Source organism: Alnus glutinosa, chromosome 3, assembly GCF_958979055.1.
Source record: "Alnus glutinosa chromosome 3, dhAlnGlut1.1, whole genome shotgun sequence".
NCBI lineage: Eukaryota > Viridiplantae > Streptophyta > Magnoliopsida > Fagales > Betulaceae > Alnus > Alnus glutinosa.
The window spans coordinates 11,394,060-11,466,148 of record NC_084888.1 but is presented as its reverse complement, the minus strand read 5'-3'; the positions used below and the strand labels follow the sequence as shown (position 1 = coordinate 11,466,148).

Genomic DNA, 72,089 nt, shown 5'->3' with positions numbered 1-72,089 from the left:
GTCAAGGGATACCCCACTTAACTGCAAGGTGCTAATAATTTATCTATCTCATAGCTTCAAGGTGTTGGGCGCATATCCTCACCTAACCGCTGGGCCTTGGCATCAATTCATACAAAATTTTCATATAATATTATCATTTTCGCGAATCACATTTTCCTTCAAAACTCAATCATATCATTTTGAAAACACATTTTCATTTAACACATATGTAAAACATTTCAAAACATATTCATACGTGTAATTAAAATAACAGGGTTCAAAAAAACATACATAACATTCTTTTGTAAAATAAATTAAATATTGCAGGGTTAGTAAGTTTAACTTACAATTTAGGCTTATACCCTTATGATAACTCTCTGCGCCTTCATAAATTTTCTGCATTAACATTGTATCTTCATATTAGCCTATATTCTTAATTTCTCATTCCTAAGCCTTTCTTTAAATCCTAAAAAAATTTGGTCAGCATAACGTCATGTTTACAATGTCATAAATGCAACTTGGGCATCATAACGACATATCTAAATATTTTAATATTATTTAGACATCATAACGACATATCTAAAATATCTTAAAATTATTTGAGCAACACAACGTCACTATTATAAAATATCTAAAAATATTTATGCAGCACAAAGACGTATTTATAATTTTAAAAGAATGATTGAATATAATCCTTCACTGAAATATTTAATTCATATTTTTCCTAACAAATTAGGCATTATATCAACATAATATAAATTCTAACAACTAGAATAGACGTAAACTAAGGATAAAAGAATCTATACCTAGCAATTCCACTACTCCAAAATTTTATCACTATTCTAAATATTTCTCTCTTTTTCTTTGTTTATTTATTTATTTATTTTCTATTACTCTGAGTAACCGAGAAGGAGAGTAAATTTTTTTGTGAGAAAACTGTTGCAGGTTCGTGGGTATTTATAGGTAAAATTTTAAGGACACATCTGGAATTTCTTAAAAAGATCAAATATTGGCGCTTTAAGCCTTCACGTGAAAAGGCTTCCTTTCCCATTTCCATTCTCCTTTGTTTGACTTGCCAACATTCTCATTTTCTCTCTTTTGAAAATAATGAGTGATTAGTGCACAATAACAGTTGTGTACATATGGCGGAACCTATCACTTAAGATCCACTCTATGTCTCTAATACAGTTGCACAATTATTATGGAAGAATCATTTTTCTTTGAAAACTCCTCCAAACTTGGTTTAGATTTTGTCTTATTCTTTGGCTTTTCTTCATCCTTTTTCTTTTGAAACAAAACTCCTCACTTCGTCGGATTCTTTCCTCTCTTTTTTCTTCTTCTTCTTCTTCTTCTTCTACTTCTCCGTTTTTTTTTTTTTTTTTTTTTAATATATTATTATTATTATTATTTTTATTGTTTTCTATTTCTTTTCTTCTTCCATGTACAGACGTTGACCCTCTTACTTTTTCTCTTCTTCTTTTAAAGCTACCTACTTGAAACCCATCTTAAAATCACAAAAGTAATCTTAATTTAATGACCCATTAATTAATCTTTGTATAATTTTCATACATATTTTTCTTAATTAATTTATTTTAAGTCGAAGTATTCAAATATTAAATTTTAAACCATCCATAATATGTATCAAATCCTAATTTAAACTGCCTACTTTTAGTTCAAACTGATGACATGAAATTAGACATCAAATATATTTTTCAAATATATTTAATCTGACTTAAAAATATTTATAATAAAGTATTATTAGTTCATGCACCTAATAAACTCTTTGGGTGTTACAAAGGATATGACTAAGTTATGGTTAATTTCATTTTGTTTTGAGCACTTGATGTACGATGGGAAGGCAACAAGGGCATTTTTGGCAACCAATACTAGACTAAGAAAGATTTGATTAAAAAAATTCTTCAAAAACCATGGAGATTAGAATTTATGTATTATCGATATGTAATAGAATACTAACTTAATTGTAATTATATACATGATTGAACTTGAATGAAAGTACTTTGTGCAAATTAAAACTTGATAGCTATATTTGTGATTGAATTTAAATGGTAATATTTAGGATTGAACTTTTGTCGGAAGTTTAAATATATTGTTGAATGTTATTTATGGCTATCCTGACTTGAAAATATATGATCATTGTTAGTCAATATGTGTATATTTTTTTTAATTAAACATAAGTTTTAGGTTGATTTTTTTAGTTGTTTTATATTAATATTTTTTATATTGTGAATGAAAGTTGATATTTATAGGTTAATATGATTGAATGAAAATATAAAAATTATTTCTAGATTTTCGTGACGAGCCAAATATTGGAAAAATGTTTTCAGTTGAAATTGTTTTTCTGAAAAATGATTTCAACTTAAAACATTTTTGAACAGAAAATGTTTTATGCCGAAACAAACATGGCTTAAATGTCAAATAAAAATGATCAAAGGTCAGAAGCATGTAAAAGGGATAAAAACAAAAACAAAGCAACCACCCAGTCTGCATGCTATAATGACACAAAAGTGGTTGAGATCAACTAGTTGAAGATTATGTAAATGTCGAACAAAAAATTAATGTGTCCATTAATTCTATTTTTATTTTTTATTTTTTCAAACTGTGATTGTTAATTAACCTCCTTTTTGTTACAATTGTCCATGCTATAGTGGCTCTGGCCAAAGTGGTTGAGATCAACTAGTTGAAGATTATGTAAATGTCGGATGAAAAATTAATGTCCATTAATTTTTTTTTCTCAAATCGTGATTGTTTTAACTTCTTTTTCGTTACAACTCATTTTATTTAATACTCTAACAAGAGAAAATTCTCGTACAAATTAACACGACTTTAAACGTGATGTACGCTCTAGAAGTTTAAACACTCATCAAACGAAACTCTTTGAAATTGATACAAGAAGGTGTGGCTCTGATACCAACTAATGCGGGAAAATATGGCTCTTGCAAAACCCTGAAAAGTTAATTAATGCCCTAATCCAAAGAAAATGGTAACAACATCTGCGCCAAAGTTACAAATGAAGCTCCTTGAAATCACTTATAAAGTTTATTGTCACCTATTAATTAAGGAATTTTTATAGGACATAGCACCCATTCAATATTTTTGTAATCCACCTATCTAATGTGGGACTAATCTATGGGTATCACAATCTCCCCCACTGAAATCTTTGACATCATTTTCAAGATTCACGTCATGATATAATTCCCCACATGATGTTACTAGGTTGCTTTGATACAATTTGTCATGACCCAAAAAAGATGCTTATATACCACATCTACAAAATTACTCTAAAAGGACTATTTAAACTCATGAGTATTTCTTACTGAAAAGTGAAGAAAATATATCATAAATTGCGACCTAAGCCGTCCTAAGTGATTTCATATAGAAAAACAAGTCCAAACCTTACTAGGAAAGCGAAATAAGATGAAATTCATGGACCGAGACCCTTGAGAAGTCACCAAGGTCGATGGACGATATCTCAAAGTTCTAGAATGGCAACCCCAATGAAAATTATCCAGATAAATCATCACGATAGTGATGTCTCAAATTCAAGCATGCCTTTCAACATTGTATAAAGTAGGGCCCTAAATTTCTGAAGTTGGTTGGCCTAAATTTGCGTTCCAAATGTGGAGATGAACCACAGATTTCACAAATTTGGTTAAAATTCATTTTAAAATGCATAACAAAATGCCACAGATTTCCAAAACCTACGACAGTTGCCTAAAAAAATCTTCAAAAAGTAATGCTAGAAACCACATTGTATGATCAATCATTCAAGGATACGTCGAATTTCTAGATTCTTGAAACTATCTCTCCTTTGTAACACCTGGTCTAAACTTATGGTAATTATTTTATTAATAATATAAAAAGAAATTACAAAACCTAGATCTTTTAGATATTCTAAAAAATATATTATGTACGAAAAGCCTTATTAAAATATTTTTAATATGGATGCATGAACAAGTTTTCCATAAAGTGTATTTGAAAGTACATTAAAATAAAAATTTTAAATTAATTTCGAGATTCGAACGATCAATCTCATGACAAATGATCGATGTGCAGTTGCCTCAAACGATCAATTCCACATCGAATGATCGTTGCACAACTGTCCACAAACCATCGACCCTCAATGTTTGAACGATCAAGCATAGCCGCCATGCAATTAAATTTTGACACCCTAGCCTTTTTGAACATGCATGGGAGACCATTAATTAATTATATGCTTTTCTATGTTTTCGTCAGGCTTTACCTGGATAACATAGCTCTTGAAGTTAACATTCTCTTGCTCATTTTGTTAGAATAACCCACTCTAACTAACACAGTAACCCACTAATTGTTATACAAAACACACTATATTATACACAAAACACATTCTGCTAAACGCAACACAAAACAAATAAAACGAATATCTTCTAGACTTTTCTAATGCCATGCATCTAGTTATATTGAAATTAATCCCAATTTTACATTACATTTGCCACGCATCCTTAGGAAACCGAGCTTTGTTAGGCGTGTGATTCCTCGAGTCCACACCGCTTAGCTTCTTCCAATGCATTGCTTTACCAAACCCATTTCATTTACTTTGAATAAAACCTCTGCAAGTTTGTAAAACTCATTCTATTGTTACTCTTTTTTAAACATGTCCTTTGCTACCCAAAAAATATAGAAGAAAAAATATTTTACAGTGAAGAACTATCGTTCCAGGTGAGATCAAACCGACCAGTTGAAAAAAAAAAAAAAAAAAAAAAAAAAAAAAAAAAAAAAAAATCTTGCTAGGGGCCAATAGCAAAAAAATCTTTTCTTTCTTTTTTTTTTTTTTTTTTTTTAACTTAATTTTATTTTTCTTCCCCCCACTCCCTCTGTCCCTGAGTTCAATATTTCCAATCAAATCAATACTTCTTTTCTATCAATAGCATCTACATATCTTTGCCTGAATTTCTGCCGAATACGTAAATGGAAAAACAAGGCAAAAACAGATTTTAAAAGCGACAGTATCTTTAAAAAAAATAAAAAAATAATTCCTAGCATAATTTCATTCGATATAGTTATACCCATTACTGGCCGGTAGGTTTAGGTCGACTTCCATGGATTGGCGTTGGTCGGGAGTGACGACAACAATGGGCCTTCAAGGGACCCAAATCTTGGGTCTCCCTTCCATGACCTCCTGTTATGGAAAATGAAATTCAAGCGGTACGTTCCAGAAATATAAATATAATTATATTATTGAATATTTGACAGAACGCGACCTAAGCCCGGTTGACTCACGAGTCAGCGGACTAATCGTGTAAATCCGCCAAAAACAGTGTGTTCGTTGGTTGTGTGGACTTTTCTGCCTGTTCATTTTCTACGTAGAAAATGAACAGGCAGAAAAGTCCACACAACCAGATTAATAGACTAGTTTCAGAAAGGCCTAATAGAAGTATCCCAAACGACGTTCCTACAATAACAAGTACTTAACAACACAATTCTACTTTCAATTTCTTCACCATACTGATCTCTCCCCTACATTCATAATCACAAATTAACCAACAACATGAAGGTATACAAATTCTGGCTTTGTTTTTACCTTAATATAATTAGTAAATCAAAAAGAAAGAAATCTTTTTCTAATTGAAATTCTTTCTGCAGCAAATTGTGGTGCTCAAGGTGTCCATGGATGGGCAGAAGTCTTTTTTCTGTATTATGGCTGGACAGGAGCCCCGCACCAAAGCCATGAAGATTGCAGTTAGCGTTCCAGGTAACAATATATATATATATATATATCAACATGTTGTGTGTGTATATATACATATATTCTTAAAGTGTTTTCAAAATTTTTAGTTTACATTCACTTGGCCTCTTTATAAGTTATGGTGTTCCCTCCTCTCTTAACGCGTCTTTTGAAAGTGAATTGGACCCATAAACTCTAATATAGTATCATAGTCAGTTCCTTTCAATTGTTGGACTTTCTCCTTTTCTTCTTTTGGGCTTTCTTCCGTTCTGTCTACATGTTTGTCTAATAGTGTCACACGTGAGAGGACATCTTAAAGTGTTCTACAATGGTTAGTTTACATTCACCTGGCCTCTTCATAAGCCATGGTGTCACCTCCTCTCTCAAAGAATCTTATGAGAGTGAATTTGGCCCATAAATTTTAACATATATAGTTTTTATTAAAGAGATCGAAATGATAAAAATTATATATATATATATATTATTCCGATCCATTTGCAGGGGTGGAAGCAGCAAGTTTGAAAGGGGACAACAAGGACCAGATAGAGGTGAAAGGGGAAGGGATTGACACCGTCAAACTTACGAAGTTGATCCGGAAGAAAGTGGGGCATGCAGATATAGTAAGCGTGGCGGAAGAGAAGAAAGAAGAGAAGAAAGAAGATAAGAAAGAAGAGAAAAAGGTTGGGGAAGTGCAACTGATGTGGCCGTACGCGAGTGGTGTGCCTAATTACTACCCAATCTATCACGAGATGAACCAGGAGTATCCCTGCAATCCTTCTTGCTCCATCATGTAACTATTTATTTATTTATCAATATATAATAGGGAGAGTACATAATTTCCATGACCGAAGAGAAGATGATATCTAAAATCAGGTAGGAAGTAAAAACTAAGATCTTAGCTAAGTTCACTCCAAGATTCTCTTTGTAATGTCTATTATAATTCAGTTGAGAACTAATGAGTTTTTTCTGTTTTGGTTGTAGTTGATTCTGCAGCTTGATTGTATCTAGTTGGAACACTTGTATGTAGTTTGACTGCATGTTGAGTTTGATTTATAAAGATTTTAATTCATTCAAAAAAAAAAAAAAAAAAAAGTTTAATTGTATGTCACAAACCAGTGCATTCGTACGTGGAACACGCACATACACACAAGAATAATAATTTAATTTTAAATGATTATTAAATAATTTAAATTCTCAAAATAATAAATTATTAAATCGGGAAGGACTATGTTTGAGATTTATGGAGGGAGGTAACACATGAGAAAAATCAAATATCATAAAAGAATATTATTGTTTCCCATTTTGCGTCAAAAGATCGAGTGGGACTCAGAAATTAGAGGTCAATTCAAATGAATTTTTCGATGAAAAAATTGCCATAGGATATTTCATGTCCATGTTGAAAGGACTTGGTAAAAATTCGGAGATAATAGGAGTGCATGCGGTTAAGGTCCAATTAAATAAAATATGGAAATTGAAATGGAATTATCGGAGACCTCAAATTAAAGTTTAATTTAGGTCAAATGGAGTCAGACCGCTTCATGCCGTGCGTCATAAAATTTTCTGACGATCGAAGGCTGAGAATGAATCAATAGAATTAGAGTGTTAATAATAATAAAATATAACCATAAGTTAAAAAAACAAAAGGCCAGAGCCACTTGATGGGTGTGACACCCGGCAAGTGTTGCAACGGGGCACCCACTAAAAAGAAAAAATTAAAAAATTTTAAATTTTAAAATTTTAAATTTTTTTTTTTTAAAAAAAAAGTAGTAATTTAGTGACGTGGCTACAATAACCCATTTTATGAAAAGTCACTAAATAATTTAGTGGCATGTTGAATATGCCACCTCACAAATTAGAGACATGCCACTAAATTAGTGGCAGGTCACCCTAACACACCACTAATTTTTATTTGGAAAATGTTAAAATTACAACACCAACACAACAACCATATAACAACCCCTCACATGAGGGTGGACCCCACACACTGGGGCCCACCCTCATGTGAGGGGTTGTTGTGATGGTGTTGTGTATGAATCAAATCCCTTTTTATTTTTTTCCCCCTCCCCCCTTTTTTCCCCTACTCCAGCTCACGTGCTATTTATCTTCCTCCCCACCCCCACCCCCACCCCCACCCCTTTCTCCTTCTATCTTCTCTCTTCTCCCTACACAAGTACTCTTTTCCTCCTTTCTTTTTTCTTGTCTTCTTTTCTTTCTTTTTTCTGTCTTCGTTTTTTTTTTATTATATATATTATATGTGTTTGGATTCTCCTTTTCTCAAGTGCTTTTGTCAAATGGGTAATTTTCTGTGTTTCAATAGAATGGGTTTGATTTTTGTTTTATGGAAAAAATGTTTTGGTGAAGAAGGAAGAAAAAGGAAGCAGGATAGGAAGGTGGAGAGGCGCTCCGGCCATTGATTAACTGATTAATTAGGAGGATATGGCTGTTGTGTTGTAGTTGTAGTACAAATATAGAGCAGTTTTTGTTGGGGAGGATTGGAAAAAGTCAAGGAAGAAATGTTATGGGGAGGATTGGAAAAAGATAATAGAAGATAATAAGTCGCAATTAATGGTTGATGATCATGACAGTCTCATACTTTTATTATTCCAACAACGTTACAATCAAGTTCGTTCGCGTGTTTGTTTGACGTTTGGGGTGGGGGGCAAAGCTGTGACGAAATATTTGCAGCTTTTCGCCTTCTAGATTTCACACCTTCAAGGAATTTATAATTCGAATAGATCTTTCTTTTCTTTTTTTCTTTTCTTTTTTTTTTTTTTTTTTTTTTTTTTTAAAAGTAATTTGATTTAGGAAATTTTTGTACAATTTTCAATTTTTTTTTAAACTTCATTTATAACCCTTAATCTTTCATCACTTTTAAAAAATGGTACTCAAACTTTAAAAAGTGTCAAAGCGTTAGAAGATGTATAGTGAAATATGAGATGAATAGTCATAGATATTCATAATTGTAGTAAAATTTAAATGGTTGTGTAGTTGTTATAAATATCAGTATAATGATCCCATAATATTAATACAAATTATACAATAGAGAGAAATATGTAGTTCTCAAATCTTACATGGGTTATAAGTAAAATTCTTTCCCTTTTTTTTAAAAAAATACTGATAAATACTGATTTAAAAAATATTTTTTACTACTGCATCATCTAATTGTACGGTAATCGAAAAAAAAATATTGAATATCAATTAATACTAATTTCAGGAATATGTAACTTGAAAAAGGAAAAAAGCAAAAAGAAAAAAGAAAATCTTCCACTAAGTTCAAATCATTTGACTTGGATATATGCAAATATATATGAATGGGATAACTACGTGGACAAAATTAAGCTGTGAGTTTCATGATCTCATCTTCCAATTAAACAGGATATTTGAAGTTTTTGTCAATAACTTTTGTATGAACGTCAAACCTCTTGGCCGCAGGACTCCTTTTCCTCCAAATTTATGAGACCAATATGAACGGTTACCAATCTCCTCTCCCAACAATTTCGACCGCACCATAATCTGTCCACAATCTCCTAATATACACCAAAATTTGACCCTATCATCAAAGGGAGTGTGTACGTGTTAATTTAGAATTAACTTCGTGAAAAGCATCAAAAAAAAAAAAAAAAAAAAAAAAAAAACCCACCTTCAATTCCTTTTTGAATTGAAGAAAAATCTCCCACATATACGGCCTGCCTAGTTAGTCTATTTTGGGACTACTAGATATTCCACACCCACCTCAACAACTCCCACTTCCATCGCGTTTCTCACGTCGATCTCCAACAATACGGTTAACAACCATGGTTTTATTTTATAACTATTAACTGCATAACGTTGATATGTCAGTTTTAATCAAGAACAAATTATTGTTAAAAAAGTTAAAATTTAATTAAAAGAGTCATATCAGTATTGTAAGATAGAAATGATAGTTATATATGAAGGTATTCTATCCAACAGGAAAAGAACTAGTAACACATCACTTGTCATGTTTCGATGATTGACACTTTAATTTAGAATCACGTCTGGAAACACTGAAGGTGTTTGGAAAAGCTTTTTTTTTTTTTTTTTTCCATTTATGTTTTCCCGCCTGAAGTAGTAATAAAATTTAATAAATGTGATATAAGTGTGAAAGTAGTTTTGAAATTTTTTTGAAAGAAAAGTGAAGAAAGTTGTTTGTTAATGTGAAGAAATGAGTTTGACTTTTTTTTTTTTAGAGAAAGGAAAAAAGATGGGAAAACTTGTTGTAATTCAATTTTTTAGCTATTCTATTCAAATAATTTTTAAATAACTATTCTTTGAAAACATGAGCCCCTTTCCAGGCGACGCCTTCAAGTACCTCAGTATCCGGATTACAACCTCCATGTGATCTTCACTAGGATTATGCATGAATTGACTAACTACGCTTACCGCATATGCAATGTCTGGACGAGTGTGTGAGAGATATATTAGTTTGCCAACTAACCTTTGGTATCTCCCTGTCCGTTTGTGTCTGGTCTAGGTATTCTTCGAGTCTATGATTTTGAACAATTGGAGTATCAACTGGTTTGCATTCCAACATTCCTACCTCTGTTAAAACATCCAACACGTACTTCCTTTGGGAGAGAAATATTCCTTGGTTGGACCTGGCAGCTTCCATTCCTAGAAAGTACTTGAGTCCTCCCAAGTTCTTCATTTCAAATTCAGTGGCCAATTCCTTCTGTAATCTTGATATTTCTTCTTCATCATCTCCCGTAATAATCATATCATCCACATATACTATTAGCACAGTTACCTTGCTCAATCTATGCTTTATAAATAGTGTATAATCTGAGTTACTTTGCTTGAACCCGTATTTCCGCATTGCCATACTAAATCGCCCAAACTACGCTCCAGGTGACTGTTTCAGACCGTACAGTGCTCGTTGCAGTTTGCACACGACTTTGGTTTCTGTGGAAGCCGTGTATCCCGAGGGAAGATCCATGTACACTTCTTCTTCAAGATCACCTTGTAAAAAAGGATTTTTTACATCGAATTGATGTAGTGGCCAGTCAAGGTTGGCTGCAAGAGATAACAAAATCCTTACAGTGCTTAGTTTTGCAACTGGTGAGAACGTTTCTTGGTAGTCTACCCCATATGTCTGCGTATAGCCTTTTGCCACAAGTCTTGCTTCGTATCTTTCTATAGATCCATCTGCCTTGTGTTTGATGGAGAATACCCATTTGCATCCTACTGCTTTCTCCCCTTCAGGTAGTGGGACTAAGGCCCATGTGTCGTTCTTTAGTAGAACCTCCATCTCTTCCTTTATTGCCTGAGTCCATTTTGGATTAGACAAAGCTTCCTGAACTCCAGCTAGAACTTAAGTCAAGGAAAGTACGTGCACAAATGCTCTAAGGGGTTCAGATAATCTTCTGGTAGACACATAATTGACGATTGGGTATTTTGATCTTCGCTCTTCATCCTCAGGAGAGTATCTTTTCGGTGGCTTGCCACGATTTTCCCTGAAAGGTAGTGTATATCCAATAGGAGTATTTAAGTTACTGATATCAGACTGTGTGTTAAGATTGCTTACCTCAGCGATATTCTCAGGAGATGGGACGACAGGTACTGTAGAGTAGGGGGGGGGGGGGGGCTTGTCTCAACTTCTGGAGGTGTGTCATGTTCTGATGATGCATGCTGCTCTATAGGTTGCTCGATGTGTTCATCTAACCCTGTGGGCTCACCTATCTCTGATTGTGGTGCTTCACTTGTTCCTGTGTCAGGTATTGTAGACCAATCAAAGTGTACTCAATTCTGCTCGTCATCTCTTGTCTCCCCCTGAAGGGCAGAGTTGGGAGCTGGGAAAAATGGTTCAGACTCTACGAAGGTGACATCCATAGTGACATACATGCGGTGAGTAGAGGGGTCATAGCATCGATAACCTTTCTGGTGCACGGCGTAGCCCAAGAAGAGACAGCGGAGGGCACAGGGGTCCAGTTTGGAGCGTTGGTTCTTGTGAAGATGCACATAGGCCACACATCCAAATACTCGGGGAGGTAACATGAGGAGCGTGGGTAAGGAGACATGAGACGCCAGGACCTGGAGAGGAGTCTAAAACTGTAAGACTTTGGATGGAAGTCTATTAAGAAGGTGGACAGCAATGGAGGCCGCATCGGGCCAGTTTAGGGTAGGCACATGGTTGCCATGCAGTAGAGCTCGGGCAGTTTCAAGGATAAGACGGTTCTTTTGCTCAACCACACCATTTTGCTGAGGGTTTTAAGGGCAAGATATCTCATGAAAAAGTCCATGGTGGTTGAAGTAGGTGCAGAAACGTTGATTGACATATTCGCAGCCATTGTCTGAGCGGATAACTCGAAGTTTAGTAGAAAACTGAGTTTGGATCATCATATGGAATGATTGGAAGATTGAGAATACCTCATCTTTATGTTTTATCAAGTACAACCATGTCATACGCGTACAATCATCAACAAAAACGACAAACCAACGAACTCCCGAACCAGTAGAGACAGGAGAGGGACCCCATATGTCAGAGTGAACTAAAGTAAATGGAACAATACTTTAGTTTGATAAATACGAACTACGATGACTTTTGGCTACAATGTAGGTAGTACATTTAAGATCAGAGAGCACCATATTAGAAAAAAGATCAGGTAATACATGTTTCAGATAACCAAAATTCGGATGCCCCAACCGTTGATGCCATAACTGAATTTGTCGTTCCCTTCCACCACTTCGTATGTGAAGAACATGCCCCATGTTGATGTCATCCACGTAATATAGCGCCCCCCCCCCCCCCCTGTTTAGTACCACGCCCAATTATCTCCTTGGTGAGAATATCCTGAAGAAGACAAAATGTAGAATAAATGAGTACAACACAATTTAATTCTTGAGTAACTTGGCTAACATACATTAATTTATGTGAGTGTAAGGGGACAAGTAATGTATGTGATAATTGTATAGATGGAGACAAAGACACGGTGCTGGCACCGATAACCGGAGAGACGACCCCATTAGCATTTGCAACACTAGTGCGTCGCAGGGGGGATCTAGTAATAAAATTGGTCTCATCAAAAGTCATATGGTCTGAGGCTCCGGAGTCAAGGAGTCAAGCATCACGATCACCCTTACCTGAAGAGGTAGCTAAACCCGAACCAACATTACCTATATCTAAGTTGGGTCCCGCATTCTGGGAATGGGCCTGTGGAATTAGAGAAAGGTGGGGTTCAGCTAACGCTACAGCCACCTTGCCCGTGCTTGCATCTGTACCCGTTCCATCATTTTTTTTCTTTGCCTACAATTCATACCACCAGTCAGGATAGCCATTTTTTTTAAAACAATTATCACTTGTGTGATTCTGTTTTCCACAATGAGAACACTTCAAGCCACCAGGGGTAGTTCTGGAATTTTGTGACCTAGGGGTCGCATTTGGTCTTCTCGGGTGTGGGCTGGAGGCCGCACCAGCATAAGAAGGGACTGGATTCAACTTCAGCCCCTTGGTGGCAAGGACGGCACCGAAGATGCTATCGGGATCGCCGGCGCTCATGACCGCCTGCCGGAGGGCCTCTCGGCGGACATGGGCGTAGGCCTGCTCGATGGAGGGGAAGGGTCGCATCTGGAGCACATCGCTCCAGATGTTGTCTAGCCGGTCATCAATCCCGTCGAGGAAGGTGTAGACCCGGTCCTCCGGGAGCAAGGCGTTGTAGTGGTGGATGTCGGCGGGGCACTCCATTGGATTTGGCCGCCGGAAGTCGATCTCGCGCCAGGGACCTTGCAGATCGATGTAGAACTTCTCAAGGGAGCCGCCGGCTTGTTTCAGTCGAGCAACGCGTCTCCGAAGTTCGTAGACCTGAGAGGTATCACTCCCATCGAAATATGTTGTAGCAATAGCATCCCAAACTGCTTTAGCAGGGGGAAATCGGATGAAATTTCCGATGAGGGTCGGGTCCATAGAGTTGATCAACCATCCTTTGACGATGGCGTTATCGGTTTGCCATTTTCGAAAGGATGGGTCTGTTGTCGGTGGTGGCGGATAGTCGTCGTTGATAAATCCCAGTTTGTCTTTGTCGGAGATATACATCTCGACAACCTGGGACCATAAGCCGTAGTTGGAACTGTCCAATCGGATACCAATAGGAGTGGTTGGACCTTCAATGGACTGGGTTGGGGTTTGAACTTTAGATAGGGCTGCTGTCATTTGGTTGGTGAGAATGGTAAGAATGGAGGTGGTCTGAGGTGGGGTATCACCGGAATTGGTGACAGTGCCGGCCATGGCTGAACTGTATGGGTTAGACAAGAACGGCTAGATTTTTTTTCGGAGCAGGGATCGAATTCCTTGCTCTGATACCATGTCAACAATATTAGAATTGGTAGAATTTTCTCTCTATTCTCTCATTGATTTAGTACAATTAAATAGACAAAACTTCTACACCTTATTTTGGCCTATACAAGTGTCAAGCCTAGTATCGTGCCATAATCACAGAACAATCAGTTTCCTTCCATAACAGGGAAATATATTCTAGCAACAGGGCCATATACTTTCCTGTTTTACATTATATTACAGCTCACGCCAACAACAATAAGAACGGAGGCTATTGAACCCATTTCTTTTTTGGAGGTCCTGGGTATTCGGTAATATGTAAAGCAAAAAAAAAATGATAGTATTTGGAGTAATAAATCACATACATATTGGAGAAATCAAAATGTCTTGAGAAGTGAAGACAATATCACTACAACCTGTTACCCTCCAATTGTATTTTCAATAATATCTTTAATAAGTTGAAATTCGGTCATTAATTGGATAAGTTTTTGTGCTTATATTAAAGCTCGATCTGTTTGTTACTGTTATTTTGAAAAGAAAAGAAAAAAAATCTTATTTTTGAGTGTTTGGTGCCGCATAAAATATTGGTCAACCTGAAAATGTTTTTAGTTAACTAAGAAAAATAACATTTACGAGGCACAAAATGATTTACGCTTTTCATTTGTGTAATCATTTTCTGTCACACTCTCACACGCCTAGGCAACCAATTGTGAGACGGCTCCATATGGGGCCTACCTACCTGAGCAGGCACTACAAGAATCTGCTTCATTAGCGTCTAACTTTTTAGCGGCGATACCAAAGTGGCTGCTAATAGTGGACAGCAATTTAAAAAAAAAAAAAAAAAAAAAAAAAAAAAAAAAAGACATTAATATTAGCGTTGACTTTTAGGCTCAGGTCGTCGCTAATAATTTGGCGGGAATTTTTTACCTTGCACGGGCTATTGTGGGAAAATATTAGCAGCAACATTGGTTGCTAATAATGTCTCATTAGCGGCGACCTTTAGCGGTCCCCGCTAATAATATCTCATTAGCGGTGACCGCTAAAGGTTGCTGCTAATAATATCTCATTAGTGGCGACTTCTAAAAGTTGCCGCTAATAACATACTCGAGCTTCCCAAACACCTGCCTGGCAGCAAAATGGTCAAGCAATTGCACTAGATTATCTCAATCCTACCTCCAAATGCCTTCTATTCTCACATACTCTTTTCCTCCCCAACCCTTCTTAGTAATGAAGATGGAAGGATATGACGAAGTTATGGTTAATTGCATTTTCATTTGACCACTTGATGTACGATGAGAAGGCCACAAGAGCATTTTTGGCAACCAATACTAGACTTAGAAAGATTTGGTTGAAAAAAATCTTCAAAAACCATGGAGATTAAAATTTATGTATTAACGATATGTAATAGAATACTAACTTAATTGTAATAACATACATGATTGAACTTGAATGGAAGTACTTTGTGCAAAACTTGATAGCTATATTTGTGGTTGAACTTGAATGGTAATATTTACGATTGAATTTTGTCGGGAGTTTAAATTAATGTACTGTTGAATGTTATTTATGGCTCTCTTAACTTGAAAATATATATTGATCATTGTTAGTCAATAAGTGTATTTTTTTTTTTTAATTAAACATAAGTTTTAGGTCATTTTTTGTTAATTGTTTTATATTAATATTTTTTATATTATGAATGAAAGTTGATATTTATAGGTTAATATGATTGAATGAAAATATAAAAAAAATATTTATTGATTTTCCTTAAGAGCCAAATGTTGGAAAAATGTTTTCAGTTGAAATTGTTTTCTTGAAAAATGATTTCAACTTAAAACATTTTCGAACAAAAAATGCTTTACGCTAAAATAAACGGGGCTTAAATGTCAAATGAAAATGATCAAAGGCCAGAAGCATGTAAAAAGGACAAAAACAAAAACAAAACAACTACCCAATCCGCATGCTATAATGACACCAAAGTGGTTGAGATCAACTAGTTGAAGATTATGTAAATGTCAGACGAAAAATTAATGTGTCCATTAATTTTAATTTTTTTTTTCTTCAAATTGTGATTGTTAATTAATGTCCTTTTCGTTACAACTGTCCATGCTATATTGACACTAGCCAAAGTGGTTGAGATCAACTAGTTGAAGATTATGTAAATGTCGGACGAAAAATTAACGTGTCCATTATTTTATTTTTTCTCAAATTGTGATTGTTAATTAACTTCCTTTTCATTACAACTAATTTTATTTCATACTCTAATAAGAGAAGATTCTTGTACAAATTAACACGACTTTAAACATGACACTCTAGAAGGTTGAACGCTCATCAAACGAGACTCTTTGAAATTGGTACAAGGAAGCGTGGCTTTGATACAAACTAATGCGGGAAAAAATGGCTTTTGCAAAACCCCAAAATGTTAATTAATGTCTCAATCCAAGGAAAATGGTAATAACATCTGCACCAAAGTTACAAATGAAGTTCTTTAAAATCACTTATAAAGTTCATTGTCACCTATTAAAGAATTATTATAGGACTTAGCACCCATTCAATATCTTTGTAATCCACCTACCTGATGGGGGACTAATCTATGCGTATCACAATCTCCCCCACTAAAATCCTTAACATCATTTTTAGGATTCATGTCGTGATACAGTCCCCCACGTGATGTTACTAGATTACTCTGATACCATTTGTCATGACCCAAGAAAAATGCTTACCACATCTACAAAATTACTCTAAAAGGACTATTCAAAGTTAGATTGAAACTTCTTGAAATCATCTATAAAGCACAATTACACCTAATAAGGAACTAGTATGGGATTAGTACTCATGCAACACCTTCATAATCTACCAATCCAATGTGTGACTAATTCTTGGGTATCATAGTTTACATATAGATGTTGAATCCCATATTAACTCTTTACTAGGTGAAACTAGACTTTATAAGTAATTTCAAAGAGTTTCAATTGTAACAGGAATTTAGTTTCTCTCCATAGAAATTCCTTGCAAAACAGTTCTTAAGGTGGCAAGATAGCAAAGGGTGGATTATGTTGCCTTAGGTACCCACGATCAGTTGGCCGCATACGTTGTAGGAATGGATATGGTGTGTTTCACTCGTGATATTCTATGAGCCCCCTCCCCTTTGGAATGTCAATGGGCTGAAAGTTTGGGCCTTATTTTGGGCCCTAATGGCTGAAAGATCCTAAGGGAGGTCTAGGGACCCAGGCTCCAAAGTCACCTTAGCTTTGGATGAGGAAAGCTGTCCTGGGTGATAAGGTCTCATGGTAATGCAGCGTAATGTAGTAGATCACATAAATAACAAACATAAAACTCAACTATTTCCAAAACAAAGAACAAAATCAATAATTTGAGGTAAAATATGAGAAAACTCAACTCGTGAGTGTTTCTTATTGAAAAATGGAGAAAATATATCATGAATTGTGACCTAAGCCGTCCTAAGTGATTTTATATAGAAAAACAAGTCCAGACCTTACTAAGAAAGCGAAATAAGACGAAATTGATGGACCGAGTCTCTCGAGAAGTCACCAATGTCAATATCTCAAATTTCTAGAATGGCAACCCCAATGAAAATTATCCAATTAAATCATCACGATAGTGATGTCTCAAATTCAAGCATGCCTTTAAACATTGTATAAAGTAGGGCCCTAGATTTTTGAAGTTGGTTGGCCTAAATTTGTGTTCCAAATGTGGAGTTGAACCACAAATTTCACAAATTTGGTTAAAATTCATTTTAAAATGCATAACAAAATGCCACAAATTTCAAAACCTACAACATACAGTTGCCTAAAAGAATCTTCAAAGAGTAGTAATGCCATAATGAAACCACATTGTATGATTAATCATTCAAGGATACGTCGAATTTCTAGATTCTCGAAACTATCTCTCCTCTATAACACCTAGACTAATCACATGACAATTATCTTATTAATAATATATAAAGAAACTACAAAACCTAGATCTTTAAATATTCTAAAAATTATATTATGTACGAAATCCTTATTAAAATATTTTTAATATGCATGCATGAACAAGTTTTCTATAAAGTGTATTTAAAAGTACGTTAAAATAAAACATTTAAAATGAATTTCGAGATTCGAACGATCAATCCCACGACAAACAATCGATGTGTAGTTGCCTCAAACGATCAATCCCACATTGAATGACTATTGCACAACTGTCCACAAACCATCGACCCTCGATGTTTGAATGATCGAGATAGCCATCATGCAATTAAATTTTGACAGCTCAGCTTTTTTGAACGTGCATGGGAGACCTTTATATTCATCTTTACGCCCCTTACAGCCATTTTGCCATCCCCTTGCCTTAAAAATAAATAAAATAAAATAAAATAAAATAAATAATAAAAAATAAATATAAAAAAAACCTTAGAGAGAGAGAGAGAGAGAGAGAGTGAGGATACTTAAGTTCTACCTTGAAAAGTGATATCCCCTTGCCTTAATCTCATATTTATTTTTTGTTATAAGATATTAGCATGATGTTTAGTTACTGCTTAGGTTGTCTTTCCTTAGTTTATTAATTTGGGTTATTGATTTGAGTTTTTAGGTTGAATATGATAGATTTAATGATAAGTTAGATATTTTTTGGAAATGGATGATGCTTACTAGGCTTTCGAGGACTGTTAGGAAGTTTGGTTGAACTTGAAATTAGGTTTTGATAGGAGTTTTAGGCAACTTTTGGTTTATGGTCAGCATCGAACGATTAACTCAACTAACAATGCAGACATAAAAGGATAATACTAAGGTTTTTAATGCATTATTAAGGTTTCACTTATAAGAATAAGATTTGTAGTAAGGAATATACGTAACATAAGTATGTGACTTGTAGTGACATAAAGTTAAGATGTCTGGGATTATCAGTTTTAACATGCAAATGTGTGATTTCTCTTTACAAATTATGATATCTTTTATGCATGTTTTTAATTAAATAATTATGTTGTGAGTCTACTGTTTTCAACAAATGATTATAACTACATATGATAAATGAGTTTTGGTAAATCAACATGTGATATATGGATCGTCATGTACATGTACGAATGGCGGGCACATGGGTATAAGGACTTTACTCTATAGTCCATAATTTACTTTTATGTTGTCTGACCATGGATCCAATAGTTTTATAGGTGACCAACGCAACCATATACAAATGGTAGTTACAAATACGGCATTGTTAGTGGTGTGGATCACCCAATGTTTAAATCTGGTAGGGCCATTAGCGATGAAGATATGCATGTTTCACCAGGATACTAGTGTTGTACTATTGGTACCTTGAGACAATGCAAACCCTATCGAGAATGGGTTAAGAGCTCGAATAGACTATATGGAGGAAAGTTATGGATTATGTATAATTAAGTACAATGAACCTATTAACATGATTTCTACATTAAAATAACATGTGATTTGTCCCTAAGATTATGCGTACTCTATTTCAAAATAAATTAATTTTCCTCATTTGCATAATAACGAATGCAACACTTACCAATTTGGGAAAAATATAATTTAGCCCTCCAAATTATCACATTTTCTCCAGATAGCCCCCCAAAACTATCACACTTTCCCCAGATGGCCTCCTAAACTACCAAGGCTTGCACTCTGTCCTCCCAAACTACCAAAATCTTTGAAAAAGACCTATTTTGGCGAAATATCCCCATAATACCCCTGCCACATGTCATTTTTTCAATTAAAAAATAAAAAAATAAATAAAGAAACTAAAATTTTATTTCTTTATTATTATTATTATTTTTTAAAAAAAAATATGGGTGTTTGGGGTGGGGTTATTTCCCTATTGCAACCCGATCTTCTCGACACCCCTCCGGTCACCATCCGTTTACCAACCGAAGGGGTGGTTGAGTAATAAAAAATAAATTTTAGTTTTTTTTTTTAGTTTTTTTTTTTTCTAATTTTTTTTTTAATTGTTTTGATTTTTTTTTAATTTTTTAATTGAAAAATGACACATGGCAGGGGTATTATTGGAATATTTTGTTAAAATGTGCATTTTTCAAATGTTTTGATAGTTTGTGGGGCTAAAGTGCAAGCCTTGGTAGTTTGGGAGGGTCATCCGGAGAAAGGGTGGTAATTTGGGAAGGTAAATTGTATTTTTCCCTAACAATTTTCTAAAGCCCATGACAATTTCAATTACCAAGGTTTAAGGAATGTATTTTGTTAGGAAAAATATAAAAAATCCCTTAAACAAACAATTGTTTTTAAAATAGCCCCATAAAGTGACAAGTGTGTTAAAGTGATACATCAAACTACTAAGGAGTGCCAAAAATGCCACGTTATATTATATTCCTATAATGCACTTATTCTCTTAAAAAAAAAAAAAACTAAACCAAACAATTTTTAAAAAAAAAAAAAAAAAAAAAAAAAAAAAAAAAAGAAAGTACAAATGAAAAATCAGTCCATGTGATTGGCTAATTAAATTACAAATCGCTCATTGCAAAATAAAAATAGGGATGCATGCAAAATTAGTCGATGTAATTGGTCTAAATTACAAATCGTTTCATGCGGTATAAAAAGCAATTTAGAGGTCCTCGGTTATTTTGGCCTACCCCGAAGACCTCTAAGTTATTTTTTATACCGCATAGAGCGATTTGTAATTTAAGCCAACCACTGTGCTGTCATGACACACTAGTGGAATATGTCAACTGTTTTGACAGAATTTTACTGCAAAGAGTAAACTGTTATTTTGTCATACTCCGAGCACCTTTGAATTATTTTGTACACTGTAGAGAGTGAATTCTAATTTAGGCCAACTATATAGACTGATTTTGTATTTATCCAAAAAAAAAAATAGTTCTTTTAATTTTTTTTTATTTTATTATTATTATTAATCCACCCCTTTGGGTTTTTTTTTTTTCCTTATTTTTTGTTGTTTAAAAAAATAGTTTAGTTAAATTTTTTATTTTATTAATTTTTTATTCTAATTTTTAAGAGAATAAGGGTATTAAAGAAATATAATAAAAAAAAAATGGCATTTTTGACACACCTTAGAATTTGATGTATCAATATTTTAGCACACTTTTCTATTTTAAAAACGCTATCACTTGATGGAGCCATTTTGTTACTTAAGACTCATTGTATAACAAGTTTCATGATTATTTACTTACCAAGTCATGCATTTACGCAGTTACATTTCTACATATGAAACATCTTGATGTTTTGCAGATAAACAGGTTAAGGGACAATTGGGTTGAGTATTTCAATGGACTAAAGATGTCAAGCCAATGGCTCATAAATATATATATAGTTAGGTTTGTCGTAGCATAGATAAATCACATTAAATATTGTAGTTAATATTTCTCTGGAAGTTATGTGTTTGCATTGATATTAGTACGTAAATGATATTATTGAAGATATTTTAGTTTCTCCTCAGATCATTAGTTTTCATCTTCCGCTATATAATACTATCATTAGTGTTTAATATAGTAAATCCAGCTAATTACAAGTTCATTAGTATGGTGGTACTATGAATTCTTTTAATCAATTAATGGAAAAATTATATTTAAGCCCCTAAACTATCAGCTGTTTTTTAAATAGCCCCCTAAACTACGTACTAACCCTCGTACTATGACCTTCCAAACTATCAAATAATGCCAAAAAGAACTCTTTTGTCGAAATATTCCTATAATACTATTGTCATATGTTATATATTCGATTAAAAAGATTAAAAAATTAAATTAAAAAATCAAAGAAAAATTAAAAATATTTTTTTCAAAAAAGAAAACTAAAAAACAAAATACGAAGGGGTGGCTCTGCACCAAATTTTGGCCAATGGGGGTGGCTGACCAGCCCCCATTTTGGCCAAGGTCAGCAACCCCTATGGCTGGTCTAATGTACTGGTTCGGCCAGCCCACAAGGCCAAAGAGAGAAGAAAAAAAAAAGTTGAGGGTTTGCCCTTAAAGGTGGCCGAATCACCCCCAAGGCCCACAGGGGTAGTTTGACCACCCCACAAGGCCAAAGAGAAATAAAAAATAAAAAACTGATGAGGGTTCGACCACCCCTAGATCGGCTATGGGGGTGACTAGAGTCACCTCTAGTCACCCCTCATTTTTTTTTGTTTTCAATTTTTTTAACCATTTTTTTAATTTTTAATTTTTATTATTTTTTAATTGAATATATGACACGTGGTAGGGGTATTATAGGAATATTTCGACAAAAAGGGTCTTTTGGCACTATTTGGTTGTTTGGGGGGCCATAGTACGAGGTTGGTAGTTTAGTAGGCTACTTAAAAAACAGTCGGTAGTTTGGGGGCTTAAATATAGTTTTCTCTTAATTAATTTTGGAGGCTCTCAAAAAAATATATGACCTAATCATCGTTGTCCAAAGATTTAGAAATTTTTCTTTTTTTAAAAAAAAAAAAAAAAAAAATCTCAGTTTTTGTACAGAAACTGAGAAATTTCAGTTGGATAAATTGTGTGATTTTCAGCATTCTCGCAAGACTTTACTTGAAAAACATGGCTCTTGAAGCTAACATTTTCTCGCTCATTTTATTTGAAGATCGAACTCACTCTAACTAACATAGTAACCCATTAATTATTATACAAAACACACTAATATTATACACAGTGGCGGAGCTAGGATTTTTGTTCAGATGGGGAAAAATTTAAAAAAATTAAAAAAAATTAAAAAATGCGACTATAAAATAATAATAATAATAATAATTTATTGTTTAAAATGTATAAATATAACTTACGATTTATTGTTCTTAATACCAAAACACTATTAACAACTGATACTGTTTTACTCCTATAGCCTTTCTTTGGGAGAGCCTTTGTTTTTCGACACCAACGGTCGAATTCATTCTTACCCTTTAAGTCTCTCAAAAAATTGTAAATGCTGAACTTAATTTGTCGAATCATTTATAATATTTCAAATTCCCTTAAAAAAAAACTACCCATAACCCATTACCTTTAGCCCACTAACCCAGTACCCATAACCCATGACCTTTAGCCCACACGCCCACCCCATCTGCCAAGTGGGATACGTGATTGTCTCCAAGCCACACACACCTACCTGATCACTTCACCCACACCCACCTTCACTTTATCACTTCAAGTCTTCATTCTTCAACAGGAACCTTCTTCTTCTTTAGACACAAAATGCTTCACACCTTCAGACAGCACGATGCGCATAACAGGCGTCGTCTTCCTCTCGAAAAAAAATTGCTCGTAACGTCGATGTCCCTGATGAAGTGGCTGAGGGTGGGCAAAGAAGACATCTGGATGACTTTCACCGGATATTAAAAAAAATATTGGGGGGGGGATGGGGAATTTGTTCTTTCTCGACCCCCTTTTATCCGCTCCGAATGATACACAAAACACATTTTGCTAAACGCAATACAAAACAAATGAAACAAAAATTTTTTAGACTTATCTAATGCTATGCATCTAGCTATATTGAAATGAATCTCAAGTTTATGTTACATTTGTTACGCATTCTTAGAAAACCGAGCTTTTTCAGACGTGTGACTCCTCGAGTCTACACTTGTCTTTTTCCAATTTACTGCTTTACTAAATCTCTTTTATTTACCTTGAACAAAATTTCTTTAACTTTGTAAAGATCCTTTGATTGTTACTCTTCTTAGACATGTCCGTTGTTAACAATAAAATATTGAAGGAAAAAAATTTTGCCGATAAAACTATTGTTCTAAGTGAGATGAAACCAATTAAAGATATGATAAAAGAGAAGGGGCAAAAAAAAATTTCTTGCTAGGTTCGATAGGCAAAAATAAAAAAATAAAAAAAAATTTTCCCACTCCCTCTGCCCTGAGTTCAATATTTCCAATCAAATCAATACTTCTTTTTTATCAATACTATCTACATATCTATGCCTGAATTTCTGCCGAATACGTAATTAATGGAATAACAAGGCAATTAAAAACAGATTTTTTTTAAAAAATAATAATAATTCCTAACATAATTTCATTCTATATACCCATTACTGGTAGGCTTAGGTCAAATTCCATGGATTGGCGTTGACCGGGAGTCACGAAAACAATGGGCCTTCAAAGACCTCATGTTATGGAAAATGTTATTCAAGCGTTTCCAGAAATATAAATATAATTATATTTTGTGTTGGAAAGAAATATAAATATAATTAAATTTACGCGTAGTCGGCCAGGAGGAGGAGTCGTTTGTTGAAAGTCTTGGTTTGATTAATTCATGGGCATATTATTGAATATTCGACTGAACGTGACTTAAGCCGGCCGGTTGACTCACGAGTCGTCGGACTAATCGTGTTAATCCGCCAAAAACAGAGTCTTTCGTAGAAACTGAACAGACGGAACAGTCCACACAACCAGACTAATAGAATAGTTCCAGAAAGGACTATAAATAGACGCATCCCAAACGACGTTCGATCAGTTCCTACAATAACAAGTACTTAACAACACAATTAATTCTAGCTAGCTACTTTCTTTTTATATAGATAGCTAGCTACTTTCAATCTCTTCACCATTCTCTCTCCCCTACAATCATAATCACAAATTAACCAACACCATGAAGGTATACAAATTTTGGCTTTGTTTTTAACTTAATATAATTAGTAAATCAAAACTTCTAATTGAATTTCTTTCTGCCGCAAATTGTGGTGCTCAGGGTGTCCATGGATGGGCAGAAGTCTTTTTTCTGTATTATGGCCGGACAGGAGGCCCGCACCAAAGCCATGAAGATTGCAGTTAGCGTTCCAGGTAACAATATATATATATATATATCAACATGCATGTTGTGTGTGTATATATACATATATAAAAATCGAAATGATAAAAATTATATATATATATATATATTATTCCGATCCATTTTCAGGGGTGGAAGCAGCAAGTTTGAAAGGGAACGACAAGGACCAGATAGAGGTGAAAGGGGAAGGGATTGACACCGTCAAACTTACGAAGTTGATCCGGAAGAAAGTGGGGCATGCAGATATAGTAAGCGTGGCGGAAGAGAAGAAAGAAGATAAGAAAGAAGAGAAGAAAGAAGATAAAAAGGATGGGGCGGCAGTGCAAGTGGTGTGGCCGTACGCGAGTGGTGTGCCTAATTACCACCCAATCTATCACGAGATGAACCAGGAGTACCCCTACAATCCTTCCTGCTCCATCATGTGACTATTTATTTATTTGTCAATATATAATAGGGAGAGTACGTAGCCCGTTTAGTAATCAATCTCCCCTCCTCTTATGGAAAATATTTTTTGTTGAGTAAAAGTTAAAAATGTGATATAAAGTAAAAACAATTTATATGAAAAAGTGAAAAAATTTTGTATTGTAATAAGTTTTTTATTTAAATAATAATAATAAATTATTGATGTGATATAAAAAGTAAAAAAAGTTAAGAATATTTTGAGTTGATATTTTTTTAGAGATGTGAAAATAAGAGAAAGGGAGAGGAGAGGGGGTTATTAAACGAGGCCTTTAATTTTCATATATATATATATATATATATATATATGCAAACTTGAGAACAACGTTCATACGTGCCCTGATACCAATTACTTGCTAGTTGAAAACTTGAAAAGGTTTTTTTTTTTATTTTTTTTTTTTATTATTCAAATATGAGAAAAGGGGGAAAAGGGAAAAAAAAAAAAAATTTAAAAAAATCTTGAAAAGGTTGCAAGCAAGTTTGTGCGTCACAAACCAGTGCAAGCACACACGAAATAATTAAATAATTTAATTTCCCGAAATAATAAATTATTAAATCGGGAGGACTATGTTTGAGATTTATGGAGGGGCGTAACACACGAGAAAAATCAAATATCATAAAAAGAATATTATCATTTTCCATTTTGCATCAAAAGATCAAGTGCAACTCAGAAATTAAAGGTCAATTCAAATGAATTTTTGGATATAAAAATTGCCGTGGGATATTTCATGTGTTGAAAGTATTTGGTAAAAGTTAATTTAGAGATAATCGGAGTCCGGTTGAGGTCCAATTAAATAAAATATGAAAATTGAAATGGAATTATATATATACCGAGAACTCAAAGTTTAATTTAGGTCAAATGGACTCAGACCGCTTCATGCCATGCGTCAAAACGTTCATCTAGCTCATAGAGATCAATATTCTCATAAAATTTTCTGACAGTCGAAGGCTTAGATTAATGAATCAATAGAATTAGAGTGTTAATAATAATAAAATATATCCATAAGTTTACTACCAAAAAATAAAGAGAAACAAAGGAGGAGGAGGAGGAGGCTAGAGCCACTTGATCATGGGTGTGACAGTGACACCCGGCAAGTGTTGCACCGTGGGACCGCATGGTCACTTCGGGGCTAAAAAGGGTAATTTTCACAAATTAGTTTTGTGAGTTCTTTTTGTTTTTCTCTACGATTATGTGTATGTCCATTTTTTTCAAATTAAGTACTTATAATGCCCAAATTAGTCTACGAAGTTTAGACTTTAGATTAGTATTTTATTTATATAATGATATATTCAATTTATTAAAAAAAAATTATGATAAAGTCCATGTAATACCCGAATAAAGTTGAGAACTTTACAATAGCACTATTATAATGCCTGAAAACACTAAAATATTTTAATAATATTTATATCTATGTCGTAATAATGCATGTATGAAAATATGAGTAATTGGTACGATAGTTGTCATAATGTATTCCCAAGTTAGGGGTGGAAAAAGGCGATTACAGATAGCAGTTATTGAGCAAAATCGCTAACCATAACCAGCTGAACGGTTAGTAGAAATTGATAACCACCTCCACCAACCGCCTAGGCGGTTGGCATTTTCAAATAACCACCAACCGGTAACCGGTAACCAAGAACTGCTTTTGACTTTTGATTTTTTTTTTTTTTTTTTTTTAACTGTTGTACCTGTTTTGAACCTTTCTTTAGCCTAGTTTTTTAAGGCCTAGTTTCTATTCTGTAATTTGTTAAATTAGGCTACCTGTAGTAACAATGTTTTTTATACAAGTAGAAATGTGGCACTTGCTGAGAAGTTCTACATATCAAGAGCCAAGTCTAGTAGTTTACAAAATTTCCAACATTTTTCTGCAACATTGATTTCACCCTTAAGCATGGACCATATTAAGATCAAATTCAAAACACAAGTCAACACACCATATTCAAAACACAAGTCAACTATCAACACACTCACACTCACAACATCGTTTGATTCACAACATCAAAAAATCAAACCATATTCAAATAGCTCATAGTCCACATGCATGTCCACAAGTCTACACACCCATACTCAACTCACAACATGGTTTGATTCACAACATCAAAAAATCAAACCATATTTAAAAAATAGTCTATAGTCTACAAGTCCACACACCTACGCTCACAACATGGTTTGATTCATAACATCAAAAAATCAAATCATATTCAAATAGTCCATAGTCCACAAGTCCACACACCCACACCCATCAATTATCAAACCATATTCAAAAATCAAACCATATCCATAGTCCACACACCCACACTCAACATAAAAAAAAAAAAAAAAAACAATAATAATAATAATCTTGTGAAAATAACAACAATAAATATTATAAATTTAAAAAATTGATAAACTAAGCAATTGTATTGTAATATAAATATAATAACAAGTTAAAAAATAATAACCTTCCTCTAGGAAAAAGATGTTTCAGTCGTCCTTGAATTTGAATGTTGATTCTGAGGCCCATCTACAATAGAAAAAGTTTGAGTTAAATAAATAAATATATAATGAAAACTAAGTGAAATGAATTTATAAATAACTAATTCATTTAACAACCATAGCATGTTTTGTCCATGTGATTCATTAGAATACAATCCCGAACATGGTTTACATTTGAATTGGAATTTATGCAGTCAAATTCTGTCACAAGCTAAATGAAATGAACTCCATGTACAACTGGATCTTATATATATATATATATATATACCATATTAATCCAGACACAACACATACCAGAAATAAAGACAAGCCCACATATTTATGGCTTCTGTTCTAAACATAAAAAGTGACAAGGGAGGACAGAAGAACAAGATAATTGCCTAGTTCAAACTATCGAGACATCCCAGAGCCCAACCGAATTGTGGTCGAGCTATGCAACTGTCTGTACCGGATACATGTGAATGCAATCTTCCCAAGGACTATTAATTAGGAGAAGGTTTTACATTCCTCAGGGCCTCCCAAACCGCACCATTACAGTTGAAGCCACTCCCAAATGCAATCTGCAGGCACGGCTACTCTTTCGCATTCTCCCCTTGGCTTCCGTATAAAACCATTTGTCAGGAAGATTCCAGATAATCTCATGGACTCTGTGTTTGACAATCCAAATAATCTTGAACCACCACAACCCTCCTTTATTCCCTTACGCTCAGTCATGGCCCGCAGATAATCATCAAAAGATTACAGATTCAGGACTGTCTCGTTTATTCTTCGGCTGCATTGCAGGCTTTCAGATCGATTGAACTCATTGTTTCAATTCTAGCTCTGAGGGAGAAACAACAACAAAATTAACAAACAAACAAGAAATTCCAAAAAAGCAAAAATCATGCAATCTCCCCCTCTTCTTTTTGTTTCTTTCTTACACCCGTGTAAGAGCTAATAATAAAGAAAAGCTGACCTTTTTGGGGGAACAGGACTGTACGTAGCTGATCAAGTGACAGACCGGAGAGCGAGCGAGAGGGAGAGAGACAGCTGTTAAGCGGCGGTTTCCGGCGAGCGTACGGAAGTTGCAGAGAGAGAGAGACAGAGAAATACCCATTGTGTCCTATACTCTGCCTATAAATAGCTGGACATACGTTATTGTTTTTACACTAAAAATTCACACTTCTCTAGCTCTCTCTAACGATCAGACAGCAGTGAAAAAAAAACAAATGGATAAATATTTAGAATAGTGAAAAAAAAAATTGGAGCTACTCCAAGTAGAATTGCTACGTATAAATTCTTTTATACTTAGCATACGTTCATTCTAGTTATTAGAATTTAAATTATGTTGATATAATGCCTAAATTATTAGGGAAAGTGTGATCGAATATATCAAAGAAAGATATTATATTCAATCATTCTTTTAAAATTACAAATGCGTCGTTATACTGCCTAAATATTTTTAGGTATTTTACAATAGCGCCGTTGTGATGTCCGAATAATACTAAGATATTTTAGATATCTCGTTATGATGCTCAAATAATATTAAAATATTTAGATATGTTGTTTGAGGCCAAAGTTACATTTATGATATTGTAAACATGGCATTATGCTGCCCAAATTTTTAGGATTTAAAGTAAGGCTTAGGAATGAGAAATATAGAACATAGGCTAATATGGAGATACAATGTTAATGCATAAAATTTATGAAAGCGCAAAAAGTTATCTTAAGAGTATAAACCTAAACGGTAAGTTCAAACTTACCATGTTATGTATGTTTTCTTTAGCCTTGTTATTATGATTACACGTATAAATATATTTTGAAATATTTTATATATGTGTTAAATAAAAATGTGTTTTCAAAAGGATATGATTGAGTTTTGAAATGAAAATGTGATTTGCGAAAATGATAATATTATATGGAAATTATGTATGAACGCATGCAAAGGCTCAACGGTTAGATAGAGATTATGCGCATAACACCTCAAAGCTATGAAAATGATAAATAATTAGCACATTGTGGTTAAATAGGGTATCACTTAACACCTCGAAGCTATGAGATGAATAAATTATTAGCAACCTTGCGGTTAAGTGAGATAGCACTTAGCAAACTCTTGAAGATAAGTAGGAATATAAATTCACTTATTGTTATGATGAGATATTATGTTATGTACTAAAGTAAGTTAATTTTAACTAATGTTTTTCTTATCATGGTATGAACTGTTTTACTGCTTCATATTATAAAATGCGGAGTTAATTATGTAGTAAGAAAATGCAAATGAAGATATTTATGTTTTATTACTATGTATCAAACTGTCTATCACCTGGTTTACTATTTAGCCATACTTTTATTAAAAACAACTTTATGAAAACCCTGCATACATGGCTGTCTAGTAAACACTAGTGATGAGATATTTTATAAACAACTGAGAGCTCAAATTATAAATGGTCAGTTTGCTTGAACTTGCTAAGTCTTGAACTCACTCTTCCACCTATAAATTTTTATAGATGCAATTGAGGAAGAATAAGAAGAAGAAGCGGACATGTTCGAATGTCCGATCTATGACGAGGGAGGCTGAATGGAGGCCTCAGTTTTTGGAAGAATTAGTGTACTTAATGTTAATAGTAGAAATATTGCTAGTTTTATATGTGTATCTCAATATGCCACTTATGGCAACTTCTACTCTACAGTGTATGATTAATAACACCTTGTAAAGGATGTAGCTTGCTGTCTGTGGCAATTTTGGGTAAACTAAGTTCTTAGTTATTGATATATGGATATAATATGTGAAGTTTTTAGATGCTCTAGTACAATTATACTTCTAAGGAAACTCTTATCTTTTTTTTTTTTTTTTAAGAAAAAAATAAAGGTCTGCAAATATTTTATGAAGTAGTGTTACGTGTAATTTTAGATAATTACACTTACGTCTTTCTTTGAAAGGCGGGGCGCTACATTGTACGTATTCAATCTTCTTTTTTTGATGAATGAGTAACTTTCATTATCAACAAAGTATCTAATTATAAAGAAACCTTAACAAAGCTAAAGCAAAAGACAACAACCCACCTAAAAAATTCAACAAGAGAACGGAAAAAACACAACAAAATCAAACTAAAATCCTTATAAACCCTAAAATCCTACAAATGATAACATTTCTTTTAGTGGCCTTAGACTTACCTTTAGAGAGAATCATAGTTCTAACATCCCATACAATCTGTTTGAACAATTGTTCTTCAGTTTTGAGATGATTAACATAACGGATAGCATTACGGTTTCTCTAAAGGTTATAAACAACAGAAACAAACACCAACCGGCAAAGATAAGCTTTCAGCTTAGCATTCTTCCAACTCTGCATCCCCAAATCAACAATATCATCCCACCTTGTGAGAGGGCTTCAAGACGTTACAAAGACTCATAGCATGCTTCCAAACTCAATTGCTTAACCCAAAAAAAAAAAAAAAAAAAAAAAAAAAAAAATATCATTATTCTCAATGCCATACCGAAAAAACACACATTTCACCTCATCCTTATATTCCCAATTTAAAAGCTTTCTACCGGTGGCCAAAGCATCCTTCACCACTAGCCAAGTCACAAAAGCTTGTTTTTGAATGGAGAGAGAAAAACAAACTAAATCCCACCATTTCACTTGGTTGTATTTAATACAAATTGCATTCCAAGTATCTGAGCAAGAGAACTTACCAAATTTCGAAACAGTCCATTGAGGAGTATCCTAACCACCAACCAAAACCAAACACAGCTTACTCTTAATCTCAACAAGCATATCAGACCTTGCAGGCCTCCACACCCACCGCCCATCCTTGATGACCATAGAAAGCCAAGTATCAAGCTTGCTTTGGGCATCATAAACTACACGAGGCCCATAATTAAAATGAAGAACCCCATTGGGCTACCAATCATCAAACCACATATGAATCTTATAGCCATCTCCAACAAAAAGCTTAATGAAATGTCGAGCTTCATCCCTTAATTTCAACAGTTTACGCCAATTCTATGTGCAGACTTGGGGATGCTTACCTGCCAAAAGCTTCTCCCCTTCAATAAAATAGCCTCTACCCCGGCTATCCATAGAGAGACAGCTTTAACAAAAAGACTCCAAATATATCACATTATAGCCGCACAATTCCACTTCTCAAGCTTTTTGATACCCATCCCACCTTTCTTAGGTAAACAAAGCATGTTTCACACGACCTTAGCTCTAACTATGCCTTCGTCTATACCATTCCAAAGAAATCGGTTGAATTTTTGTTCAATAGCTTGAATAATTTTCTTTGGTAAGATGAAAATACTACTCCAATAAACTTGAAGACTGTAGAGAACATAAGAAATAAGTTGCAATCTCCCAGCAAAAGAAAGGTGGCGAGAAAGCCAAGAGTTAATCCTCCCAGTAATATTCTCTAATAAGATATCAGAGTCAGCAGCACAAAGGCGGGAAGAATATCCGAGATGAGACCACTAATCATACTTGTTTCCTCTCTTCCTGTATTGACCGAAATATCCGGAATGCTGATTGAGTTGCTGATATTGGATTATGAGGTACAACCTTTATAACTTGTGTCCGATGCTCCATAGTTTGCACATTTTGATCCAGTGCGTGAACTGTGGGTGCTGTAGGAAAAAGAGGAAGTGCATCATCTCCTTTAACCCTGTCAGAGGGACTACTTGCTCCACTTCCCTGTAACTCACTCTCTTTTGATGCTGGGAACTTGCCAGCCTGAAATGAGATTGATTGAGTTACCTCGCTCGACATGTTACAGGAGCTTTGCTGGGGCATGGTGAAGTTGATGTCCCCGACCATCAACTGATTGTCCGGTCCATTCGACCGAGCTCCGGCAAACGGGCTCGTTTCCTCAACGCCTGAACTGGATCGAGATTGATTCATGACTGGCAGCCCATACAAGGAAAAGTATGTCTGGCCTAAAGGACGTGTGCCCGGAAGAATTCCAAACCATTGGTGAGAAGCTGGAACACCATAAACAGTGTTTGACATGAAAGGTGAAGTTGGAGGAGGATATGACCCCGTGTAGGGCTTGTAAATAAGTCCTTCAGATGGGGACATTGCAGGAACTAACCACTGATTTCCTGGTGGTGGGGGGAAACACCATGCGGCTGGTTTGGTCACAGGAGGAGCTAAAGGTGGATTTGCTGAATAAAGCCCATAATTTGACTTCATAGAATCATCATTGGCTTTAACAATCAGGGGAGCGGGAGGTTCTGAAACATCGTCAGATAGCAACTTCTTAACTTGAGGTACTTTTATTGAACGCTTCCCCAAATAAAGGTTATCTTCAAGCAATAGTTGCGGTGACCCAGCAATCATTCTTTGTACCTGTTTCAATTTGAAAGAGTAAATATAACTCCTTTTCTTCCAAAGAGTGAACTGAAAAACAGAGAAAACACGACCACATCTAATTGAACAAACAGCTTAGCAATTTGAACAGGCAATATTGCAATGACCAGCTTACCTTAATCAGTCTATGCAACTCAAACACTTGCAGTGCGAACACTGTTTGTTGTCTGAAAAGTAAAACATAATAAGAGTTGGATCAAGCACTAAATAATTTTCAATCCTGAAAGGTTGGAAATGAAAATTTTAAGTTTTCAAAATAAAATGTTCATGGAAAAAGTATAAGTAAACCAAAAGGAATCGACTTTATGGTCTTGTCAAGAGCAACAATGAATGATGAAAGCACAAAAGAAGGACCAATTAGTTTTGGTAAAACCAATAAAGAAAGATAACTGTTCATCCAAAAAATAAAGGGCAACAGAACATCACTGATGGGCGGAAGAAGACTGTTCTTTGTTAAAATTTGTGGTGCTTATGGAGGGAACGCAATGATAGGCAGTTTGAGGACAAAGAAAGAACTACTAAGGATCTCATTTCCTTTTTCTTTCATTCTTTGTACTCTTGGTTGGCTGCGTTCCTCGCACCCTTATCGTTTAGTTATAATGATTTCCTTGTATTGTTTTATACTTCCACCTAGATGCCTTTCTTATATACTTCTTATGTACTTGATTGCGTTTTGCGCTTTTTAATGATATTTCTCTTACTTATTAAAAAAAAATTTGTGGGTAAACCTAAATTATGGGAATTATACCGGAAGCAAGAGAGAGAAAAGAGTAAAAGAAATTACGGATGGTTCGGTGTTAGATATTTATATTCATCACTCTGAATAGCCTCTAGAACTATATTTTGCTCACATTAACTTAGTCTTTAATGAAAAGGTCCCTATTTGTAGGATAGTGAGAAAATACTCTCCAAAAATATTTGATTACAATCAACCATTAAATAGAGAATATTTCGATATTAACCTAATATGAAATATATGAAAAATATAATATATAATATATTTTTCATGTAGTCTAACATCCCCTCAAACTAAAAATGGAAGATTCTGAAAGCTTAAGTTTGAAAACAAAAAACGGAGGTCAGCAGTGAAGACTGACGGCGGACGCTGCCGGAGGAGATCACAGAGGCTGGGGGTAGCGACGGCAGCAGGTGGCTGGAGACGGGCCGGAGTACAAGGCCAAGATGGGCCTAAAACCAAAAACTGGGCTGACTGGAGCCCGATCCAAGAAAGGCTCCCGATCCATAAAAAAGTGAGAAGCTGTAAACCACAAATCCCAAACTGTGACCTCAAACGTTAATATGCATTGACGACTCATATAATACCACTCTTAACAAGACTCTGGCCTCCTTGGATCCCCTTACTCCTAAAGCTGGGTATAGTTTAGGATAGGTTTTAATAATCTAAGCCCTCAAAATACTCTTATATTACCAAACAATAGTGTTGATAGAAGACAGTATCTTACATCTCTTTTTACACCATTTAAATGTCTTTGGATCCCTAAACTCTGCCTCTTTGTTTAGAAAAGAAACAAGAATCAAATTTTTTCTACAAGGGGATGTTTGACCTCCATTTATTCGTTTCACCAGAGAGGAACACCTTGTAACTGACCCATGAATAAGGTTCCACATAGCACCAGCAGTGGTGAAGAGGATTCCCCGCTCACTGAGCTATATGAGTCAAGTGACCATTCCTAGACAATAAATCATCAGATGATTACCCTTGCATTTTATATATATATATATATGAGAAAGGAAAAAAAAAATCAATAAGCTATGGAAGAGATCATCCTTGCTAAGTTGCTAGATGTTTAGACACAGAAGAAGAAATGCAATGGAAACATGGAAGACGCACTGTTTAGGATAGGTAAAGAGCCGGTCAGTGAACTTGAAAACTGAATCCTTTAGTCGATTTGCTTTGGTAAATAAATATTTTAACTAAAAGGGGAGTCCAAAAATAAAAGGTGGCGCAAGGCTGGTACAGGGCTGGGAAAGTATTGAAAAAAATAAATCTCAATGTTAGCGGGTTTCTGAAGAATAAAGCAATAGAAAGACTCAATTGAAAGTGCAGGATGTGTAGGATATGGGAAAATTCAATGGAGAAGTGATGCTTTACCTTAACAAGCCTTAATCATTTGTTTATCGATTTGCGCTGTCATTGTATCTCTTTTTAATCTCCTTGCATCTTCTTGTAGTGCTTCTCTCTATAACATCTATAAATCAAATTGTTGCACTAGTGTATATTTCCTTAAAAATCTTTTCTTTGATAAGTAATCAAAATATCAATAAAATTGAAAAGAGTTATCTAGGTATACAAGAAATATACAAGAGAAACACCTACCTAGAAGAAGAAAATAAAAATAAAAAATAAAAAACAAAAAAGCAAAAACAAAACAAAACAAAACTAAGCACCATAGCTGTCCAAATATAAAGAGTATAAAAGAAAAATGACTTAAACTCCACCAAAGTCCTCTCGTGATCCTCAAAACTTCTATCATTTATTTTCCTACAAAGACACAATAAACGGCAAGAAGGCACAATCGTCCACACAGCAAGAGTGCTACCGCCAGTCCACCAACAAGCAAACAAGTCAACTACTCGTCTAGGCAAAACCCAATATAGCCCAAAATGATTGAAAAAACATTCCATAAGGCACAAGCAACCTCACAATAGAGGAGCTAGAAGATGGTCTACAGACTCTCCATTTCTCTTATACATACAACACCTATCAACCACAATAACATGCCGCTTCTTAAGATTATCCAGTGTAAGGATGTTCCCTAATGCTGCCAACCAAGCAAAAAAGCCGCTCTCAAAAGAACCTTAGCCCGCCAAATACTCTTCCAAAAAAAAAATAATGCCATTATTACAAACATGGGTATTGTAAAAGGAGCTAACAACGAGTAACCCTTTTTCAGAGAGGGGCCCACCAAAGTTTGTCTTCACCTTTCCATCTCACTCTAATTGAATACAGCAAATTGAAGAACGAGCCAATGTGTCCTTTCCATTGTAATTAAATTTTGATGTACTCTGTGTGTGAGAGAGAGAACATTAATGTGGCATTGGATTACAAAATCTAACATTGCCTCTAGAATCTACATTCCCAAGAATGTGATGCCTGTTAATCTAGATTCCCATAAATGTGACTATTCCCATGTTAGGGATGATTAGAAATCTGATAGGATTCCTGAAAAATATGAAATTCTAATGTTTGGTTTACTCGTAGGCATTCTCTAGGAATATTTATTCTTCCTAAAATATCCTTAAGTATGTTTTGTCCAAATTTTCCTTACAATTTGCGCATTTTACTACAAAAAAAAAGGGGGGGGGGGGAGGAGGCAAGTACACTTTACCCCTCCTGAAGTATCCATCCATTTGCATTTCGGCATCCAATGTTCAAAACTCGGTAGTAGACCCTCCTATCTAGCCAACTTTGGTAAATAATACCTTCCGTCCATGCTGTCCGTCTCTTTGGACGGAAACGAGGTCAAGTGTGTTGCACGTGAAATTTTAAGGCTACATTAAGACCATTTTGCCCCTCCTCCATTCAGAGAAATTTGATGTACTCAAACCAGGTCGGTTCGAGTCTTGACACTTTTACAGATCTAGTCTCGGTCTCCGGCACAAGTGACTGAGCTGGAACCTTGGCAGTTGATGCAGATACTGGAGTCGAAGGAGCGCTTGAGGGAACGGTCTTTGGGGCAGGTGACAAAGGAGCTTCTCCGGTGCAAGCAGAGGCGTAGAGCTGACCGGAACCAAAGCCAGTGGTGAGCTAAATGGAGCAGTTGCATAAGGTTTAACCATTGGAGTTGGCACAGCCAACCTCGATGGAGTTGGCACTGCCGGCTTTTTCACAAGACTCGAAGCCGGTGGAGACGACAATGGAGACGTGGCTGGAGCCGAAGATTTAGGCTTCGAAAGGTGCTTTGGCTAGCGATTGTGGCTTAGATGGAGCCACAGTTGGTGATGAAACCGGTGAAGTAGCACCCTCCGAAGTCGTCGGAGATTTGGATGGCACAGCCGTTGGGGACTGGGCTCCGACGCCGGCGACAATGGCACCAATCAACCGATGAGTGCATCAAACAGTGACGGATTGCTACGCGGCTTGTTGAATTCAGAGGAATATTTCTCTGAGGGGCAAAATGGTCTCAATGCAGCCTTAAAATGTTACGTGCAACGCAGGTGACCTTGTTTCCATCCAAAGAGACGGACAACATAGATGTAATATATTATTTGCCAAAGTTTGCTAGATTGGGTGGGTCTACTACCGATTTTTTAACATTGGACGCCAAAATGCAAATGGGTAGATACTTTATGAGGTAAAGTATACTTTCACCCCCTCCCCCCCCCCCCCCCCCCCCCCCAAAAAAAAAAATACAATTTAGACCTTATCTTTGTTGGCATTATCTTTATTACCATTGTCCTTGCTTCCTTGTTAATTCATATCAGAACGTCTAAAATATTTTAACCCATTTAATTTCTCAAGAAGTTCTACTGTTAGCAATGGATTGTTATTGAGGAGGAAACTACCCGTTCACCACAAGATTGTATAAGCACTCTCGACAATAAACAATTTCCGGTGCTATTGGTTCTGGCCAAAGGTAATTCCACCGTTATTAATAATGTAAATTGAACTTTTGGACCCAATAAATTTAACGGTAAACAAAGTACGATTAGGAAATGTGTGGCAGTAAAATAGTTTTTCCAACCATTGTTGCGTGCTTTAGTTTCGAGTTATCACCATATTCAAACTCTTTAGAAGGGAATCCACATTGCCAGCAAGACTAGGCGCTTGGGAGGGAATATATTCACATTCCTTAAGTTGAGAAGTATGTGGATCCATTTATGGATTCTTCAAACCAGACCACAAATGACAGAATACAGAGTCAAGTGTACGAATACCAATCAATGCATATGATGTACATAGCAACCAAAACTTGACACAAATAAGCACAAGCAGATGTACATAGCAATCGGCAGGAAAGAGATACTCACTTGATAATAGCGCTTCTCGCTTTCCAGAATAGTTTCTCACCTATCACTCCAACAACATCATCAGGGGAGATGTCTACAGCCGACCTAGATTCCACCATGCATGCATCCGAGACATTGTCATGTCTGTCTACCAATTCCACAGATCCACATCTCTTGTCTTCACAACACTCACTGCCATTTACAAACCCATTAAGGCTTCTATAATCTTCTCCAACTGATGGCCTCGAACATGATTTGCTTCTCAACTTTGAAGCATTTTCCTTTCTGGGTACTTCCATGTCATCTCTGACGGCTGTTCTGTCTTTCACAGCCATATACACTTGTTGCAACCTGTTATCTACCGAACTGCTTCGGTTTTCTTGATCCGATGATGCACGTGTTCTCTTTAACGATTCAGAATTTTTAACTTTGGTTGATGGGATTGAGGAAGTCTCCACCAAATTATTTCTAGATGACTTGATTGAAGAAGACCTTTCCACAGGGTCCTGATTACTGGAAGACGCTTTTGAATCTTCTCCAGTTTCCTTCCTCAAAAATCCTTCTGACTTTAGATCACCATTTATTTCCTTGTCACGAACATTTTGATGTTTCACAGAAGAGCTTAAGCTCAAGCGAGGGGGTTTTTCCCTACCTCTGCTGTACTGACAGTTGCCACAATGTGGAGTTATTCCTTCACCAGCAGTACCAAGCTTCTTCGAAGAGAAGTTAATCTTAAAGTTGGAGAAATTGTATGACTGACTTGATTTGCATTTCAAAGTTGATGATGCCGACCCTGTGGCATTAAAACTTGGATAACTTGTAGGTTTCATGGAATTCTGCTCATGACTTGCCATCATAGTGTTAAACTTAACTCCGCTGAAAGAAGAAGAATGAAGCTTCTCTGCCGGTTGAGAAGGTGAAGGGGAGTTGCTTAACGGAGTAGACAAACTCCTTTGGTGAGCACCAACCTACAGTAATGAACCACTTCATATAAATAGGCAACAAGATCAAACAACACATAAGTAAAAGCATTCATATTTTATGCAAAAACATCAAGCAAATTTTAGTAAAACCCCTTTTAGTACGAGGCAGTGAAACTTCAATTCATACATGATAGAATTCTGTCACATGCAAAGCCACCCTGAAGCACCCAAAGCAGAAACGAAGGAAAGAGACAATATAAATCCAGAAGTCATCGTAAGTAAGAAGAAACCTTAAGCGTTCTTAAGTAAGAATAAATCCAGAAGACATGGGCAAACTGATCACTTAGGGGAGAATTAAGATTGTTTTGACAGTGTTCGATAACAGCAGAAATTAATAATTAAATATTGAAAAGGAAATTCAGAAAGAGAAAAGATAACAAATGGAGAAGAGAAAGACCATAATTGCTCCAAATAGCAAACAAAGAAATAACTCTGAAAGATAGAAATTTAATTAATGCTTCAAAACTTGAATTGTTCCATTGAGTGTCTATCCCTTATGTAGACTAAGATATGCTCCTAATTTAACAAAGAAAAGGAAAAACTAAGCAAATCCTAAAATAAAAAGAAAAACATAATCCTAATGGAAAATGAAAAGCTCAATCCTTACTGAAAAAGAAAACTAAAAGACACATGCATAAATAAATCCACACTATGGTCGGTCTTCTCCTGCATCACAAACCAATATAAAGGTACTAAAAGGTCATGGTTCAATCGAGCAGTATGAATTTTATTCAAATTGAATGACCTAAAACAGAATAGAGCTCATACAGAAGTAATGCCGTGATAAATTTGAATGACTTCACAACAAGGAAATAGTTGCCCATATGAACTATAAATTGATACTTAAGAACAAAAATGTGTAAGTAATTGAACTCACATAGCTCGAGGGCATCGAAGGAGTCAAGCTGCTGCCGTTACTGGGCCAAATGGGCAACGTGGATGCTGATCCAGAGGTAAACCCTTGAGAAGGAATACTGAGCTGTTCATAGAGAGCCATTTTGTTCCTTGGAGGTGCTCTTGGGCCTCCTTTCTCTGCATCATTTACATGAAGTCTAGGAAACATAGGAGTCATCAACTTTTCCTCGTCTTTTCTCCCTCTCATCCTCTGTTTTCACACTATCTCCACAGAAAAAAAATCAATCCACTCGCTAACTTCACACCAAAATCCCATTTCCTATTCTTCCCACACAAAACCCACAACACAAACCAAAAGACCTGAAATGTTTCGTCCACTAAATACGACTCCAGAAGTACCTGGGATAAAGCTACTTCAAAACGAAGTTTTTATGACAAATTCAACCATAAAATTGACTAACCATGTCGCATCAGTCATGTTCTGAAGAATTCACATCTTTATAACTGCCCAACAGCCCAAGATCAACCCACAGCAAAGAAACAAATATCCTCATCGAAAATCATAGAGAAGCAGCCAGGACCACATGAAGAATTAGTGAGAAAACACACATTCAGAAGTACCCAAAACCAATCCACCTGACAAAATCAGGAATTTTTGGCCCAAAAAAACCAAAAACCGAACAAACAACATAACATGACTTTGGTACCCTGAGCAAAAGCTTTCATGTGACCACAACCAACCCACCTCCAAAGAAAGAAACCAAAACTTCAGTTGAAAATCAGATACAAACAGCAGACACACAAGAAAATTGTTGACCCAGCATAGAATAATAGGAGGTAGAACAAAGTTAAAGGAGAGAAAAAAGAAACACTAAAGGAGGCCGGATAGATTCTGCGGGAGAAGAGGGTTACCTTGAGAGGATCTCATCAACGAAAAAAGTGGAGAGCCAACAAAACTAACAAAGAAGGTGTGGGCATTATGGGACCCAAGTGGATAGAACTAGTACTACAACTCCTTTAAGAAAATGCCCATGTCCAACAAAATTCCCTTCCATTACCATCAAATACAGTCCAAGATCCTGCCCACTCATACACTACCCACACAAGCACAACATTGTTCGTTCCCGTTAGAAGATCGACAGGAGTAGGACTTTGTACATGACAGGCATGTTGATAAAGAAACATACATGTGGTTTCAATCAAATAATAAAGAGCAAGTGATAGATATGAATAAAAAGAGTTATTCATCAAAAAAAAAAAAAAAAAAAAGTATTTTTAAAAGAGTATTACATTTATTTCATATCGTTAAAATGCACGATTATAAATTTTCATGAAAGAATACAGTCTATACAGATTTGGCAGGGCAGAACATGCTGGACCCCAGTGCAGAAAGCTGCTACCTGCTCGAGTCTCTCACATGGTGGTTTTTGGAGAAGTGCTGTGTTTTTTTTTTGAATGAAGTGTTGTGTGTTTTGTGACCACAACTTTTTCTCCTAAAATTGGGCGTATCTTTTTTTTTTTTAACGAAAAATCCGCTAAAAATCGTGTTCGATCATTGTCCATTGGTAGGGGATCACAAGAAACTTTGTCACGCGCAGCTTAGAGCGTGCTTGAAACTGTCGATTTTAATCGTACGTGAATAGTGAAGCCAATATGCCATTTGCATGGAGGGTTTGAGGATTCGACACGTGGTGAACCTTTGTATCTGGGTGGGGCGCCATTACGAAGTCAGGCAATAATAAGAACTTAATTACATCCAACTCCTCGCACCTAAATATTTACACCCTGATGTTGCATTACCACATCATTTTTTTTTTTTTTTTTTCATTTTCTTCCTTTGACAGCAAAGATGAGAGAGGAGAACATTCTGGACTAGTCGTGAGAGGGCCGGCAATTGGAGAGAGAGTGCCAGAGACGGAGAGAGAGACGGCTGACTGGAGCTCGGGAGAGATGGACGGCAGGCAACTAGAATCTCCCTTTCTCCGTAGTTTCCCATAGCCCTTTTCTCTGTGTCTTTCGGTCGGCCGTCCTCACTGGTGCCGGTAGATTTGGCCGATCTCTATCTCCTCCTACATCGCCCTCTCTCCCTCACCGTAAGATCTGGTCGATCTTTCTCTCCCCCTGCATCTGGCTTTCTCCCATCATCCTCTCTCTCTATCACTTTCTCTCTCTCTCTACGACCGACCTTTTTCCCATCACCCTTTATGGCGGCGTTGGGCGGGGGAGAGGGAAGATGGAGATGGAAGGATGAACTTTTGGGTGAAAACCAAATCTCAGGTCGTCGGAGGTTGGGCGGCGTGGTCACTGGTGCTTGGAGGTTGGGTTTTGATGGTTGCCGGTGGGTGGCTTTCGGCCGGAGGTGGGAGGGAGAGGGAAGATGGAGGAGGGGACAAATTTTGGGGAATGAAAAATGTTCAAAAAGAAAACGAAACAAAAAAAAAAAAAAAAAAAAAAAAAAAAAAAGGAAAAAAAAAATCTGATGTGCCATTCCGCATCAGGTTGTAGGCACTTGGGTGTAGGGAGTTGGATGTAAGTGTAGCAACTCTCTAATAAGAAATTTATGCTTGATGGAGCGAAACTAAAGCATAAATTCCTAAATTCGCCACTAAAGGCGCTTGCTTTGAAATTAGTATATACAAAATTCTTTACTAACATGAACATGGTAACACCATTATGATTTATTCAGCTACTCTACACATTTCAAGCTGCAAAATCAAATTCATATACACTATATAGTAAACACATTAATCACATCTCCTACAATACTTTGTTTATGCAATCTAATATTATGAATTATCATCTAAAAAATATTTAAACAATACTATAAAGGAATAAAAAAAATAAAAAAGAAAAGAAAAGAAAATGTATCTATCATTTAATTGGAATAAGTAGACTCTTGTTTTTTTTAACGCTAGTTAGACTTTGTTTACACCATGTCCAATCTTCAACATATATATATATATATATATATATATATATATATATATATATATATATATATATATATATATATATATATATATATATATATATATATATAAGGGGTTTAAAATTTTTAATAAAAGAGTGAAACAAGCAAAGTTTTGTGAACTTTTGTGTGGGTTCATTTCAAAATGGCAACAAAATATGTAAGGCCCTTAACTCTTTGCATGGGATGAGCTCCCTAGGAATATTTTCTTTTTCCAACAATTGCATGGGCGGTGGCCCTTGTTGAACTATAAGTGGTAAATCTTGTATATACCAATTTTTAAGCAAACACCTTCAATGGCGAATAAGTCACCTCAAAAGTAAGGTGCGACCTCCCTTAATGGTTCCCAGGGATGATGCGACCACCTCCGAGGCTTCAGGGGTGGTGTGATCCCTCCCAAACTCACCATTTCCCAAGGGGTTGGGGCCACCCTTTATAAGGCTATGGAAATTAAAAGAGAAAGCAGAATAAGAAAATAGAGACAAAAACTTTTACATAATGTGGCCTATAACTTATATTCACAGGATAAAGCTCTAAGGTCTAGATTTTACTCTTATTCACTTTACATAATTACAAAACAAAATACTTCTATTTTTTACAGGAAAATTGAGATAGATAAGTATGGTAAGATTTGATTACCATCTAACTTGATTGCAATAAATTTTGTAAAAGGTACCATGTTATATATTCTAACTTCCAATTACAATTATATATGAAATAATTTCAATATAGGAAATATAACGGGCTTGTTTGACAAAGGTTTCCACTATTCGTATTTGCCTTTTTTGCCCATCAAGCTACAGTAAACAAGGACACTAAAGTCAAAAAAGGCACTGCAAAGTCTGCAATCTCTCTTATTTTAATATTTTTAAACTCATCCATCTAAAACACATTCGTTGACATGGAAGACGAAGTGCCTTTCCCTCCTAGGAGTTTCTTTCATTGTTGTCGTCAACGACCAAAGACGAGGAGTCGCAGTCGCTACGGCATTCATCGGGTAAGGACGGGTGCACAGGCGGTACTGTGCCTACCACCGGGGGGGCCACTACCGCCACCCTCGGCCGTGGGGGCCCACCACCGCCACTTGTGGCCCACTAAAGGACTCCACCGTGCTGCTCATACTACTCGTCATCAGCCTCGCCGCGTGTCGCTGAACCGAAACCCTCCCCTCGTCTCGGACCCGAAAATCAGTCGTTTGAGCGGCGGTCACCGGGAAATTGATCTTTGCCGTGGGCCCCCGTAGCCACAATGTCGCGGCGTCATAGGGCAGTTTTGCGTTCTCTGCTGAGTCGAATGTCCCGAGCCAGACCCTGGTTTTCTTCCACCGATTTACGATCTTAGCCGCGTATCGGCTGCATGCCTTTTCCGCACGCCTCTGGGTTCTTCTACAGTAAACGTAGGTTTGAAATGGATGATGTTAAAAAAATATTAAAATAAAAGGGATTGTGCAGGGCCTTTTTGACTTTAACGTCCTTGATTACTGTAGCTTGATCGGCAAATACGAATGGTGGAAAGCTTTGCCAAACAAGCTCAACATCTTCCCTCAAACTCAAAGTGAAAGATTCTAGAAGCCTAAATTTGAAAAGATTTTTTTTTTTTTTTTTTCGCTTAAGATGACAGCGGTCGGCAGTGAAGCCTAGAGATGGTTGAAAATTTGCTGGAGTTAGTGGCGGCCAATGGTAGTGGCGGTTAGCGATGGTGACCGAAGATAGCCTTTAACAACAATAGGCCGAAAATGGGCCAAACATTAGGCCAACTATGACGTCCCACATTGCTTGGATATAAGAATGATGATGTGCTCAGGCGAAGTAGGGGGTCGAGAAGTGCCCCCTCACCTCCTCAAAAGTTTCTTTACTTCCGGTGAAATTTTTTTGAATATCCTTCTTGCCCCTCCTCAATCACTCATTAAGGAGTAAATTATTTTTTTTAGAAAGACTGAGATATATGACTCTTAGCCAACAATTTTTCGCGTTTTGGTAAATTAAGTTGCTCAGAAGTCAGAACTGTTCAAAATCTTCAGAAGAAATGAAGGTTGAAGACGAACAATGTAGTTCGTAAAACGCAGCGTTTAATGAAACAATGAAGGAGTTTACAAACCAAAATTTTTGATTGAAACGCGCCGTTTCATTTATTTACTGGTCTTGCATTTCGTCAAGACTCAAACGCACCGTTTCTTTTATTTTTCATCTCAAGTAAGGAACAATGTTCGGGGTAAAGCTATTTAATTAGAAGAAAAAGTTCTCTCGGGAAATGGTCTTCCTTAAACCAAAACCATATCCTTCTCCGTTCTTCTCCTTCCACCCCACCACAAATCCATCAACAAACAGTACCGCTGCAAGTTTCGCCGGCACCATCTCCAGCCAAGGCAGAGATATCTCTTCCAGATGCACCACCGCCCTCGCATTCTTCCTCTGGGTTTATTCTTCCTCTACTAAACCCAGTAACGATTCTCTCAATCATATCAAGGTGCGCAACATTAATCATGTTGATTCTTGAAGTATTTTCTTTTAGTTTGTTTGAAAGCGTAATGATTTGGTTGGTTCATGCACGATTTTTTCTTATTCTTTGTGTTCGATCACCGTGTGAGCAGAATAAGAGTAGAACGGCGATGATTAAAGAGGGTCTGGCTAGTTTTCAGACCTTAAATATTGCTTTCTTTTTGTCTTTTTTCTTTTCAAAAAAAAAAAAAAAAAACTAAAGCACGGCTCTAATAAAAAAGTTAATTAATTTTTTATTAACTTTAGATTATTTTTGTTTCATTGATAAACTAAATAATAAAAAAAAATAAAAAAATTCTTGACCCTCCGAACCAAAATCCTGGCTCCGCCACTGAATGTGCTTAGATGTATATTCTCATATGTTTTGATACAACACGTTTTAAAGCTGTGATGACTATAAATAGTAAAATAAAAATCTGTTTAAGAGAGTAGAAAAAGAAGTAACTCAAGTAAATAATTGTACTTTTTTAATAGCTACTTTAGTTATTATTGTTGAAGAGGGAATAACTTCTATTCGGTGGTGGCAAAAACCACCACCTTTTTGCCCACCAATAGCAAGTTGACATATCAGCATGAAACAAAAAAAACACAAAAATGAAAGTGTAGGCAAAAACACCGGATCATTCTCCTTCCTTCACTCTTTTAGAGTTTTAGTCTTTAGAAAAAAAAAAAAACAAAAACCAAAAATCCTCCTCCCAGCCACTGCCCCACGCGGCCACGCCGGACCTCGAGGTCGGCGGCAGCTCCACGGCTGGATCGGCGACTCCACGGCGTCGGAACTCGAAGGAGAAGACGAATGTGGTGGGTAGTCCCTGTACGGGAAGGAGAAGACGAACTGCTTGGACCCAAAGTTGGCCAGGGATGGCCGCGCGGCCACCCCCGGCCACTGGGGGTGGCCGCACGGCTACCCTCGGTCCATGGGGCGGCCGCGCGGCCATCCCCGGGGTCTGGGGGTGGCCTTTGGGCCAACCCTAGATCCATCTAGGGCTGGCCCGATGGCCACCCTTGGCCCTGCGCGGCCACCCCCGACCACTGGGGGGTGGCCGCGCGGCTACCTCCGGTCCATGGGGAGGCCGCGCGGCCACCCCCGAGGTCTGGGGTTGGCCCGAACCTGGGGGTGGCTTTCGGGCCAACCATTCCGTCGGCCGGGTGGACGTCGATCCGTAGGAGGAGCAGCGTTCGGTGGCGTGTTCCGACTCGGGAGTTGGCGGCATCTTCCGGCCTGGGCGCTGCTGGCAGCGGATCCATTACGGGCGTTGGTTTTGGCCTGGCTGGTGTTCCGACCCGGTCGGTGGCAGCGGGTCCGTGGTCTGGCCTGGGCGATTTCAGTGTGGTCTGCCCTGGGCGGTGCCGGCGGCGCCCGGCCTGGCTGTGGCGGAATGCTGCTTGGGCAGGGGCGGTCTCTTAATAAAAGGGTGGCTTGCAAAATTAATAAAAGGGTCTCTTAATTTTGTGATGTGTCAAAATGTAATTGGTGGGCAGAAAACAAGGGTTTTTGTTTTCTGCCCTTGCCTGATAGAAGGGGCTCTCTGTTGAAGATGCTAAGAACACTCACTATGAGTTCTTTAAATTTGATATTTCTTTAAATTTTTAACAAAATACACAAAAATTACCATTTAATAATCTCTCGATCAAAAATTAAATTTAACATATGTCATAATCTCTAACGCTTCGAGCTTTGATTGAGCTCGAATAAGCCAAACTTGTTAGTTGTTACCCAATTCAATATACAATTTTCTCTCAGTTTATTCATGAAATCGTATATTCTAGAAATGCATCCATACATTCATCCTTTATATTTTGCGAATCCAGAAACTTCGTTACACATTGTCCTGCCTTTACTCTAGAAGGGCATGAGTTTTGGGGAGTAGTGAAATCGTGCTCCTGCCCTTTCACAATTGCAACGATGTCTAAACCTTGGCCGAGGATATCGGGGAGGTAATCTGAGTTTTGTCACAGTTGTCTTGTTATCTCAAATCTCATTATTCGCACAAAATTTCTATGCGGCCAAACGCTGTGTATTACTACAAGGATATGCATCCGCTAAATGTACGAAAGTTTGGAGCAGGCCCTCGGAGACCACACTGTAACTTCCTCAATGTCTCGAACTTCGCAATCTTCTGCACTGATAAACAATGCCAAATGTAAAACGAAAAAAAATCATGTTCATGCATACAGAATAGAGCGATGTTTTCTAAATGACTCGTTGTTTTGTGTTCAGTAAAAGACTTGACCCATTTGAGTGGTAGGGGTTTCAGTCACACATGGCTTACACCCCTTTGCCTTCTGACTCTGGTGTATTTGAGCTTATTGTACTTCCAATTGCAAAGGCTTGCATTTTCTTTTTGGGTTCTTTGCTTTCTGAATTTTGATTATTTGCAGCTTATGATTGCGGTTTTGGTTTTTAATTGTGGCATTTTTTTTTTTTTTTTGATATTTTCTTGACTTTTGGCTATCTGGGTTTTGATAATTACCTGTTATTTGATCCCAATCTAGTTCCGAGTATTTTCTTTTACACATTTTTGGGTATATTGCTTTCTGGGTTTTGACTAATCGACTTTAGGATGCGGTTTTTAACTATAGTTGTGGGTTTTGCTTTTAATATATAGTGGCTTCATGGGAATTGTTTAGACTATTTTGTATCATGTTTATGTTGATCACGAGGATATAAATTTATTGGATTACCATAAATTGATCTTTGTTTTCTGGGGCAGCTTGTATTTTCGGATGCTATAATTTGATTGATGCTATACAGCGAGGAGAGAAACTAATGGAGCCTGTAAGCCAGCTCTAGAATCTAATTTCATCACATTACTGCAAGCAAGAAAGTGGGTTGTCACTTAATTACTTTTTGATAGATTTTGTAAAACATAGTATTCAATAATAACCTCAACCAAATATTCTTATTTTGTAGGTATTGTAGTTTCAGTGGTATCAAGTTGCATAATGTTACGGATACTCAGGTTGGTTTAAATATTATTCTCTCGTGCTTTTGGGAGAAATTGCTGCATGTAGTTCCTCTGTACTCTTAATTGCTTTTGTGGTGCATGGAAACCTTGTAGAATTATTTTAGCTTATGGTCAGTCCACCAACGTAACTCTGGACTGGGTTGTAACCCAGAAGACTGTATTGGCAACTTGGCCTTACTTTGCATACTACTTAATAAAAGAACTCAGAAACATGGAGAAAGGCATCTTTTTTCTTTATTGTTTTCTATTGGTGATTTTCTAAATTTCCCTTTTTATTTTAAGGAGAAAGCTGGGGGTGTTTGGGGTTGAGGCAGATAGCGCATGAAAATCTGTGAGGTGAAGACAAAGGGTAGGTTGTTATGCTTGACGTAAATTGGTCAATGGGTACTTATCTACAGAGTAATATACATGCTGGAATTGATCATCCTGCTTTTGAAGGCGTTTTGACCAAATCAACCTGATTAAGCTTGCTGGTTACCTGGTACTTAGCTCTGAATTCTTTTGCTTATTGAAGAGGTCTCTGAAAACTGTTTATTAATTAAAAGAAAACCTGTATGTTTGATCAATAAATCATATCTTACCTCCGCCTTTTGGGTCCCTTATGCTAATGGCTCAAGGGTTTGTTATCAGACAAGTTCATTGGTGGGTTTTCCTGAGAGCCCTTTTAGCCATAAATTTTAGTCACTGCTTCTATTGAATTCATATGATCTTATTTTTTCAAAACCTAGCATTAAGGGCATTACGACGATATACGAGAGGAATGAAGACAAACTCGTGATTGGTATGGAGGGGAAGATCTGTTTATGATATAGTTCAAGAAAGAGTCGTCACATTTCCTTACTTCTTCGTTCTTTCTAATTCATTCACTTCAAGGCTGGTTCTGAACGCTGCATAACATCATCTTCAACCAACCTCCACTGTACGGACCTTTCGGTGCGGCCACTAAAGAATTGCTTATACACTAAACAGCTGCTTACATACACTTACTAAAAGACTGACTTTCATTCATGGGTCTGTGGCCGGAGCTGATAAACCAGCTATGGTCTGGAATGGAAAATGCCATATCATGGCCACTAGATTCTAGACAAAAGTTCAATGTGACACTTAATGGTAAAAGTCAAGCTAGGACTCATTCTTAAAGTTCATCATACCTACATAAGAATAATTACATCAACTGTGTTTACACCTTTAATTATTCTGTCATTAGGCTTCATTGCTGCGTCCTGTTTTATGCTTATATTATTGAAAATAAGAAATTGCAGGGGCATTGCTTTAAATTGATCAGTTTTGAGTAAAATGTTTTGATGGGAAGCATTTACGTCATGAGTGCTTGTTGGGAGCACCTTTCCAGGGCTAATGTCTATACATCCATGTCCATACAGGTTACATATTACGTGATACAGGAACAACAGGGATGTACAAGAGCACCAGATGACTACGTTTCTTTTGTTGGCCTCCTTGCAGATCCACACTATTTTGGTACTGTGTATTTATAGCTCTTTTCAATGATTGTAATGTTTTCTTGTCTTCTCTATCTCTCTCTCTAGTTGAGAAAAATTCATTACTGGTAGTACTTTTTTTCTGTTTTCTATATGATATTCCTTGCAATTATCTCTTACTTTATCTTTTTCAGCTTCATACTCTTCTAATGTTCATAGTTTGTTATCATTATGGTATATTTATAGAACATATTTAGGCATATGTCATTGTCGTTGCTCTTTTTAGTTTCTGTTGCAATGAGCATTATTTTGTTAATAAAAGTAAGCATAACCGGAAGTAACATATGGAATAAACCAAAAGGACAACAAAATAAAGATGATGCAGTAACTGAGTAAGAACTTTGTCTGATTCTGCTCTGACCAGCATAGATTATGTAAATTGGGAAACAGGAAAGAAATTGTGACTGCAAGGTTTTCACCAACAATAAATTACTATTTCTTGCTAAAATTCATATGGGCATTCTTTCAGACAGACAACAGAAGTGCACATTCCTTTAACTAATAAGCATTTTGGGCACCATTAAATGTAATTTATTTTTAGAATCTTCAAGTGTGGTAACTTATACCAGCGTATGTTTTGCCACTTGAATAACCAAGAGAACTACCAAATGAGCTTATCTATGGAATCTCTGGCTTGCAACTTTCTCCTAATCTTATATGCTACAAAGAACTTTTATAGGGTAGAATTAGATTATGAATTTTCTATTCACAAACTTATGACTAGTCTCCATGGTTCCAATAGTTATACATAGTTGTTATGCTTGTGATGCTTTCTGATTGTAAATATCTCCAAAAACCTGAAGTGTAAAGAGAGTTTATTGTTTTGTTTGTTGATTTTTTTTAACCTTATAAGGATGCAAGGTGTAGGTATATCATATCTTGAGAAGAAAAAGGTTTGTGTCTTTCTAAGCAGTGTTGGGGTTGTAGTGGAACGAAACAGAAGAAAATAATCAAGGATAAAGAACAAACATACACTAAAAGAACACAAGAATTTGCGTTTCACCAAAACTTTGAGCTATGACTACAAAGTTGCTGCAGTTTTCAATATATAGAGAAAAAAAAATACAGTTTACAATGATCACTCTCTCACACTCTACAATAAGTAGTTTAGTTTATGATGAATTTATAGTGTGCTGGCTGCCCTATTCAACTACTACTAGGATTAGGGCTACAGACCTGTAGGTCAAATGACAAAATTGCCCTCTATAAAATTCCCATAAACTCACCTGAACAGTCGCGTGAGAATTGTGCAGAGTTTTTGTCTGCTACTTTGCCGCACACTAGGTCCAACAACTGTCAAGCAAGACTTGAGCGAGGTTTCTATCTCCCTCTTGCTTGAGAAACCGTCGAGCGAGACTTGCGTGAAGTTTCTGTCTGCTGCTTTCTCGAGTGACCATCGAGCGAGGGTCGAGTGAGGTTTGTGCCCGGACCTCCTGCAGACTCCACATAGATCAGGCTCAACAAACCCATCAATCTCCCACTTGAAGACTAATCTCCACGGTACTAAACTCCATACTTATCCATAACACAACGAGTAATGCAGCAACTCTTTCCTCTGTCCTCAACCTTGAAGACCAACTGAAGCTTCAACTTCATCTTCTCAATTGACACCGGAGTGTTCCATGACCAATTAAATGACTTGCCAATTGAACATCAATTTGGTTAAGTCATAACAGATGCTTAGTCAACATTTTTGGGGTATTTTAAAAATTAATTCTGGGATGATTCCAAAGCCTGATGTCTTTGGTTTCCAATTCATCAAACGGTGTGCAATTTGGAGTTTTCTAGAAGAAATTATGGCAATTTTAGATCGACGCCTCTTTGAGGACTAGGTTTAATGTGCTATGTTTGAAATCTTCCTTTTTGAGATCTTTGTTAGATTGGGATGTAGCTTATGGTCCTAATGTTCCCCCTCAAATCTTGTAGATTTTGTGAACTTTTTATATTTCCAACACCATTAGGGTGTTCGGGCCTATTCTGTTAATAATTTTATATATATATAAAGTTATCTGGGCTGGTAGAATAGAGCAAATTTAGAGGTTCTCTTGCTTTTAATTATGTCTTTTGGTTTCCCCATTGTGTCTTTTCATTATTTTTTTGAGTGTTTTTATAGTTCCGAAGTACTATCGGTTGTATCTAGTCAAGAGTCATTGTTTTATATTAAATATTTTTGTCGATATAAAAAAAAATTTCATAGAAAGTGCAAACTTTAATTACCTATGCTTGGAGGGTTGTTCCAAGTTAGTCTATTTAAACCCCATGTCATGAATACAAGGATATCGAGTGTCTCACTTTGAATTAGAATTAGCCTTTGGCTTTTGAGAAGAAGGATTTCTTTTTGTTTACTCTTGTAAGTGTCGTCAGCTGGGACAGCCTAACCCAATGGATTTGAGGAACCTATCTGAGACGTTTGTCAGCTGGGTCATCAGCTAGGTGTTATGAAGCCTTTGTTAATAAGCTAATGATATGCTTAAAATCCTAGAGGCGTCCTGAAGAGACTACTTAAGCATCCTGACGCTGCTCGAAAACCTGCATGCATTCAAAGAGTTTTTCACATGCAAAGTTAGGTTTTTCATTCTTTTCTTTATATAAGGATGTCAATGGTCGATTGGAAACTAAGCCTAATCCATCAAAGAGTTTGATATTGAGAGCTTAGCTTCATTCCATTGTGAGCCAAGAGAATTCTTTGATAATAGCTTATGTTGTCTAAATCTCTTGGAGTGTTCATTCAAACCGCACATTTCATTCATCAACCTTTTGAAGTCTATTTGTTGGTCGGGAAAGAATCCAAGAAGGAAGATTGCCCAGTGAGGAGCTGGAGCTGCTGCGGCACGAAGCAAGTGGTGGTGCTTGTTTGCGTACAGAATTCTAAGTTATAAATGGTTGTAAGTGTACTTTGCTTGTACTTTGAATCTTTCTTAATGGATTGGTTTCCTGGCTTTGGCTGTCCCGGAGTGGTTTTACCTTTGATATGTTATTCAAAGGGTTTCCACTTCGTCAACAATTCTTTGTGTTGATTGTGGTTAAAGCTTTATACTTTGTGGTTTGGATTTATTTTACTGCTGCAGATTTTGTCTTAAATTTATTGCATATTTGTGTTTTTGTGTGCCTTGGGGTCAAACCTTGTGACTTTCAGTTGGTATCAGTGCGAGATTCACTCAGTTTAAATTAAACCTCTTGAGTGTGATCCTTGACCCTTGTTGGTAATGACTCAGTCACAGTCCATGAATGTACTTCCTTACTTTGATGGGAATAATTATGTTTATTGGAAGGTTCGCATGAGAGCCTTCCTTAAGTCTTTGGACCAGCTTGTTTGGACAAGCATTGAGAAAGGTTGGAAATGACCTGACGCGCCTATGGAGCAATAGTCCAAAGATGAGATTAATGAGTATAATTGGAATAGCAAAGGCTTGAATGCTATTTTCATGGCTGTGTCTCTTGAGGAATTCAAACGAATTTCTCTTTGTGAGATTGCTAAAGATGTATGGGAAATCCTAGAGGTTACCCATCAAGGTACCAAGGCTGTGAAGAAATCCAAACTTCAGATGTTGACATCTAAGTTTGAAGAGATTAGAATGAAGGATGATGAGACATTCGAAGAGTTCTATGCTCAGTTGAATGATATCGTCAATTCAAGTTTTAATCTTAGGAAAAAGATTCTTGACAACAAGATTGTTAGGAAAATCATAAGGTCTTTACCTGAGAGGTTTAGACCCAAAGTGATTGCCATAGAGGAAAGCAAGTATTTGGACTCTTTGATAGTTGAAGAGCTCGTTGGATTTCTTCAAACTTATGAGTTGTCCTTGCCTCAACCAATGAAGAAAAATTTGGCTTTGAATACTCTAGGAAGAAAATGGTAGACTCTTCTGATGAGGACTCTACAAACTCTGAGGAAATAGCCATGATAAGAATGCATGAGGCATTCAATGCTTTGAGTGTTCGAGATATGGGCATGTTAGGATGGATTGTCCTAATTTTAAGCATTCCCAGGGCAAGCTATGAATGCTACCTTGAGTGATAAGTTAGAGTCTAATGACTCTAATGAGCATGAGGAGAAGAAAGGTAGCTTCATGGCTTTCACTGCCTCTGTAAAGGGTGTGCCGATGGTGTTAGTAATTGTGGGCCCCCTGTGCTTGTTGAGACTTGTGATGAGGAATCACAAGATGAGTTGGATGAGAAGATTCCAAGAGGCCTATAATCAACTTTTTAAGGAATGTGCTAAGATAAAGAAATAGAACAAGCTTACCCTTAGAAAGTTGAATGAGGTTGAGTTGGAAAAGGGATCTTTGAGTGCTAAATTGGTTGATTTACATGCTTTGATTGATTCATTGAAAACTGAGAATTGCATGCTTGTTGATAAGGTTAAATCATTAAAGGATGAACTTGTTTTTTCTAAGTCTCAATTGCCAACTTCTTCTAGTTAGAAACTTGCAAGTAGTTTGAGTTCTCAAACACCCTTAAATGACAAATGTGGGCTGGGCTTGGCTTTGATAAGGCGCCTATACTTCAAAAACTCCACTTGTCAACAAAGGGATGGTCAATTTTGTGCCACCTACTTGTGATTAGAAATCAGGCCCTAGTGGTATTGATTAGGGGAAGGGTATTAGTGTTCTTATTGAGTCTAAGTCTGAGGGTGTGAACCCTCATAGGAGACAACCTTCACAAAGGTTTGTCCCTATTTCTACCATTGTGATAGAGTGGGTCATATCCTACCTTAGTGTTACATGCTTAGGTTTAGGGAGCCTAAGAGAGAGATTACCCCTTAGAGGACTGATTTTAAGACACTTGTCTATATGATGAGAGATGTTGTGTCAAGGTTAGACAAGTTAGAAGGCCATGGGATTGTTCTTAGAAAGAGAAGAAATAGGTTTAAGAAAGGGGAGATCACTCAACCATTGAGGGGGAGTGATAAGAGACCTACCTAGATTAGGTGGTCCTTTGGCATGCCAAGTTTGAGGTTCATGCATTCACATGCAACTTAGGACATGCATCTTTTATTTTTATTGCATGCATCATTTTTTATTTTTTATTTTTTATTCTTTATTACTTTTGCATTGCATTTTTTCTTGGTGTGTCGCATAAGTATTCATTTTTTTTAATTAAAAAAATATGAAGAGAAGACAATTCTTGTTCAAATGACTTTTCAAAGTATCTCAATTTCTATTTGTACTTCATGGGTTGAGACACTCACCAAAATCATGGTGTACCTTTTGCATGGAAATTGTGTTTATCTTGAGCACACTTAGTTCACAAGCTTTTAGAGAGACATCTTGCGATGGTTTTAGCAAGACAACGTATTGGAGTATTATGTGGAGAGGATGTCGGCATCGGTATATCATTAGTTATCTTGTGCATGAGATATGATGGATGACGGTTTATAGGTTTCTGTGTAGTATTGAATTAGATATGGGGGTACAGAATATGCGGCTTAAATCTTTCAAAACATCAGATAGGAATGCATTACTATTTTGAATTTAGAATGCATTTCTCATGCGGCTGCAATTTTGATCATGAAATCATCCTCTGAATGCTAATTTTTGTACTTATCTTTTCAGATTATCTCACTATGGAGGAGAATGCTCCTGAAAAAGAGATTTTACCAGTGATTAACGTTCCTCCTAACTCTCCCTCCCTCTTGGGTTATTTTAGATATTAGTATTCAATGTAATCTTCTTGCATGTTCAAACTTTTAAAACTACAGTGTTGGTGGAACTTTTGTGTCAATTTTCATGAAACATCCCATGATTGAACTGATATTGTGCCCCTATATACTTTTGTTGTCACCTCATCCTGTAGGTGTTCATCATTGGAAGAGTAAAGCAGGTAAAGAAGGGCTGAAGCCATTATAAGAAAATGTGGATGGAGCCTTTTTTGTGCATGATTTTGACAGAACAATGGTTTGGTTAATGAAACACCTTACCAAAATATTATGAGCATAAGATGTGGTTTATTAAGAGATTAACGATCTCGGATTTACGGACTTGTTTTTTAAAAGCTTTATTTGAGTGGATATCTGCTGCTGCCTTTCTCCATATTTGTTGGGATTTTCTTGTATATTTCTTGTGTATATATTTTGGTACCGATCAAACGCATAAAATAAAGTTTGAAACGACGCCTTGTAACCAAAGGCATGGAAAAAAACAGGTCGATGCTAATCGGACCCAATTATTAAACGGGTTGGCCGCTTTATGTTTCCAACTTGATCCAATTGAACCCATCCCATCCCAATCCGCAATTGTTCAAAGAAAAATTGCCATTTCATTTGAATCTATTTATAATAAGATAGAATAGGAAGAGTTTTTGACCCTTCAACTCGAATCTAATCCCATTGCTAAACCAATCGGGCACAAGTTGGATGTTGAATAGACAGGATCCGATGCCAATTTTGTCAGCACTATGACTCTAAGTCATGTGATCACGTGGGCCTGGTGACTGATGCACGTGCGGGTCAGCATCATATTCTTGGAAGCCAGCTTGGGAATTCTAGGAATTTTGTATATATTATTATTATTTTACTTTGTTTTGGTCGGGATTCTAGGATTATACAAAGTTCTAGAAAATGAGAGGCTCATTCCATGGGCCTTTGGCCCTATTTGAATTGCTGGCACCCGAAGTGATAGAGATGGACTTCATGGGCCGCGCGACAAGACGTCGACGGTGGTGGCCACCGGTCACATCCCTCTGGTGTGTGCCGACATGCCGCTTGACATCTCTAGTAGGAGCCGCAAACAGCCGGTGAAGGGTGTGTCAAATAGGCCAGGGAATAGTAGAGCTGGCAATGGGGCATGTTTTTGTAGGATAATACCGACAACTTGGCCATGTTGAATTTAATGTGATTACTTGGGCATTCAATGCCGCTCCACGGATCTCCATTACACGTGAAACGTCTTCTATTTTGTTTTTGTTGAATTTAATGTTGTATATTATATATAATGTCACATTATTTAAATTTTTTTTTTTAAAAAAAAATTATTGAACTCTTTTGATTTATCGCTGTTTTTGTAATTATCTCTTAAACTTCAAAAACTCTCAATTTGGTGTATTAATCTTTCAATTTCTTTTTCAATTTCATTATTCCGTTAGAATTTTCAGTTAAATCTTGTTAAAATTCTCAATATATATATATATATATATATATTTCAAAGATTTAGGCGTAGGTATTTTTGTAAATTTCGTTATATATTGACCGATGCCTAAATCCCTGTAAATTTTTTCTTTGAATTTTTTTTTTTCCTAAAAAAATGAGGGATACTTTGAAAATTTTGGCATCCATTTGTTAGGTTTTAAGGGAAAATTCTAATGGATGGGTGGAACTGGAAAAAACTGAAAGATTGATACACTATATTGAGAGGTTTTTTAAGTTTAGGAGAGTAATTGAAAATGTGATAAAAGTTCAGGAAGGTTAAGTAAAGTCTCCCTAAAAATTTAGATGACGTGGCAATATATTTACCATATGGTCATATATAAACTATTAGATCTATGAAATCTAATACGACCGTAAAACAATAGTCCAAATGTGTTGAATTTCCATAATCCGATAATAATGGAGTCAAAGTTGTGTGGGTGCATGATGTTGGTTTTAATTAATATTCATTGGATATATGGATAACTTATTAATAAAAAGAAGGATTTATTTGACTTAGATGCTGTAAAAAAAAAATTACGATATATTTGTTGTAATTTTTTTAAAGGTCTAAATTTATTTTACTCGATCTCTCTTTTTAAAAATATTAAAAATTAGGGGGCTCACTTCACTAGGATTTTTTTTTTTTTTTTTGACATGTCCACACAAAAGGAGAAAGGAGGATTCGAACTAGTGACCTCCGCTTCATAAGGCGTGGTCTCCAATCGATTGAACTACCTCTTAAAGACCACTTTTGTTTGAAGGTTGATAACCATCAACCATTCATTGAATCATTGGGACATACAACATTAGCAAATCCAGGCATGTGCATGTATTGCGTCTCAATCAACAAATTGGGTGTTGACTATTTTCCTCAAAAACCACTAGTAATATATTTTCTTAAATTAAATCCAATTGTAATAAAAATAGGGTGTCAAACATATAAAAAATATTATCATATTATAAAAGATCTCTACAGATAATTATGAAAGATATAGACGTATTGCCTTAATTTGGAGCCATTATAGTATACCACCATGAAATTAAGAATTTTTTTTAAAAGCATATATTTATATATATATATATAAATAAAATAAAAAGGAAAAAAAATCCATCGGAGCATCTGCATGATACAGACGATTGGAGTTGTAGAGGATAATGTTTTCGGGACTTTGAAATGAGATGGTCCCATACTCCAGATAGAGCTCCAGCAATCTCATTTCCCATGTGGGAGAATGCTATCGCATCAGTTGATCCGCCAATCGTGGAGGGCCACATAAACACAGGAGCGTTGAGTTCACGTGTCCGCCGCAATAATAGAAGAAGGGAGCCGTGGGCCCTACGTTTGTTGAGTTTTAGCCTTTAGGGACCACAAGCGGCTGCTGAGCCGAGCCGAAAGGAATTTGCGTTACGTTTTGTTTGTAGAAGAAAGTCCGAAATAACGCGGGAGGGAGCAGAGGGCGTTCATTGAGGTTTCTTCGACATTCTAGAGAGAAACAGAGAGAGAGAGAGAGAGAGAGAGAGTAATGGACCACTTCATCAACACAACGGCACGAGAGTGGGGCCCACCAGATAATATATATAGGGGTGGAGAAGGAAATAAGTTCCTCTTTTTATTTGGATGAGAAGAGGACCGATTAGGTGTAGGGGTTGTTTAGATATTTATTGAGGTTATAAAAATTATTAAAAAATAATAATAAAATAAGAAAGTACAGAAAAATTCATCCAACTTGGTAAAATCTCCATTAATTTTTTCTTAATTCGAGTAAATTAAAAAAAAAAAAACTAATAAAGGATGTATCCCTTTGAATCCTATTCCCTGTACTCGATTACGTACAATATTTGTACACATTTTATATAATAAAGTTGACGTAAAAATTATATTCAATTTTTTTTTACAAAGTGTGTGATATTGTGTACTAATTTTCATATCAACTTTATTGTACAAAGTGTATATAAATATTGTGCAGAAAATATTACTATTTCTTTTCTCCATCCATTGGAACATACTTTGATTGTATATCTCAATTTTTTTTTTTTTTTTTAAAAAAAAAAAAAAATGAAAATGTGGGAATTTAGATGAAAGAGGATTAGAGGAAGCTAGAGGAAGTTCATGAGAAAGGGAGGGACAAAATTTTATTTCTTATATTTTCCCTTTTATTTTTATTTTTTTTTTCCCTTCGATCTCCAAATTCCTCTATCTTAATTAAACACACAAATGGTGAATTCACTTTATAGAATATGTACTTAATTGGCTAAAGTAGGGACTAATTCGACTCCCTCAATTTGTTGATATATAATATGGAGGGCTGATTGGTGTAAAACAATTGTGTAACTATTGTGCAGTTTTGTAGATACATGGGGTAAGACCGAGGGTTATCTCACTTCATCCGGGGTTGGCTCTATGCTTCCTGAAAACCTACTAACCTGCAAACCCAGGGCTTACCTGATAACTGCGGGTTGTCTCCCATATTTGTTTTCTCTGTAGGGTTGTCTTCCTGGATTAACCTTAAGATTTTCTCCCATGCTTGTTTTTTTTGCAAGGTTGTCTCCCTAGATTTGCCTTAGGGTTTTCTCCAATGCATGTTTTTTCTGCAGGGTTGTATCTAAAGTTTTCTCCCATGCTTATTTTCTCTGCAGGGTTGTATCCAGGGTTTTTTCCCATGCTTATTTTCTCTGCAAGGTTGTCTCCTTATATTTGCCTTAGGGTTTTTTTTTCTCATCCTTGTTTTTATTAAGGTTGTCTCCCTGCCTTGTTTTCTATGTAGGGTTGTCTCACTAAATTAGCTTTAAAGTTTTCTCCATTTCTTGTTCTTTGCACTTACGCAATTATGAAAGGCTATATACTACCATGTTAATAAAAGTAAGCACTTTTATTTATTATTTATCTCGACAAAACATTCCAGCACTAGTCTCAGAAAAGACTAAGTTTTGACTTCTAATAATAAAGCATTCAACAGATACTACTTATCTTGTTCGAACTTTTGTCATTTCTCGCAAAAACAATGATCATAAATTTTTACAATCCCTAGAATTACGAAGGGCATGTATTTGAATTGAAAGTCACAAAATAAGACAATAAATTGGTAAAATTGTTAACTGCTACTAACAATGATGAAAGGAAGAACGTAAACCTATATTGCACGGCCGGTGAAAACCACCATTGACTTTTCTGCGCATGGGGACCATTTCAAGTCCCTGCATCATCTTGAGTAGTCTCACTTCTTTTAGCATCTTTTGAACGCGCGCGCGTGTTCATCATCATGATAGATTATTATTATTTTGTGTGTGTGTGTGTGTATATGAGAAACAAATAATTGTTCCCATAGACAGCGCCAAACTGTTGGGACAGTTTTCGGTACATTGCAAATTGACGTTCTTCGATGTTCTTCACGCTTCCCAGGAATACTACAAAACGTACAGCTATAATTAAGAGACATTTTTGGGGGTCTCGCTCCGAAGCTTAAATTAGCTTATGACATAAAAGTATGTTGAATGCATAAAATAATCAGTCTGTCGTTTATACTTGGAGTATGAGCCTATTTACAGGAAAAGAGGTGGAGTCAAACCTGAATTGGGTTTACATCTCCTACTCAAATTAAGAGTTCCTGATCTTTGATTTAGTTTGAGAATCCTATCCTCATTCAACTGATAGTTGGACCTTTGACTCTTCAAAGAGTCCTTATTAGACCTGAATTGGGATTACTATCCCAATTCAACTTGCAATAGGATTGCTTAACAATATGCATAGGCCATAGTAAGAGAAGAAGGAAAGTTTTCTTAAGACAATGTTATGAAGAAAGAATTTTAAGAGTTTCCTTATATCGTCAATGAAATAATTTCATGTAAATTTTTTTAAAGAAGCCGTTTTTACCTATAGTCGAACATGGATAAAAGATTTTCTTAAGTTCCGTTTTATGAAGAAATTAATTTGGAGTTTCTTTTTTGATGTTGAACTCAATGTTTTCAAAGACAGTTTTTCTAAGAATAGTTTAAGGATATTTTTATGTTGAATTAAGTGTTTTTAAAGAAAATATTTATACCCAACCGGTTTTAATTTGGTTGTGAATATGACTTAATTAGTGAACTTTTTCTATAATTTGTTTTGTTTTCATGTTTTCAGGTCTCCAGGTCTCGATGAAACACATAGAGGAGGCCGAATGAAACTCATTAGATGGGGGATTTCATTTCATATGTCATGTTATGTTGTAAATTAACTTATTTTCAATTAGTGCCCAAGGGCATAAGGGAGAAATTTTTTTAGACACTTTTATCTTGCCATGTTTAGACCTTTAAGTTCTCCAATTTATGTTTAATTAATAAAAGCTGTTTATGTTAACTCGTGCATTTAATGCGTTGTTCAGTGTTCTATTGTTCCTACTTATGACATTTGCGCCTTTGAAGCTTCTCAGTTAACAAAATTCTAACCCTTAAGGGTTGGGGGTGATATAGAATCACAATTTAGAGGAAGACTTTTTCCTCTCTATTACTCAATGAACCAAAATTCATGTTTTAATTTGGAATAACGATAGCACTATATATGTTTCCAAAATAAATTGTATGATTATGTGAAATCATAACTAATATTCAATCAAACCCAAATTCGAGCTTGCCTGCTTCCCACATTAATGTGTCTGGAATCGAAGCATTCTCAAAAACTCTCATTTTCTTTTGCTCTTTAGTGATTAAGAATGAAAAAGACTCCACTTCTTGACTTTTATTTTTCCCCTTTCCCTTAATTACCACATCGAATAGGGAAAAAAGAAAGAACCCAAGTTAATTAGAGCTTTCGAGGATTCTTATATATTGATGATCATTGGGCACATTATGTGTTGGCAGTTCTAGGCTATATATATTCCAATTTGAAGGTCCTAATTGACAACTTGATTCAAACTTGAAAGGAATAGGGTCAAATTTGGTGACAAATGGCCCATCATTGAGTCAACCCACCAAGGGAATTTTGATGAATCCCCTCTCCTTAGCAAGTTGTCTCTACCACATCCAGTTTGTTCACATTATTTGGGTTTTCATTTCATTTCTATAGAATATATACGTTCTTTCTGTCTTTCATTTTTAATCAATTTTGCCAGCGAAGAAACGAAACAGAAAAAGAAAATGGGGTTTCAAGCTTACTACTTCAAGGTAAATGAAAGCCACTTAATTTGTTGTTATTCTCTCTCTCTCTTTATGGCTTTTCAATGATTTCTCTTAAGAAATCTAAGTTTTACTTTTATATATCCTCATCTGCAGCCAGGGAAGGTGAAGAAAAAAAATGAGAGTTGACAATAAGATGTTAAGCAACTGCCATGGGAACCCATTCACTGAGTTGTAATCATGGGGCGCATGTGGGTAGGTCTCAGAACCCAGCTGATACCCCCCTCTCTCTCTCTCTCTCGGTATAATAAAGTGAAAAAAAAATGGAAAAAATGGTTTCGAAGAGACAAAATTCTGTTATCAACTTGCTTTTGCTATCTTCTTCTCTGTCTGCCTTTGCTCGCCTGGCAATATCTTTTATGCTCAAACCTCCCCACTACCAGTTTTATGTTCAAAAATCAAAATGGCAATCCTAAATAATGATATATATATATATATATATATACCTGCAGATCCTTTTTCTGGTTTTCATGTTTTCTATGTTATAATTGTTTTATTAATTTCTGATTTGTGTGGTAAAATACTAAAATGTAGGATCTCACTGTCATCCACAATTAATGGTTCATATTTAATCTATCTAGCTATAATGTAGTTGAGGAAGTTTAAGCATTAATTGGGCCCGTCATATTGTAGGAACTGACGTAGTTAGATTGTTTTTGTAATTTCTTGGATGGGTGATCCAAATGTCATTGCTTTATCAGATGTAAATAGGCTGTGACAATTACAGGCATATATTGCATATAAATTGATGTTTTCTTTTTGGCCATCTATACTTTTTTGAAGTGAAAGATTTGACAGGCATGGTTCTAGTACCGCACCAATTGCATATATATATATATATATATATAGAGGAGAGAAATGATAAAATTTCAATTCTTACATAATTATTTTACAACCCCAAAACACATGGGTGAGATTCACATGTGTTTTGATTGTGGAATAATTGTGCAGTATGAGTTGTGCACCAATCAATCCCTTATACCTTAAATACCAGGCAAATAATTTCCTATTAACGGTAACTTTTTCTACACAAAAATTATAACTTTTCGGACAAAATATATCTAAAACTTTGAATCCCATCAGTTTTCTTCTCCATACTATCTACCAACTGTAACTTGTTTAAGACATGTTGATATGTTTTGATTATAATCTAATTAAAGACCGTCTATTATAAGTAAGAGCAGTGCTACTCTTATTACCCATTTTATACTAGTTGATATATTATGTTTTAAATAATTTTTTATGTCAGTTACTTAATAAAAATAAAACGGAAGCTACTTAAAATACATGTGTGAGTCGGCCTGAATTAAATAGTAATTTATCATATTAAATACTTTTTTTTAAAAAAAAAAATAAAAAACAAAAGAAAAAAGAAAAGTTACTTAAAACACAAAATATCAACTAATATAAATTGAGTGTAATAAATGACTAAATGAGTGTAAATAGCTGTAGCATTACTCTATACAGAAATTAATACCTCCTTGGGAATTCTTGTCCTTCAATATATGAAGCTTTAAACCCATCACATCCCATGGACGGTTATAAAAAAGAAGGGAGATCTTTTCGAAAGAGAGTTGTACCATGTAAATCTTCACCAAGTAAAAGTACTGTAGTAGAAAGTGAGGCAGTAAAGGTTATGATTAAAACTATGATTAAAGGAAATCCTTTTAGGAAGAAAGTGGTACTGTTAAAAGATGCTTTCATTCTCACTGCAGTTCTGCTGAAACTTTACAGTGCGCATGGAATATATAGCATAAGCAACAAAAGGAGGTCAGAGCTTTCCCCCACTAAAAGAATACATTAATCAATATATATATACTAAACAATTAAACTACATAAGATTTAAAATGCTTCTTTGAAATCTCATGCTCCCCATCTGCAAAAATATACTCTTACACCCCCACCAAACTGACCAAAAAGCCTTATCTTTTTCAAACCCATTATACTTCTTTCAACTGTTGAACCTATATTTTATTGGGCTCCTCCTTTTCTCATACCATACATGTACAAGTACTGTAACCAATATTTGTTGCACTATAAAATTTGACGTTTTGTTCTTCACATCTATATAAGCATACCAATTAACAAAGCACTGTATCAATTATAGTACTACTTCTCCATGGCAGCTCAAGGTAAAAGAAATCTTCTTTTGTTATCTTTCTTTGAGTCAAGGAAACCCGTTTTGTGATATATATATATACACTTGTAATTCTCTTGTTTTTCTTTATTGGGATGCTTTTATTTTCATGTTTATTTGTTTGAGTTCTTGAAGCCGTTTCTTTGGGATTCTCTCTGTTAAAGGTGGACAAACTTTAGGTTCCAAGACTGATGTTTGCACTTGTTGTTCTGTTCCTCTGATCAGCGAGAAACGAAACAACTGATTTGCTGTGCTTAATTTGAATTCCAGCAGCTGAATCTGGATTAATTGGTATGTCCGATCTTAATTTTTATTCTTTACGAATTTCTCTGTATAGCGATGATATTTGACGTATATAATTAATTTACAGGTCTTGGAAAGACGTTTTTCATCATCTTATCTTTGTAACAATGGACGGTTTGGGTTGGGATGGCTCACAAGTTGTAACAAACGCACCATCCTTGTGGAGTAATCATCAGCAACATGTTGAAGAAACCTTTGTTTTGTCCAGCTCATCAAACGCCAGCGTTTTACATCCAATCGAGGAGCTGCAAAAGGGTCAAACATCTCATGTTTATGCAAATTCTGGAAGATTTGACTCCAACATCATGATCATGAACCCGTTGAGTAGCTTCATGGCTGATTTCAGCATGGCAAAACAATCACAAGAGGTCAACGGCTTACAAACTGGCAAGGCTCCGGTAACAACATGCTCTCTCGAGTCTCTGGATTGCTTGCTCTCGGCTGCCAATAGCAAATCAGACACGTCGGGGGAAGATGACGGGATTTCCATGATTTTCTCCAACTGTAGAAACTTATGGAACTTCGGTTCTGGCGGCAGCGCAGTTTCATCAGGAGAATCCGAGACAGTGTCTCAAAGTTCCTCGGATCTTTATGTCAACCACGGGAAATTTCAAGTATCCAACACTGTTTCTACGAAGAGAAACAATGTTCAAGCTGATCATTATGGTACTACAGAAGGTGGTTTTAAAATCATTTCTGAGAATCCGCCAAAACAGAAGAAACCCAGATCAGAGAAGAGTCCGAGGACATCCAACATCAACTTCCAACAGTCCAATTCATCGGTGTCCTCTTCCATGGAGGAGCCCGATCCAGAGGCCATTGCACAGATGAAGGAGATGATTTATCGGGCGGCGGCTTTCAGACCAGTGAACTTAGCTTTGGAGGTGGCGGAGAAGCCGAGGAGGAAGAATGTGAGAATATCAATGGATCCACAAACTGTGGCTGCAAGGCAAAGGAGGGAGAGGATTAGTGAGAGAATTAGGGTTTTGCAGAGGCTGGTTCCTGGTGGGAGCAAGATGGACACTGCATCAATGCTTGATGAGGCTGCAAACTACCTCAAGTTTCTCAAGTCACAAGTCAAAGCACTAGAAAATCTTGGCCACAAACTTGACTCAATCAATTGTCCCCCTACAGACTTGGCTTTTTCTTTCAACCCATCTTTTCCCATGCAAATCCATTTCCCACTCCAAAACCCTAACAATATCCACCATTCACCCAATTGAAAAAAAATTGAGTAAATTCTGTTTAGTAGACTCTTATACAATTGAGATTAAGTGACAGCGATTGATTAGCAAGGGCTTTGTAAGAAAAAAATCAATAGTTGATTTTCACTGCATCATTCTAGTAATAGGATATTTGTATAACAGTTTACTAAATAGTATTTTTCTTAAAAGAAAATTATATTCAGACTTAAGAAACTTTAACCAAAGGCCCCTAATCATATTCATCATCATTTCAGAAGCAATGATTAACATCCAAATCCCTTTTTCTAGCTAAAAGCACTGATAATCTAATCTGCATGTGACCCATATCACAATTTTCAATATTATTATATCCATGTGATATAGAGTTCAAAACTCTTAATGTCTTTTTTTCTTCTAATTATCACTATCATGCATGAGACCCACCACCCGAAGAGAGTTGTTTGGCTGCGCTATTTTCAGTAGTAGTTTTGCTGCTTCCAGAATATGTCATTATGTTTTGTTCTATGAGGGGAGATGATTGTAGTGGAAGTGACATTATAAGGGTGGGGGCATAGCTGAGCTATTCGTGACCCTTTTCTGCGCAGAAAGGCTTAGCAATTATAGCACTTATGATTAAGATGAAGGGCAAGAAAGTGATTTGTCATGACTTTGTTATTATATAGTTGTTTAATGTGATCTATGTAGTTAAATCTCACTTTCTTGTTTATCTTTATGGTTTTTTAATACGTAATTTGTTCGCTAACCAATGCAAGAGACATTCTCTTAATACTTGTGAGCCCCAGCAGTGGTCCTGTCTCCTTGATTCAACCCAAAGCGTGCCCTTGAAAATCACCACAACCTCATTGCTTAGCACGTGTTTATGCTTCTTTTTTGGCAGGCCGCATAAAAATTCTTCTCTCCATTTAAAAATTCCAAAATCCATGGGTTATGCAACTAATCATATTATAATAAACGTGAAGATGATTTTGGTTTTTCCTTTTATATATATATATAGATAGGTTCACTTAATTAGTCTTCTAAGACCAAAAATCTCACTGCCTAGCACATGTTTACGCAGATGGAACGTACTGTAATTTTTTCAACGGTTTAAATTTAATTTTAAAACTAAAAAATTTTATCCATTCCAAGAGCATGCGTTTTAGATATTGCATGTTTATCGTGACCACAAACACCCAAATGGTGATGTTGGACTCATATATAGGCTTAAATATATAGCGTCTTGTTTGGCATTGTCTTTAAGGTTTAGAAAAAGTTGGTTTTGATAATTGGATCAAAGAGGTTGTTGTGGTTGGTGTTGTTTGCTAAATTTAGACTTTCTGTTGTTAAAAAGCTTAGCTTTTCTTCTTGTATTTCTAGTTCCACAAAAGCTCTCAAGATAACCGATTTGCGTGTGTTGGAATATCTTACACATTCATAATTTGTAGGCTTTCACAAGTGGGAAAGATTTGACATTGTTATACAGTTGCGATGTACTTAGCTGTTGTTTGCTGAGGACAGCTACGCTTTCTCAATTATAGGACAAGTCATCTTCTTAACTGTACAGATTGCAGGTGTCTTGTTTTGGTTGCTTACAGCTAGCAGCAACTGTCATCACGTCGCTTCTACCATTGCACTTGATCAATTTTCTTCTTTCTTTTTTTTTTTTTTGGTAGAGGCAAAGTATGGTAATTAAGGGAAGACCTTACATTTTACGAGCCATTAATTGGATGAGCCCAGCCCACTCAAGATATCCGAAACGGTTGGCTGTAATGTTCGATCTTGTTTAACGCTAATATCCTCCGAGCCGCGCTCCCACAGAATGAATTTGAGAGGAATGGACTCGTAATTGTGTCAGGAGTCACAATGTTTAACATCACTCGCGAATAAGATTTAAACATGGTATACAATTAGCGGTTTTAAGTTTAGTATAAGATTGAATGATGCTTAGGACCACTTTTTTATTTCGATTTTATCCTGATAATGAAAGAGTGTTTCTTCACAGTAAATGGAAATGTGGGGACCAACCTGGGTCACCAGGTGTTGGACTAGGTCGGATTGCTAGTAATAGACGGTATGCATGCTTTAAACGATTTATAATTGTTTGATGTTTCTGCCTACTAAAACCGTATGGCAGTGATGTTCTTATATAGCAATAAAGGAGTTAATCCTTCAGATCAACTAGAACTAGTCTAACATTTGAATTTGGATATATTAATCTTTATCAGATGATAAAGATTTATCTAGTCTAATACGCTCCCTCAAACTCGACGTAGGTAGCCTGACGTTTAGGTTGGAAGTAAGTAGAAGAAACTGGCTAGCAGGAAGGGGCAATTTGTTAGGACATCTGCAATCTAATTTTTTTCAAAGATGAACCGAACATTTAACAACTTATCTACAACTTGATCTCGTATAAAATGGTAGTCTATCTCAATGTGTTTTGTACGCGCATGATAGATTGGATTGAAAGTGAGATAGGTAGTATCTATGTTATCACAAAATAAAGTCGGTGCACATTGAAGTGAGACCCGAAGTTCATTTGAAAGAGTGAATCCAAATCAGTTTTGTAGAGGCATTTGCGAGGGCTTTGTACTCCGATTCTGTACTAGAACGTGACACAGTGGGCTGTTTTTTGGAACTCCAAGATATCGGATTTTTATCCAAAAAGACACAATACCCATATGTTGATTTACGGTCATCCGGGCAGCCAGCCCAATCTAAATCCGAGAAGGCTACTAGTTGATGAGATGAGAGTTTGTGGATGCATAGAGTGTAATCAATAGTAGCCTTCAAGTAACGCAGGATGGGTTTAATAGCAGTTCAGTGAAATACTCTTCGATTTTGCATAAATTGAGATACCTTGTTGACAGCAAAAGCTATGCCTGGCCACCCCTAGCCTATTGGGGTGGCCCCGTGCCACCCCTGGCCACCTCTGGGGGTGGCCCGATGGCCACCCCCAGGCCACTGCAGGTGGCTGCGCGCCACACCCTTGCTCTTCTGTTTTTTTTTTTTTTTGAATTTTCATTTTTTTTAAAAAAATAACTTTATTTATTTATTTTTTTAATAAATTTATATTTTTTTATTAAGATAGACATGTGTCTCCTTTTTATTGGTTTGACGTAGCGCCGACGTGACATTTAATAGAATCTGTGAAAAATTTTAACGAAATTTAACATTAGAGATCGATTTGTAATTATTGTTTACCACAAGGACCTCCCATGAACTTTTTATACTATACGGAGTGAAAAATAATTATAGCATACCACAGGGACCAGTGGTGCAATTATCCCTTAACATAGATCAACACAAAAATTTGAATCCCATTAGCTTTGTAGATGAAGAGATATGAGTCAACCTTGGAGCTCTTGAAATTCAGTTTTGTAATCCGAGCACTTAGCCTTGAAAACCATGCTCTTGGTGCCTGTTTTAGGCCATACAAGACTTTGTGCAACTTGCAAACACCTATAGGATATGAAGGATGTTGAAATCTAGGAGGTTGTTCCATATATACAGTTCCTTGGAGGCCGCCATGGAGAAATGCATTGCTTACATCAACTTGATGGATAGACCAATCTGTAGAAACAGAAAGAGAGAGCACTGTTCTAATGGTTATAGGCTTGATTACAGGACTATATGTTTATGAAAAATCAATTATGGGTTGTTGATGGAATCTTTTGGCTACTAAACGAGCCTTGTAGCCATGTCAAAAAAAAAAAAAAAAAAAAAAAAAAATACTAAACGAGCCTTGTAGCGCTCAATAGATCCATCAACCTTCCTCTTTATGCGAAAAACCCATTTGCACTCAACTATGTCATGGAGGAAGAAGGGGATACAAGGGACCAAGCGCCGTTTTTGAGTAGAGCATCAAACTCTTGATTCATTGCCTCTTGCCATGTTGCATGCTTGCTTGCTTGCTTGAGTGTAGCAAGTTGGCTCAATTTCTTGACTTTGAAGCAGGGCCGTGAGGGCTTGATGAGGTGAATATCTGATTCAACCATCTGTAAATTTGGTAGGTTTGAAAATCTGATTCTGGGATTGGGTTATCATGTCATGCACTCTTGAAGGAGGAGGTTGTTCTAAAGGAACTAAGGCATGACTAGGTGAAGTGTCGATTGGTACAGCGGATGAGGAAGTGGTTGGAGAGTTGAAGGGAATTAGAGGTTGAGGTGAGTAATTTGGTAAAGTATGGTGGTAATTTTCTGGAGGGGAGCTGCATGTGTCATTGATATGATTGGTTGATGGTATGATAAGGGGAACAGAGACAGCAGAAGGAATGAGAGGAGTTGGTGATCGGATGGTAACAGATTTTGAAAAAGGAAAAATTTGTTCATTGAAGACCACATGCCGAGCAATGTAAACCCTTCCAGAAGGAATGTGAAGACACTTATATCCTAGGTGATTCTTGCTATAACCAACGAAGACACAAGATTGAGAGCAGAAGGCAAGTTTGGTGGAATTGTAAGGACGAACGAATGGCCAACATTCACAGCCAAAGATTTTCAAAAGCTTATAGTTAAGTGAAATGTTGAATAAGGTTTCAAAGGAAGATTTATGTTTTGTTACTTTGGATGGGAGTCGATTAATTAGACAAACTGCAGTCTCAAAAGCCGAATCCCAAAAGGAGAGTGGTACATTAGTAGTGGCAAGGAGTGTGAGGCCTGTTTCAACAATATGTCGATGCTTTCTTTTGACAGACCACATTTGATGGTAAGTATGTGGACAACTTAGATGATAGGAAACTCCCATAGCTGTGAGGGAGGTTTGAAGAGGGCGAAACTCACCCCCTTTGTCACTTTGGACAGATAATATTTCCGTTCCAAAATATGTTTCAACAAGTAGTTTGAAACGGAGAAAAGTGGCAAGAACATTAGATTTTAGTTGTAGAGGATAGAAACAAATATATTTACTAAAATCATCCACAATACTTAGATAAAATCGATTATTGTTTATAGACTTGAGTGGAGCTGGGCCCCATACATCAATGAAAAGTAATTGCAAAGGACGACTGGAAATAGAAGGACTTAAACTGAAATGAAGATGATAACTTTTGCCCTGTTGACATGAAGAACAAAAGGAATTGAACTTGGAGGGGACTACGGACAGTTTATTGAACTTGATAACTTGACTGACAATTGGAGATGCTGGATGGCCTAACCGGTGATGTCATTGATCCAAGGAGACTTTCTCACCAATGAGGGCAGCAAGAGACTTGAACAAATGATCATGAAAGGAGGGCCATGGGTAGAGATTGAATCCACCTGGGCCTTTGAGGAGCAGCTGGCGGGTTTGGAGGTCCTTGACACAGAAAAAAGTGGGATGAAGTTGTTACTGCGTTGGCTGGTGGAAAAACTACGGTTGAATCAAGGATAATATTGGCCTTGACACTGAGCAGTGGAGATAGACAAATCAATCGATGATTTGTGTTACTCTAAATGCATCTCATAGGAGAGCATAAAACCGTAGAGTTCGTTGAGAGAGATGGAGTCTTGGCAGGTGGTCCAAGAGGTGACAAGATGATCATATTTTGGATAAAGACCTGTAAGGATGTTGGAGACAAGTTCCGATGCTTCAATGGCTTTTCCAACAGCAACTAAAAGGTAAGAGAATCCCTGCTCTTTTTGATAGTAAGCTGAGATTGAGAGTGCTCCTTTCTTCAAGGTAGCAACTTGCTATTTGAGCTGCACGATCCGAGATTGTGACTAAGCGGAGAACATGGTCTCCAAGGTGAGCTAGACTTCCCGAGAAGTGAAAAGACCGATAATATGTGGTAAGGCTTCAACTGAGAGGGTGGAGATGATGGCACTGAAGATCATTTTGTCTTGATGATACCATGACTGATATTCCGGATTGGAAAGTAGGAGACCGAAAGTGGGATCGGGAAGAAGTTGGGGTAGTCGTGGATGAGTTCCATCGACATAGCTGCAGAAATTTTGTCCATCAAGGAACGAAACCATAAGAAATTGCCATAAGATGTAGTTATCTTGGTTGAGCTTTTCAAAAACATGATGATGCAGGATTTGAAGTGCTATTGGGTTTGTAGAAGAATTGGTAGGAGGTGGGTTTGAAACAGGAGGCATTGTTTGGGTAAAATCAGTTTCGGAGATGGGAGTGGCCATAGACGTTTGTCGTGATAGGCTCTGATACCATAAACGATTTATAATTGTTTGATGTTTCTGCCTACTAAAACCGTATGTAAGTGATGTTCTTATATAGCAATAAAGGAGTTAGTCCTTTAGTAGGACTGTACAAGAGTGAAGCTGATCACAGAAATAACAGAGTAGAAACCTAAAGCTATACAACTTGCTTATAGATAACTGTCAAGATAATGTAAATCAACTAGAACTAGTCTAACATTTGAATCTGGATAGATTAATCTTTATCAGATTAGTGTAACGCCTCGCCTTTTACAAAAAGGCGTAAGTGAAATTTTTTGAATTTCTACATGACATTATTACATCATCAGAGTT

General features: G+C 36.2%; 4 protein-coding genes, 1 long non-coding RNA gene and 1 pseudogene across 9 annotated transcripts; 4 read left to right on the top strand and 2 right to left on the bottom strand.

Moving 5' to 3' along the window:
* Window positions 1-5,417: 5,417 nt before the first annotated feature.
* On the top strand, window positions 5,418-6,765 carry LOC133864875 (heavy metal-associated isoprenylated plant protein 16-like). The gene is made up of 3 exons (XM_062301303.1): window positions 5,418-5,530; window positions 5,620-5,728; window positions 6,203-6,765. The coding sequence occupies exons 1-3, from the start codon at window positions 5,525-5,527 to the stop codon at window positions 6,493-6,495; spliced, it is 408 nt and encodes a 135-aa protein (XP_062157287.1). The 5' UTR covers window positions 5,418-5,524; the 3' UTR covers window positions 6,496-6,765.
* A 17,614-nt stretch (window positions 6,766-24,379) lies between these two features.
* LOC133864455 (disease resistance protein Pik-1-like) lies at window positions 24,380-25,188 on the top strand. The gene is made up of 3 exons (XM_062300795.1): window positions 24,380-24,531; window positions 24,608-24,716; window positions 24,835-25,188. The coding sequence occupies exons 1-3, from the start codon at window positions 24,526-24,528 to the stop codon at window positions 25,128-25,130; spliced, it is 411 nt and encodes a 136-aa protein (XP_062156779.1). The 5' UTR covers window positions 24,380-24,525; the 3' UTR covers window positions 25,131-25,188.
* Window positions 25,189-30,716: 5,528 nt separating this feature from the next.
* LOC133863679 (protein EARLY FLOWERING 3-like) lies at window positions 30,717-41,280 on the bottom strand. 2 transcript variants are annotated; one of them, XR_009899422.1, is made up of 5 exons: window positions 39,813-41,280; window positions 37,974-38,920; window positions 33,097-33,148; window positions 31,313-32,960; window positions 30,717-31,051 (listed from the first exon to the last, which is right to left on the bottom strand). XR_009899422.1 is itself a non-coding variant. In XM_062299723.1 (4 exons), the coding sequence occupies exons 1-4, from the start codon at window positions 40,035-40,037 to the stop codon at window positions 32,091-32,093; spliced, it is 2,094 nt and encodes a 697-aa protein (XP_062155707.1). In that variant the 5' UTR covers window positions 40,038-41,280; the 3' UTR covers window positions 31,111-32,090. The 2 variants fall into 2 exon arrangements, 1 of the variants encoding a protein (XP_062155707.1); XM_062299723.1 differs by lacking the exon at window positions 30,717-31,051 and having other exon boundaries at window positions 31,111-32,960.
* Window positions 41,281-43,684: 2,404 nt separating this feature from the next.
* Window positions 43,685-45,242, bottom strand: LOC133863164 (ethylene-responsive transcription factor 3-like; annotated as a pseudogene).
* A 1,716-nt stretch (window positions 45,243-46,958) lies between these two features.
* Window positions 46,959-55,759, top strand: LOC133864497 (uncharacterized). Of its 2 annotated transcripts, none has more exons than XR_009899518.1 (6): window positions 46,959-47,342; window positions 47,971-48,084; window positions 48,171-48,219; window positions 48,508-48,706; window positions 49,608-49,704; window positions 55,280-55,759. It is a non-coding gene; the product is annotated as an uncharacterized LOC133864497 (long non-coding RNA). The 2 variants fall into 2 exon arrangements; XR_009899519.1 differs by having other exon boundaries at window positions 46,961-47,194.
* Window positions 55,760-61,936: 6,177 nt separating this feature from the next.
* On the top strand, window positions 61,937-65,758 carry LOC133864495 (transcription factor bHLH87). 3 transcript variants are annotated; one of them, XM_062300846.1, is made up of 4 exons: window positions 61,937-61,989; window positions 62,098-62,196; window positions 64,364-64,429; window positions 64,509-65,758. In XM_062300846.1, the coding sequence occupies exon 4, from the start codon at window positions 64,549-64,551 to the stop codon at window positions 65,662-65,664; it is 1,116 nt and encodes a 371-aa protein (XP_062156830.1). In that variant the 5' UTR covers window positions 61,937-61,989; window positions 62,098-62,196; window positions 64,364-64,429; window positions 64,509-64,548; the 3' UTR covers window positions 65,665-65,758. The 3 variants fall into 3 exon arrangements, with proteins under 3 accessions (XP_062156830.1, XP_062156829.1, XP_062156831.1); XM_062300845.1 differs by having other exon boundaries at window positions 64,303-64,429; XM_062300847.1 differs by lacking the exons at window positions 61,937-61,989; window positions 62,098-62,196 and adding an exon at window positions 64,082-64,133 and having other exon boundaries at window positions 64,303-64,429.
* The last annotated feature ends 6,331 nt before the right edge of the window (window positions 65,759-72,089 follow it).

What these genes read in the sequence shown, in the direction of transcription:
- LOC133863679 (XM_062299723.1), bottom strand. Translation starts at nt 40,037, where the DNA reads ATGAGAGGGAGAAAAGACGAGGAAAAGTTGATGACTCCTATGTTTCCT. An exon ending in GCGAGAAGCGCTATTATCAA is followed by an intron (nt 33,149 to 37,973) that starts GTGAGTATCTCT and finishes TTTACTTTTCAG; the next exon opens with ACAACAAACAGTGTTCGCAC. An exon ending in AGTTGCATAGACTGATTAAG is followed by an intron (nt 32,961 to 33,096) that starts GTAAGCTGGTCA and finishes AAATTGAAACAG; the next exon opens with GTACAAAGAATGATTGCTGG.
- LOC133864455 (XM_062300795.1), top strand. An exon ending in GATTGCAGTTAGCGTTCCAG is followed by an intron (nt 24,717 to 24,834) that starts GTAACAATATAT and finishes ATCCATTTTCAG; the next exon opens with GGGTGGAAGCAGCAAGTTTG.
- LOC133864495 (XM_062300846.1), top strand. Translation starts at nt 64,549, where the DNA reads ATGGACGGTTTGGGTTGGGATGGCTCACAAGTTGTAACAAACGCACCA.
- LOC133864875 (XM_062301303.1), top strand. An exon ending in GATTGCAGTTAGCGTTCCAG is followed by an intron (nt 5,729 to 6,202) that starts GTAACAATATAT and finishes ATCCATTTGCAG; the next exon opens with GGGTGGAAGCAGCAAGTTTG.